This window comes from Myotis yumanensis, unplaced genomic scaffold, assembly GCF_028538775.1.
Source record: "Myotis yumanensis isolate MYYU_CA2020_CCGP unplaced genomic scaffold, mMyoYum1.0.hap1 SCAF_3, whole genome shotgun sequence".
NCBI lineage: Eukaryota > Metazoa > Chordata > Mammalia > Chiroptera > Vespertilionidae > Myotis > Myotis yumanensis.
Genome location: NW_027223754.1, coordinates 16,107,850 through 16,179,938, shown reverse-complemented (window position 1 = coordinate 16,179,938; position 72,089 = coordinate 16,107,850). Strand labels below are relative to the sequence as shown.

The following is a 72,089-nucleotide window of genomic DNA, read 5'->3' as shown; positions in this document are numbered from 1 at the left end:
AACATCAGTGGTTAGATATAGCAGAGGTAACCTCCTGATGGCATTTGGCATTCCCTTCCTCCCTCTCTCCCTCTCTCTCTCCCTCCCTCTTCCCTTCTTTCCTTCCTTTCTTCCTTCCTTCTTTCCTTCCTTCCTTCCTTCCTTCCTTCCTTCCTTCCTTCCTTCCTTCCTTTCTTCCTTCCTTCCTTCCTTCCTTCCTTTCTTCCTTCCTTCCTCCCTTTCTTCCTTCTGGGATTACTGGATCATATGGTAGTTCTATTTTTAATTTTTTAGGATCTTCCATACTATTTTCCATAATGGCTGTACCAATTTACATAGAAAGTGCTTCTTGATTCCCAACTAAATTAGATTAAGATATGAGTACTCCACCCTTCTCTCCATATCCTTCTCATTTCCTGACATATGGAATTTGTTTTTAGACTGTCAAGGTTGATCATATTACATTTTTTCTACAGCCATAGTTAAGTCCTCTGTGTTCCATTAGGCTGGTTCGCAGGTTGGAAACTAATGAACTTTATGTTAATAAACTGAAATTATTAATAAATTAATGAATTCTTTCTATAAATATGGAGGCAGGCACTGAGCTAAAATTATACTCTGGGTCCAATATCACGAAGCATGGGCTGTGCCCTCAGGTTAAATGGATTCCATTCATTACTCTTTGACGATGTTCCAATACCATGGCACCCTTTGGTGGGACGCATTGAAGGGCAGGCTTCACCTTTGTGTGAGCAGAAAGAGGAGTCTGGCTAGGAAGCTGTCAAATGTCAAAAGCTGGGGGTGGCTACCCAGGGGTCTAGAAGCCCTAAATCTCAGAAAGAATGTCAACCTCTGTAAAGAATGGAGCTCATATTTGTGCCCAGGGTTTGGCTGCCAAGACTCTAAACTCAGAGATGGGTGAGGAGAGTGTAGGATTTGAATTTTCTCCTCTGCAACGCCCCCCGCCCCTTTGCCTCTCCCCGCCACTCTGAAATATGGTTTCCTGGATTTGATTTTCTTTTTTTTTTCTTTTCTTTTATTTTTTTTATTTTTCGCTTAAAGTATTACAAAGGGTATTACATAAGTGTCCTTTTTTCCCCCCCCCACCCTTGACAAACCCCTACCCTCCCTTACCCCCAGTGTCTTATGTCCATTAGTTATGCTTATATGCATGCATACAAGTCCTTCGGTTGATCTCTTACTCCCCTCCCTCCTGCCCCCCAACTCTCTCTGGCCTTCCCACTGCAGTTTGACAATCAGTTTGAGGCAGCTCTGCCTCTGTATCTATTATTGTTCAAAAGTTTGTAATGGTCTTTATTATCCATGAATGAGTGAGATCACGTGGTATTTTTCCTTCATTGACTGGCTTGTTTCACTTAGCATAATGCTCTCCAGTTCCATCCATGATGTTGCAAGTGGTAGGAGTTCCTTCTTTTTAACAGCAGCATAGTATTCCATCGTGTAGATGTACCACAGTTTTCTAATCCATTCATCTACTGATGGGCACTTAGGCTGTTTCCAGATCTTAGCTATGGTGAATTGTGCTGCTATGAACATCTGGGTGCATATATCCTTTCTGATTGGTGTTTCTGGTTTCTTGGGATATATTCCTAGAAGTGGGATCACAGGGTCAAATGGGAGTTCCATTTCCAATTTTTTGAGGAACCTCCATACTGCCTTCCATAGTGGCTGCACCAGTCGGCATTCCCACCAGCAGTGCACAAGTGTTCCTTTTTCTCCACATCCTCTCCAGCACTTGTCGTTTGTTGATTTGTTGATGATGGCCATTCTGACAGGTGTGAGATGGTACCTCATTGTTGTTTTGATTTGCATCTCTCGGATGATTAGTGACTTTGAGCATGTTTTCATATGTCTCTTGGCTTTCTGAATGTCCTCTTTTGAAAGGTGTCTATTTAGATCCTTTGCCCATTTTTTGATTGGATTGTTTATCTTCTTTTTGTTAAGTTGTATGAGTTCCCTATAAATTTTGGAGATTAAGCCCTTATCAGATATGACGTTGGCAAATATGTTTTCCCACGAGGTGGGTTTTCTTGTTGTTTTGTTGATGGTTTCTTTTGCTGTGCAGAAGCTTTTTATTTTGATGTAGTCCCATTTGTTCATTTTCTCTTTAGTTTCAACTGCCCTAGGAGCTGTATCAGTGAAGAAATTGTTTTGGCATATGTCTGAGATTTTGTTGCCTTTGTATTCTTCTAGAATTTTTATGGTTTCCTGTCGTACATTTAAGTCCTTTATCCATTTTGAGTTTATTCTTGTGTATGGTGTAAGTTGGTGGTCTAGTTTCATTTTCTTGCATATGTCTGTCCAATTTTCCCAACGCCATTTATTGAAGAGACTATCTTGGCTCCATTGTATGTTCATGCCTCCTTTGTCAAAAATTAATTGAGCATATTGGTTCGGGCTAATTTCTGGACTCTCTATTCTATTCCACTGATCTATATGTCTGTCCTTGTGCCAGTACCAGGCAGTTTTGAGAACAGTGGCTTTGTAATACAGCTTGATATCTGGCATTGAGATCCCACCTACTTTGTTCTTTCTCAGGATCGTTGCAGCTATTCGGGGTCTTTTTTTATTCCAGATGAATTTTTGGAGAGTTCGTTCTAGATCTTTGACGAAGGCCACTGGTATTTTAATGGGAAGTGCGTTGAATGTATAGATTGCTTTGGGTAGTATGGACATTTTAATGATGTTGATTCTACCAATCCAAGAACATGGTATGTTCTTCCATCTGTTTATGTCTTCCTCTATCTCTTTTTTCAACGTCCTGTAGTTTTCTGAGTAGAGGTCTTTAACCTCTTTAGTTAAGTTTATTCCTAGGTATCTTAATTTTTTTGGTGCGATGATAAATGGGATTGTTTTTCTGATCTCCCTTTCTGAGAGTTCACTATTGGTGTATAGAAATGCCTCAGATTTCTTGGGGTTAATTTTGTATCCTGCTACATTGCCAAATTCATGTATTAAGTCTAGTAGCTTTTTGATGGAGTCTCTAGGGTTTTGTATGTATAATATCATGTCATCTGCAAATAAGGACAGTTTTACTTCCTCTTTTCCAATTTGGATGCCTTTTATTTCTTCTTCTTGCCTAATTGCAATGGCTAATACTTCCAGTACTATGTTGAACAGGAGTGGTGAGAGTGGGCATCCCTGTCTTGTTCCTGTTCTTAGGGGAAATGGTGTTAGTTTTTGTCCATTGAGTATGATGTTGGCTGTGGGCCTGTCATATATGGCTTTTATTATGTTGAGGTATGATCCTTCTATTCCCACCTTTCTGAGAGTTTTTATCAAAAATGGGTGTTGGATTTTGTCGAATGCTTTTTCTGCATCAATTGATATGACCATGTGGTTTTTTTCTTTCAATTTGTTTATGTGATGTATCACATTTATTGATTTACGGATGTTGTACCATCCTTGCATCTCTGGGATAAATCCTACTTGGTCATGGTGTATGATCCTTCTGATGTACTGCTGGATCCGATTTGCTAAGATTTTGTTGAGGATTTTGGCATCTATGTTCATGAGGGATATTGGCCTGTAATTCTCTTTCATTGTGATGTCTTTACCTGGTTTTGGTATTAGGGTGATGCTGGCTTCATAGAATGAGCTTGGAAGCGTTCCTTCCTCTTGAATTTTTTGTAGTAGTCTGAGGAGGGTAGGTTTTAGTTCTTCCTTGAATGTTTGGTAGAACTCCCCTGTGAAGCCGTCTGGCCCTGGGCTTTTGTTTGCTGGAAGCTTTCTGATGACTGCTTCAATTTCTTCCATAGTTATTGGCCTATTGAGGTTTTTAGATTCTTCCTGATTGAGTTTTGGAATGTTGTATTTTTCTAGGAATTTGTCCATTTCCTCCAGGTTGTCTAGTTTGTTGGAGTAGAGTTGCCCGTAGTATTGTTTAACAATCATTTGTATTTCTGTGGGGTCTGTTGTTATTTCGCCTCTATCATTTCTGATTTGGTTTATTTGGGACCTCTCTCTTTGCTTCTTGGTGAGCCTGGCTAGGGGTTTGTCAATCTTGTTTATCCTTTCAAAGAACCAGCTCTTGGTTTCATTGATTTTCTGTATTGTTTTTTTGGTCTCTATTTCATTGATTTCTGCTCTAATCTTTATTATCTCCTTCCTTCTGCTCACTCTGGGGTTTTCTTGTTGCTCTCTTTCTAATTCTTTGAGTTGTAGAGTTAGATGATTGACTACCATTTTTTCTTGTTTTTTGAGATAGGCCTGTAGAGCTATAAACTTTCCTCTCAGGACTGCTTTCATTGTGTCCCAGAGGTTTTGGATTGTTGTGTTTTCATTGTCATTAGTGTCCAGGATGTTTTTAATTTCTTCTTTGATGTCATCGGTAACCCAATCAATATTTAATAACATGCTATTCAGCTTCCAAGTGTTTGAGTATTTTGGGTTGTTTTTATTGTAGTTTATTTCTAACATTATGCCATCGTGGTCTGCGAAGAAGCTTTTTATGATTTCAATCTTCTTGAATTTGTGGAGACTTTGCTTGTGACCCAATATGTGGTCTATTTTTGAATATGTCCCATGAGCACCTGAGAGGAATGTATATTCCGCAGCTGTGGGGTGAAGTGTTCTGAAGATGTCAATTAAGTCCATCTGATCTAGTGAGTCATTTAGGATTGCTGTTTCTTTGCTGAGTTTTTGTCTAGCGGATTTATCCAGTGATGTCAGTGGTGTATTAAAGTCCCCTACTATGATTGTATTGTTGTCGATCTCTCCCCTGATATCTTCCAGAAGTTTTCTTATGTATGTGGGTGCTCCTGCATTGGGTGCATATATGTTTACCAGGGTTATATCTTCTTGTTGTATTGATCCCTTTAGTATTATGAAGTGGCCTTCCTTATCTCTGGTTATGGCCTTCACTTTGAGATGTATTTTGTCAGATATAAGTATTGCTACCCCAGCTTTCTTTTCCTTTCCATTTGTGTGAAAGATATTTTTCCATCCCTTCACTTTCAGTCTGTGTGAGTCCCTTCTAATGAGGTGGGTCTCTTGTAGACAGCAGATGTATGGGTCATGTTTTTTTATCCATTCAGCCACTCGATGTCTTTTGGTTGGAGCATTTAGTCCATTTACATTTAAAGTTATTATTGAAAGGTACTTGTTTGTAGCCATTTCTTTTTGTGTGTGTGTGTGTGGCTGTTTTCTTTCTGAGCTTGATATTTCTTCTTTTTACACCAGTCCCTTTAGCATTTCTTGCATGGCTGGCTTGGTGGTGATAAACTCCCTTAGCCCTTTTTTGTCTGTGAAGCTTCTTATTTCCCCTTCAGTTTTGAATGATAGCCTTGCTGGATAGAGTATTCTTGGATTCAGTCCTTTGCTTTGCATCACTTTGTAGATTTCCGTCCATTCTTTTCTGGCCTGATGTGTTTCTGTTGAGAAATCATTTGATAATCTAATGGGAGATCCCTTGTATGTTACTTTCCGTCTCTCTCTTGCAGCCTGTAAGATTCTCTCTTTATCCTGAACATTTGCCATGGTAATTATGATGTGTCTTGGTGTGGGTCTTTTCGGGTTCACCTTGTTTGGGACTCTCTGGGCTTGTGTGACTTTTTTCTTCCCCACCTCAGGGAAGTTTTCTGATATTATTTCTTCGAATAGGTTTTCTAATCCATGTTCATCTTTCTGTTGTTCTGGCACCCCTATTATTCGTATGTTGTTTCGTTTCATGTTGTCCCAAAGCTCCCTTAGGCTCTCCTCCTGTCTTTTAATTTTTTTCTCCATTTGCCGTACAGTTTGAGTGTGTTTTGCTTCCTTGTCTTCTAATTCACTAATTCGGTCCTCTGCTTCTCCCAGTCTACTGTTGATACTTTCAATGGAGTTTTTTATTGAAGCTATGTCACTCTTCATTTCTTCTTGGGACTTACTTAAGTTGTTGATTTTTTCATCTGTTTCTTCTAGCTTCTTGCATAAGTAGTTGAGTTTTTCATCTGTTTCTTCTTGCTTCTTGAACATGTGGTGCATGTACTCTAGGAACCTTATTCTGAATTCTTTTTCCGTCATGTTGCATATCTCTGTCTCACTTAGCTGCTTTTCTGGCGAGTCCTCCTTTTCTTTCCTTTGGGGGTTTCTTTGCCTACCCATGTTTGATCTCGCTGACATATGTAGATGTTGAGATGTTCAGTGGCTGCTCCCTGGGTGGCAGGGGCTCCTTGGGTTGTGGTTGCTGCTCAGACGGTTGCGGTAGCAGCTGCTTTCCAGTTGGCAGCAGCTCCTCTGGTGGGTGTTGTTCATAGCTGTGTTGGCTCTTCTGGCTGGTGGGGGGAGGCTTCACGTACAGCTGCTGTTCCACAGACAGAGGGTGTGGTGATCAGGAGGCTGCGGTGATCAGGGGGCTGCTGTTGCTTGGATCTGCAGCACTGCATGGTCTGGGAAACGCTCCTCTCTTATGGGCACTGCATGGTCTGATCAGTTCCTCAGGATGCCCCCTTTAGTCTCAGTTCTCCGCAATCACAAAATCCAAATCTCAAATCTCCTGGCGCCAGCAAACCCGCGGAACTCCTTACCCTGGTCAGGGTCTGTGTCTGTCCCAAGAGACGCGGCTGTCTGCCATGCGGTCTCCCTCCGACCCTCTGGGCTCAGGTCTGGCAAACTTTCCTGCCCAGATCCCTGGTTTTTAACCTTTCCAGGGGAGGTCTGCCCTTCCCGGCTGCAAACCGTCTCACCAGCTGAGTAAATTTGCCAATTCGGGGTGGGTGTTATTAGTTTCAGCTGCTTACTCCGTTTGCTCCGGGACAAGACCTGGGACGCGTCTGCCTATATCGCCGCCATCTTGCTTCCCAGTCAGGATTTGATTTTCTTTACATCTTCTGAAAGCGTGTTGGAATCTCACCTTCACTGTCTCCTTCAATTATCTTGACTGTTATGAGTTTATTCCCTTTTTAATTTTACTGAGGTTTTTGGAAGGAGGAAACCATGGTCATATGAGTATTTTATGTCTTTCCTGGTTATAAAATTGCTCAGGTTTATTATGAAGAAAAGTTCAAACAGTCAAGAAAAATATAAAAAGGACAGGAAAACTCCATAAACTCCTGCAACGTGGAGACAACCACTGTTAACATCTTGACGGAAATCCTTCCTGAATCCACCTGCCTTTCCACTCTGTGGAATTTCCAGAGGGACTCTGCCTGTACTTTTCTCTCTGAGTCTTCACTCCTTGGAGGAGCCATGAAGCCGAAGGGGAATACTCATCACGTATCTCAATTTTTTAAACCCCGAAGTGTTCCTCCTTCTCTACCTTTCCTGCTTCTGACTTTTCAACTTATGATAAAGACATTGCAGTCCCTAAGCACCTGAGTCCCTTTGCAGAGAGGAACTTTCTGTTACAGACTCTTCTGGATTCTTCCTTCTCTGGTTAGAGTGTGGCAAATGAAAAAATCAGATGTATTGGTTTATGAAACTCACATTACACTCATGAATATTCTTATGATTAAAAAAACCCCACATTGCCCATTTAGTCTCCCTTTCCTGGTGAATAGGCCTTCTCTCTGATTGTACAGGTTCTGGGGTAGAATGGAGAAGGCATGGGCAGATTGTCAAGATTAATGAGCCGAGAGAGGAGTACCCAGGGTTAGCTATCCTCCACACCCTCTTCTGTTCAGGAACAAACTCTTTTTTCCTATTTTGCTAGAGCTGTGTTTGTTTGCTTGCTTGCTTTGGACGCGAATTAGAAAGGGGACAAGTTTGATTCTTCTCCAATTGATGGCTGCACCAGCCAGCGTCAGCAGGAACTGACTTCGCCTTCTGCTGTGTGGGTGACCCACAGGGTCAGAGGCAAGAGGAGTCTCCAGGGCGTGGGCCTGGCAGACCCAGTTACTCTGTTCTGCACACGAGGAGGCCACGCCGGCGCCCATGTGAAGGCATCAGATGGCTCCACACTTCTCTGGGCCATCAGTCAACTCCCTGAGTCTGGGCTTCGCTTCTTGGCCCAAGTTCCTGGCAGAGAAAAGGCCACAGAGTGGAGACAGCCTCGGTCTCTCAGTCACAGACAGGCTTAAAGGAACAAAACCATCGCTGCCCCTCTCTGAGGAGGCCTTTGGAACGTTCCTCAAATTTTTATTCTTTTCTTCTTCATCCCCATGTGAGACATTTTAGACAAATTCTGCTGCCAAGATGCTGAGGCTCTGTGCCCAGCAGTCAGGGGACAGAGAGGGCAGGATTCTGCCTGGGGGTGGCAGCTTGGAAAATGGCACTCTGGGAACCCGGCCTCATTCTCTCACAAGCATTTCATGACTATCCCAGGGACCAGGAGCCAGAAATCTCTCACCTCCTTGGATACACAGATAATTGGAGTGTTCTTTGAAATTTTGATCAGATCACATTTTATCTTTTGAGTCACGGTCCTTGTGGAGATGGACCATTTTATGGTTAAGAGATAAGCTTGTTCTGAGTTTGTTCTCATAGCCAAAAAATTCTGTAGCTATAGCCAGGCAATGAACTCTTTCCAATGTGTGTGTGTGTGTGTGTTTGGCAATGCCTCAGGTGATTGAACTGAGAGATCAAATATGGAAATAGGAGCATAAAAATAAATCATCTTGTCAAGCCCTCCACACCCGGGGAACAAACAAATAAAACAAGGATCCCTGGAGAACAGCCACTTGTCCTTCTAGACTCAATCCCCTCCCCTTATTCAGTGTAGGCTTCTTGGACCCTGCAAGGCAGAATTGAACTTGCTGGTCTTTGGGCTAATGATGTATATCTTATTGTACTATTTTGCAATTATTTGTTTATATAATTCTTCCTTATTAAAATTCGAGCCCCTTGAGGGTAGGGATTCTTATCTATTTTTGTATATCTCTATCAGTGAGTACAGTGCCTTATACATATACGCTATAAAGAAGTATATTAATGAACACATAACTGAATGAATGAATGGCATGTGGATCATAGACTTCCTTTCCCAGTTCACATGTCTGAAGAAGGTGTTGCCCCCTTGAAGCATGTTTTTCAGGCCATGAATAGTAACAAAAATAACAGCTACAGTTTATTGAGCACTTACTAAGTGCCAGGAAACATACTAAGCACTTTATGCACGCCATCTCATTTAATCTGGATCTGCACCCTAAGTTTGTGTATATTGTTATATGACCTCACAGTGTCTTGTACTTCCCCACTGCACTACCTACCAGGCTTATAAATAACTAGAGGCCTGGTGCACGGATTCGTGCACTGGTAGGGTCCCTTGGCCTAACGTGCAGGGATCGGGCTGAAACCGGATCTCTGACATCTCCTGAGGGGTCTTGGATTGCGAGAGGATGGTTCTCAGGTGATGCACCCCCGAATCGGGCTCCCTCCTCTCTGGTTCCAGATGTGTCACCTAAGAACCGCAGCTTCCAAGTCACCGCAGCTCGACAGCTCCTGCATTGAGCATCTGCTCCCTGGTTGTCATTGCACATCATAGCTATCGGTCAGACGGTCGCATGGTTGGACGGTTGCTTAGACTTTTATATATATAGACTAGAGGCCCAGTGCACAAATTTGTGCCATGATGAGGTCCAGTTGGTCCAAGATTTCATTTTTCTTACTTTAATGAAACCTTGCAAATCCCAGTTAGTTATATTGCAAGTATTTTCCAGTATAATTATTGCAGTCCTCAGTGTCTTGTGCTTTCCTGTTCCTCAGACAGAACATAAAGGAAACTTACAAATTCTCCTTGTGGAAGCTGAAAACACTGGTGACCTCATTGTCACCATTAGGTTGCTCTGTATTCAAACCTTGGAAAAGACTCCTCCCCCCCTCCTTGATTGCTCATCCTTTTGGTTGCTGTCTTCACACCTGTGCTCTGTCTGCACCAACATGATGTCGCTTCCAGCATTGCCACTGTTGCTTTGGGATCTCAGGTACCAAAGGAAATAGAATGAAGTAGGCACATCAAGCGATAAGACATGGCGGGGCAGGGTTCGGTGCCGAAAGTGCAAGAGTCTGAGATAGTGAGCCCACCAGCCCCAGATGTGTGCCCAGTTTTGAAAGCTTAAGGCACCCACTTCCCCAGAAAGAGTAGAGTGGGTACTCAGATGTACCAATCAGAGGAGGTTTCCCTTTGCCCCAGCTAGATTCCATCCCCAGCCCATTTTCCCACTGATTGCCACACCCAACATTTCCATCCTAATGGGATTCTCTGCATCCTATCTAAAGGTTTGCTCTGCTCCTTGCTATCATCAGACATCCCAATTTTTCCTTACATTTTCAAGTGCAGCTACCTCCTTCTCATCTATTCCATGGCCAAGAAAGAGTTGCATAATTTCTGCAAAGTGGGCTAAGAATATCCCCACTATACCAGGGAGCTGATCCAAGTTTCTGAAAATGGTATGTCCATTGGAGACTGTTCTCCCTTTCACCTTCAAGAATTCCAGAAATGCAGATTACCTCCACAGATCCTGGAAGCCAGCCTGCCAACTTCTGGACCAGGGATCTAAACCTTTCAGAAATAAGTCTGCTGAGAGTTGCAGGGGTGTGCTTTCTACAGGGACTGGCAGTGTTTGGTGTCCTATCATTGTTGCTGGGGCCACGCAGAGGAACAGTGAAAGCTCACCGTTTCCATTATAATAATAAACTGCAGATGCCTATTTAAAGCACCCAGACATTTATTTCAAAGCTAGAAAGGCAGCTGGGACAGTGAAACCAAACTCGACCAGGAGCTGGGAGTCTTGGTCATTCACTGTATCCTTGGGCTCAGTTTTCTTATCGGTAACAAGAGGGGGTTGATGGGATGTTAGCCAAGGCAATGGTGGTAATCTTTTTATAATATGTAAATGTATCAAATCAACATGAGTGCACCTTAAACTTAACACAGATTATATCAAGTATACCTCAATGAAACTGGGGAGGGAGGAAAATGAGGGCGTTGACTAGTTGTCTGGAGATCTTTTATCTCTCTAGAGAAAATCACTTCAATCTTAAGTCAAGATACCCACCAGTGGCCTGTCTCTCTCCCATCCGGTCTCTCAGAAGACAGGTCTTCTTTTCTGAGCCACAGCCCTGGAAAGGGCCGTCTCCACCAGTTCTCTGTGTTGCTGAAACTACTCTTGTCTATTCTGAGTCAATATACAGCTTTATGTCAATGTAGGATGACAGCTCTAAATGGAAAATAAAGCAGGTGTTTAAAGAGATCATCTTTGCTATTTATACAAGATTTTCTGTGCCTCTTTTTTCCTTAATTACAAAAGAAACTCATTCTCTTGTATAAAACTTGGAAAACTATGATAAGTTTACAGAAAAACAAAATCATTCTTAATCCTATAATTTTACCACCACCCCCCCCAAAATTGGGAAACTCTATTAGCATTTTAGTACATTCTCCACTTTCTATGATTTTTTTTACATTTTGAGGTCATGCTATTTATATTGTTTTCTCCATCATTTTCCCCCCACTTAAGATTGTATAATAAGAATTTAGTCATGTCATTGAATTCATTTATGAATATTTAATGGCTTCATAATATTCTATGTTGTGGGTATTGCTCTGAGGTTAACCAGTTAGGTTGTTTTAGTTTTATTCTTTTTTAAAGGACATGAATGAGTAATGATGAGATGCACATTAATGTCTACATATCTTTGTGAATTTCAGAATTTTCCCTTTAAATGTATTTGTAGAAATAAGTTACTAAATTAAAGAGTATGAATATAGTTTTAAGACTCTTGATAGTTTTTTGGTCTTAAGTTTTCAAGAGCATTTTACGACTTAATACCACATTTTTTTCTCTTAAAGAATATTATATCCATTTTAATAATGAGAAAACTGTTTTCTAGCACTTTCCGTGAAGCAACATATGCCCAAACCTCCTCCCAGGAAACATCAAAATCCAGATCTTCGTTGGGAGCTGTCAATCGGCTTCAACATACCTGTCTGACCCTGCCTCTCCAAGCCCCCAGGATACTTATTTTCAATGTCACTCTGAAATGTGGGATTATAAAGGAAGCCAGAAAATGGCTCTTGACTGTAGAGAAATAGAAATGAGTGAGTGCAAAAACTCAGATCTCCAATACACCGAAACACATTGAAATTTAACAGGACCAGCTATTACTAGGACCAGCTCTGTGATCGAGGTCCACAGCCTGGCTGCTTACCTCTTTTCTTGTGTAAAGAGAGGAGAGTGAACCAAGTGTATTCTAAAGTCTTATCAGTCGGCGTCAGGTGATTCTGTGTTCCTTCCCAGCAGTGTGTGCATTAGGAGGCAAAATGTCCTAAAAGTACTTTGGACAATTTTGAGTTGGAGGTTTTCTTTAAAATGGTGATGGTTAAAAATGACCATCTTGGAGGTGTGAGATGTTGCAGAATTGGGTATAGGTTAAGAGTTTAGGATCAGACAGACTTGGGATTAAGCTTCCCTAATTATTAGCCATGTGTGTCCTCATGCCAATGATTTAAATACTTTAAGCCTTGGTTTCTTCAACTGTAAAAGGGCTGATCACAGAGCCCACCTCATTAGGTGGTTGGAAGATTAGGTAGATGATGCGTGTGAATGGCACATAGGAACCACTCAGGGACCATCATTGTAAGAACCGCTAAGTTTATTATGCCAAAATAAGCATTACTCCTAGTGCAGCAGGGGAAACTGAGGTTCAGGTAAGTTGCCCCTTGCCAAAAACTACACAGCACATTAGAAAGGAAATCACAAATCACCTGTGGTTTACATGCCTCCGTGTACTCCTTCATCACCACACAATTCAGGAAACAGCTGATTGAGGACAATGATTTCTAATGGAACTTTGGGTCCAGTAGTCATGTTTTTCTAACCATAGTCCAAAGCCAATTGCCCATGTTATGTGTGTGCAATCATATCTGATCCAAGCAAGATGGGAAAGTCATGATTGGATACCTCTGTAATCAGGAGGGGATCTAAAAACTTCTGCCTAAGGTTCAAGATTTCTCTTAGTTTGGCCTCAGTTTACCTTCCCATGTTTCCCTCCTGTCACAGCCCGTCATGTGCCCCAGGTTTCAACTAAAATCCATGGCACATCATTTCCCTAACACGGGGATTTAGCCATGGCTCTGTTGGAGCCACACCTCCTTCTAGAGATCCTTACCCCTGTGCCACCTGGCAGCTTCTCCTTGTCCTTCAAGGCCCATTCAAATGTCAATCCCTCCTGGGCAAAGCCTTCTCCTCTTTCCAGACACACTCATTGCTCGTGGCCCTGGGTGAGTTACCGAGACACCACTGTTAATCACCACTTTACACAGTGTGGCCATGTGATTTAGCCCCAGGACCTGTGGGTACAGGACATCCTCCTCTTCTGGCAACACCAACATAAACTAGAGTGGGTCAAATCTTCCCAAAGCCAGGCAAGGTTTTCTTCTCAAGGCCTTGAACACCCAGAGAGTCTGAGTTTGAAGATACGTGGTTGTTCTTCAAAATGGAGAGTGAGAAGGAAAATGTTATCCTTAATATTTTTTTGTTTCATTCAGCAGCAAGTAAGACATGAATATTTTAAGTGGATTGTCAAGTCACAAACATTATTTATGCTTTTCTCCCACTGTTAAAAATGGGAATCCATTTTTCCCCTCAGTTTTAGAACCTGAATGCCTACAGCAGGGCATGTTAGTATATGCACAGTAGCTGCTCTGTGGTTCATTGAGTCAGTCACCTACTGCATGACCATTACTGTGCCAGTCATATGCTGCGTGCCTAGGAGACACACCTGCCTTTCATTTGAACTCAGATCCAGCCACAACACTTAGGCTTTTCAACCCCAAAGATTGTCCCTGTATGGGGTTGCAATAGAATATTATGGCCCCACAGAGGTCTCTGCAGTTCCTTGCACCTGCATTCCACACTCTTCCCCTCTGTTTTCATTTCAATTTAAGGTCCCACCCCCTCCTTTCTGCCTGCCTAAGCTCCACCATGCCTAGATAGACCTCTCTATCTTCCTGTAGCCTTCTGGCCGCAGGTAGGCTCTCTAAAACACAGTCTCTTCTGTTTTACTCTAGTGGGTTTGTGTTTGCATGTCTTATCTCCTCCATAAGACTCTAAGCTCCTGTACAAGGCAGTTCTCATCTTCTTTTAAACTCCTCAGAGTACTTAGCCGATTGCTAGGTACACAACAGGCACTTAATAAATAATTCATTCTTTGGCACAGACATTCTTCACATTCCAACAGATGAAATGGGATCTTCTAATCTTGCTACTCAATCTGCAACCTGGATGAGCAGTGTTGACCTTTTTTTTTTTAAATAAAGAATTGCTTAATACAAATACTAATACACACACACAAACTACGAAGTGTTAAGAAATTTAAATATCTAAGTCATAGCAAACTGGTGGCAATTCAACAACCAGAGTGCACAGGATGCTTGAAGGAGCTGGCAACTGACTAGACTCCCACGGTGAAGAGGGCTGAAGAGGGCACGTCTTTAGAGGTGAAGGGTGGGGGGACAGGTGTAATAGCATTTCAAGTTCCCTCTCCTCACTGAGAAGCATGAGAGACACTCCACTCAAGGGGAGGAGCCTGCTGTTCTTCAGATGGCCAACACTCCCAAAATCTAGAGGATTGAAGGGAAAGAATTTTTCTACTTCTGGATAGGTGTCATCTGAGGCAGGAACAGAGCTTTATGCTTTAACGGTCTTCTTGGTCATCCTTTTGACAGAGAAGTTTGTTTTTGTTTGAGGGGTCCATTCGCCTTTGCTTAGGGACTTTCCTGTGACTCTGGTGAAACTTCCCATAGCCTTTCTGGCAGCTCAGGTAAGGCTGTTGGGGCAGCAAACATTGCCAACATGTGTTGAAACCTGTGATCTCCCATCTAAAGCTTTGTCTGATGGCCCGGACCCCAGCGTCTGCCCATCCTTAGGAGCCACACAGGTGGTTGATTCTCCATTTTCCTTATCACAAAGATCAGAGTAGCCAATCTGGATTAGGTTAGAATCAACAGCCAAACTCATCCAAGAGGGGCCTGGGCCTCTTCTGGGAGCTTGGTAGAAATGCAGAACTGACTCAAAATCTGCATTTTAACAAGCTCCCCAGGGGATTTATATGCATGAAAAGCCCTGCACTAAATGACACTAATTGCCAAATTCTGGGTCTTTGCTGCTTCTCCTATACCTGGCTCTTCCCACATCCCCCACACCCTGTGCTTCCCCTCCCTAGTGCATCATTTCAACCCTCTTTCCAATACCCTTAATGCTCTCACTCCTCTAGTCTCTATTTCTGTCTACAGAATACCAACAATTCACTTTCTCCATTTTTTTGTTGTTTTTTTGAGGCCCTGGCACCTACCATGCTGGGCCTCATGTTTTGTTGAGCCTATACGTGCCTTCCTCATAAAAACAGCTAAGTGAGAAGTCTTTGGAAAGAAATCTGAACTCAATCTTTTCTTGAATGAGTTATAGCTCTTTTTGCCTTTTCTGTTTATCAACTCTCTCCTAACTGAATGTGGGGTGACAGTGAATCTGTGCTCTTCATTTATAGATTCAGCTGCTAAAAAGAATGTGAAAACTGAGCAGTCTTCAGTGGTTAAGCCTAAACCTTTAACTCAAAGAAAGGTATGCCTCACTTTAAAACAATCAAACACAGAAAATTATACTTAGAAGGAATGCCAAGGTTTGCTTTACATAATAATTCTTCCACTTAAAAAAAATACTTCAAAAGGATTTTAAACTACTAATCTTTAAAGTGATTTAAAATTACATTTATTCACATCTTGATAAGAGTGCAGGCATCTTGAAATCCAGGGGAGACATCTTCAGTTTGAGTTACTGTATTCTATGTTGAATGGGGAGGGCGGGGGGGGGGGGGGGGGGTGAGAAGGGCAGGTTTGGAGCCTGAATTACAAAGCAAATTATCTCACTTCCCCATCCCCATATTTTGTAGCAGGAAGTGCTGCCTGTAGAAGTGGGTTTCTTGTGGGGTCCTAAGGAAAGCATTCCAGGAGACCCACAGGGAGGATGGTGATAAAATGTATTTGTGGCACCAGGTGCAAAATCAAAGGAGTTCCCTTGGGTTTCCAATATCCCACCTCTGTCTGTCCTGCCATAGAAACGTCCAATCTTGCCTTCAACAGGCCCAGAAATAGGGCCAGTGTCCAGACATTGTGGCATTCCAAGGCTAGTCCAGTCCAGCCTTTCTTGCTGTCCTGCTAGCTGAGGTTGTTTTCCCAGCTGGGCCTCGGCTGGGGCCCTGCATTTGGAGTCCCTGTAGCTGCCAGGACTTCAGGTGCTGCTAGCCCCACATAGCTGCTATGAAGAGAACATGGGAAGAACCGGGAAAGCATATGTTATGGGGAGGGGGAGAGATAAAGGGCTCTGTTAGCTGGGATTATATTATCTGGGGCTTAGTAAGGACTAGGCACTTTCTTATACTAACCAACCAACTTCCCAAGTTCCTTGCCCTACCAGTGGTCGGCAAACTGCGGCTCGAGAGCCACATGCGGCTCTTTGGCCCCTTGAGTGTGGCTCTTTCTAAGCCTTAGGAGTACCCTAATTAAGTTAATAACAATGTACCTACCTATATAGTTTAAGTTTAAAAAATTTGGCTCTCAAAAGAAATTTCAATTGTTGTACTGTTGATATTTGGCTCTGTTGACTAATGAGTTTGCTGACCACTGCCCTAACTGGTTTGGCTCAGTGGATAGAGAGCCGACCTGCAGACTGAGGGGTCCTGGTTTCGATTCTGGTCAGGGGCATGTACCTTGGTTGTGCAGGAGGCAGCTGATCGATGTTTCTCTCTCATAGATGTTTCTAACTCTTTATCCCTCTCCTTTCCTCTCTGTAAAAAATCAGTAAAATATATTTTTAAAAAAAAGCCCACTCCTTAACCAATCCATTCTTTCCCCAGGCTAGACTGACAGGCCTCTGTGGTCCCCATGGTGGCTCTTACTGCGCATGTGCTTACCTCCCTCTTTATCATTCTATCCCTACCCTCATCGATCTGCAGGGGAACTGATGGGCAGTTCCCTGGGGAGTGTGTGAAGCTGTAACTTCCTGGGGAAGTAAGCAGGCTTATGTTCCCTAGTTGATCATGTGGAATAATGTCTGGTCCCCTTTGCATCCTTCCTTTATTAATGTCTAGCTACCTACACTAACAGAACTAAACAGTTAAGTACTGCTGGGGAAGATCACATTACTTCTTGACTCACATTCCCTTCCTGAGGCTTCCTTTACAATGATGATTTTATTTAGACTTAAAAACAACAACACGATTGTTCATAAAGCAAAGAGATAGATTGGACAGAGTCTTCCTTAATGCCAAGGGCTAACAATAATTGAGTGGTTCAATTTCTATTCATTTTTCTTAAATCTCTGATTGCTTACACAATAATTTTCTTCCCCAATCAATTAGTCTAACAATTCACATCAATATTTTATTTTTAATGGTTGACTACTCATTTCATTAAAAATGTAAGTGCATTAGCTCAGTGTAAAATGATTCCAAAGGGATAGCCTTATTTAAATATTCATAACATGAAAATTAATAAATCTGTGCATAGTGTTTGCATTTTTAAAAGGCAGACTGCTGTCAGATGTATTTGGTCCTAGATGAAATTCACTAAGTTAAAAACCTTGAGCATCATCTTTTTATTGATTCTTCTTTTCAATAAAACAATGCAACAGAAATGATATGAGAACAGTATTACTATCCAAGGACTCATTGCTTTACCCACTTATAACTATTTTCTCTTTCTCTCTTTCTTGCTACCCTCCTCTCCTATCACCTGAATTCTGACCACTAAATCAGCCTGCCTGAAATCAAAGAAGTTGAATGCTGGATGTGCATAATATTTATTTCCATTTTACTCAAGCTCTCTCTTCTCCCCATCCCGCCCCCCTCCCCCAATAAAGCCAATGAGTTATAATAGTGCACAGCAAGCTTTAGGGAAAACTGTTTCCATTGGGTTTCCTCCCAATTGAAGGATGAGGCACACACTTCATGAGGGTAAAGGTGTTTTTTGTATGTTGGTTTATGAGTATATATAACTTTAAAATCAGCAAACTTGACAAATCTATTTATTAGAAGGTCAAAGAATCCAGCTAGAATAAGGCATCTCTCATAAGCTATCAAAGCCTAGAGAATACCATTTTCATCATTCACAAGCATTAACTTGAAATGGATTAAAGACTTAAATGTAAGACATGGAAAAATACACCTAATAAAACTCCTAAAGAAAACATAAAGAAAAAGCTCTTTGACATTGGTCATGGCAATGACTTTTTTAATATGATACCAAAAGTATAGGCAACAAAAGCAGAAATAAACAAGTGGGACTATATCAAACTAAAAAGCTTCTGCACAGCAAAGAAAGCAAGTAACAAAATGAAAATATATTGTCAACCATATATTTGATAAGGGACTATTATCTAAACTATATAAGGAACTCATATAACTCAATAGCAAAATCTCTCTATATAAAAGCCTAATATGCAAATTGTCCCTGCAGGAGTTCAACCTGGAGACCGATTGCTTGCTATGACATGAGCTGACCACCAGGGGTCAGCGTGGAATGAAGGAAGGCCCCTGCTGGCAGCCGGCAGTTGTGAAAGGGAGGCCCCCCGGCCAGTAACCGGAAGGCCCTGATCAGCCCTGATTGCCAGCCAGGCGTAGGGACCCTACCCATGCATGAATTTTGTGCACTGGACCTCTAGTAATAATAATAATAATCTGATTTTAAAATGGGCAAAGGACCTGAATAGACATTTTTCTAAAGAAGATATACAAATGTCCATCTGAAGATATACAGATACATAAAAAGGTAGGTGCTCAACAGCACTAATTATCAAAGAAATGCAAATCAAAACCACAATCAGATATCACCTCATACCTGTCAGGATGGCTACTATAAAAAAAAAGAAGAGATGATAAATATTGGTGAAGATATGAAGGAATGGAATCCTCATACACTCTTGGTATGAATGTAAACTGATACAGCCACTATGGAAAGCAGTATGGAGGTTTCTCAAAAAATTAAAAATAGAACTATTATATGACCCATATGTATTATATGACCCAACTTCTAGGTATATATCCAAAGGAAATGAAATTACTATCTTGAAGAGATATCTGCACTCCCATATACATTGAAGCACTATTCATATCAGCAAACTTGACAAATCTATACATCGATTAGAAAGTGAAAGAATCCAGGTAAAGTAGGACATCTCTGATAAGCTACCAAAACCTTGAGAATGCCATTTACATCATTCAGCAAAATGGATACCTAAGTATCCATCTATAGATGAGTGGATAAAGAACATGTGATATATATATATATATATATATATATATATATATATATATAATGAAATTTTAAAGAAAATTCCACCAGTTGCAATAGCATGAATGATGCTGGAAGGCATTATGCTAAGCGAAATTAGCGGGACAGCGAAATAAAACACTGCATGGTATTACCTTACATGTGGAATCCAAAAAAGAAAAAGGAACAAGTTCTCTTCCAGTTCTACATTATGTATAAAAAAGAGTAGGTCTTTGAAAGAGAAAAGCCCAGGCTAGACTGGCAAATATGTGGTACAAAAGTGGCGCCATCCTCCCCTATAGGGACCCAGATCACCCTCCTTTACTTGGAGCCCCTACAGAGCCTCAGAATCCTTCTCTACCCACTCCTTCTGTCAGCCTCTGCCAAATGCCCACCATCGGCTCATGAGTTGAAATTTACTTGCTATCCCTGAAGGGGAAAGATCAACAGAAGAAAAAAATTCATTTCCACGTAGGCAGGGCAGGGCAGGGCAGAGCTCAGCAATAATGACGGCCGGGTTTCAGAGACCTCCACAGACATCAGAATTTGGAGGTCAAACTCAGGTTTGAGGCCGAAAGAACAGAGAAGCCTTCAGAACAGCAAGGACAAGAGCCCTGAGTTTGTTTGAAATGGAACCTGAAATCAAACACACGGACACGTCTGTGTTTAGTTCTCAAGATGTGGAGCTGCGTTTGTGATTCAGGTCATCCTTTATAAATTACGTTCTTCTTCTGGGCCAAGGAAGGAAAGAAAATACTCAAATCCATACGCTGTATTTATTTGATTTTACTGAAAACGTATATGTTCAGTTGTTCTATTGTAAATGAGGCACATGTGGAACCCATATATATAGGGGAGAAACAGATGGTGCAGTCTCTCCCCGCATGTGTCCACAGAGGCTATGAAGTCTAAGATATACAAAGAATCGAAGGTTTGGAGATCGTGTGTATATTATTCACAGCTGAAAAATCCTGGAGTCATCGACTTCAGAGTTTCTCCAAGTGTGGTCCACAAACCACCTGCCTCGGAACCTCCTGGGGTGTCTATTAATATGCAGACCTCCTGAATCCTCTCCTCGCAGCTCCACCAAGCCTGATTCTCGGCCAGTGACGTGTTCCTAGTCGGGAGGGAGCCTCTTGAAGAAACAAATGTTACTCTGTGACTCTGGGGACCGAGGTCTGTGCTTCTGGGCATGACTGTATTTCATAGACAAACGCAAATACATTTTAGACTTATCAGGGGTTTTAATATTCTCTTTATCCCTCCCTTCCCTTATCAGCGAATCGTGGCTCTACTAAGTTGGTGCTGTTTTAGGTCATTAATCTTTCTTCTGGGCTTGTAGCACATTTTGTCTAACTAAAGGGGAAGCTTCTAAAATCATCCCTTGTTACATCTGAACTTGTTTTCGCCCGCTAATCAGTGATGGTGAACCTTTTGAGCTTGGCATGTCAGCATTTTGAAAAACCCTAACTTAACTCTGGTGCCGTGTCACATACAGAAAATTTTTGATATTTGCAACCATAGTAAAACAAAGATTTATATTTTTGATAATTATTTTATATATTTAAATGCCATTTAACAAAGGAAAATCAACCAAAAAAATGAGTTCGCATGTCACCTCTGACACTCGTGTCATAGGTTCGCCATCACTGCCCTAAGTCATGATAGCCTCTTTGCAGTTTTCCCGCTGTGCCCGTGACACCATTGAACAGTCTTGATTTTCTGGAATCTAAATGGGCAAGAATGAGCTACAGTCCAAACGAACAAGAGCAACGCTGCACAGTCATACCTTCTCCTTTCACCTGGAGGCTGCCCCGAATCCCAGGGAATATGATTAAGTGGGAATATAGTGGTTCTCATCATCACAGAACGGCAGCCCCCTCGGAGGAGTAAATTATGGCACCTGTTGAGTTGCATTAAAATCACTACCTAAAAAGGATAGAGAATAATCGAGTAATAGACCGTAGGTGGCAGGAACCGAAGGGAGAATTTCAGAAATTAAATGTACGAAAGGTCTCAACTTGGCGGGGGCTCCGAGCGCAGAGCCTTACTTTATAGATTCCAGCGATGGCTGCACAGGATAAAGCCTGAGAGGTCGGAGAGCATTCGAGCATCATTTCACAAAGGGTGGGAGGTCGCCGTCCTCTGAGGAATCGCCTGGACCATCCCATACAAACAAGGGGGCTGACAGCCTGCACATGAAACAGTCGGTGGCCCCAGGACTGAGCACGCTAAGCCAAGCTCCTGGAAACGCTGATGACCCGATGGGCTGTGCGGTGTAGAGTGATTTTCTGCTGGAGAGGTACTTCCGCTTAGCGTAGGCGTCCTCTGAGCTGTACTTTGGGAAAAGAGCTGTTGTCAAAAGATCTGCTAACTGGAGAGTCTTGCAGATTTTTTTTGTGTTGCAAATTGTTAAATGCCACCCTAGAGTAAGAGTTTATCACAGGTCTTGGCAGGATTAAGGAATTAGATCAGGATGACCCGTGTGGTGGGGCTGAGAGAAAGGGATGTAACTGGAGATGCTGAGGCCTCTGGCTGCCTTGGTAGATAGGACAGTCCTCCCTCGGTATCTGGGGGGTGGGTTCCAGAACCTCGAGTGGGTACCGAAATCCACTGATGCTCAAGTCCCTTATACAAATTGCTGTAGTACTTGCATATAACCCATGTACATCTTCCCCTATATTTTAAATTATTTCTAGATTACTTATAGTATTTAATAGAATGTATATGCTATGTAAGGAGCTGTTATACTGTATTGTTTAGGAAATAATGACCAAAAAAGTCTGTACAAGTTCAGTACAAATGCAGCCATCCTGGGCCTAACTATAAAGTACATGTCAGCAACAATGTAACATTTCCCCCCAAATATTTTCCATCTTCAGTTGGTTGATTTGATCAGGCCACCAACCCTGCTGTGATTTTGTAGTTGGTAGATGTGGACCTAGCCTGATACCTGGGAGAGAAACAGAGGGCTGTAAGCCATGGCCTTGTGGAAGATGACAGTGATTGAGTACTCTCCGTGCACCAGTTACTGTGATAACAATATTTTAAAATTACTACTGTTAACATACTGCTAATATTAATAATAACATATAAGTACCTAATACCATCTGGCTTAATCCCCACAAAGAGCTCATGAGGTTCACATGATTATCTCTATTATACAGAAAAGCAAACCAGTTTAGAGAATGAAACTGGTCAAGGTCAAGTGGTCTGATTCCAAAGAACTTGCTTATAACTCTTATTCTACGTGCTTTGCATTTTCAGTGGATGATGGCACTGAAGATACACAATAGTTCTGTATGGTGGGTGGTCTTATACCCCCTAACTTATAGATGAGGAAGTGGAGGCCTAGAAAGCTTAGGGGAGGTGTTGCCTGCAGGGACAGCTCATAAGTGACAGCTCCAGAACTCATGCCCAGGTCCACCTTATGCTAAAGCCTGCCTCTCGATAGACAACAGTGGCACGGTCGGGAGGGTAACTTTCCATGGGTGGGAAAGGCGACCTTCAGTGCAACAACAAACAATGGCTGAGACCTTGTCTTGCCAGGTGCCACCCCAGCCTGGATCTAGCGTCACCCAAACCCTGGCTGCAGGTATGCAGACAGACTCTCAGAGTTTAAGACAGAGTGTACATTCAGGTGGGACAGAACTGAGTGACAAAATGCATGGCTCAGCCAGTAATGGGTGGTCAGGAAGGCAGGAGAACAACCCACCTTAGCCGTGCTCACACAGGCTTCTGTGATTCAAATGAGATCTATACCAGCCCCTCAGAGTGGGCAACCTGGGTTGGGGCACATTCTCCCTGGACAATGCTGAGTTAGGCACAGGAGACATTCCCCCCATGGTGCTCCTAGCTCTGTGGCTGACTATCCCTTCCCCAAAGGCAGTATCTTTAGGTGAAGAAACAACATTTCCAAGCCCCTGGTATTACTGAGTCCTGCAGGGCTGGAGGCAGTCTCTCTTAGATGAGTTTGCAGAGCTTGTGAATAAGTTGTACAGTTTAACTCACAGAGTAGCAACCTTGATTCCAAATTCTTTGGGTAGCTTTGAGGGATCCAGCTTATACCAACTCCCAAATATGAAGATGCGACAGAGGCTGGCCAGCATCTGTGTCTGCTCCACTGTTCCCAACCCCTGAACACACCATGTCCTCTCCCCGTTCTACACATTTACTGATGGGATAACCTCCATCTGACCCCTGCATTCTCCGAGGTACATCTCAAGTCCCAGCTCCTGCAGGAAGCCTTTCCTGACCATCCTCCCCATTACTGATGTCTCGTCCTCTGAGAGTCTACCGCACTGAAAGATAATGGGACATCATTTAGCCCCTAATTGGATATTGGCTGGTATTGATCACGCTCTCTTCCTGTATGTTCTACTTCACCAACTACTAGACTCTAAGCCATTTAAGACTAGAGAATGTATTTCATATTTCTCCAGCCTCCACCATTAAATCCAGTACATTGGGAACATTTGGAGGCACTGAATAAAAAGGTGCATATTAAATACTTCTTTGATTCTCTGAAGATCACCATATTTTCTATTCATCTCAAATCTTCTTCCTCCAAAAACCTTCCTCAACCACTGGCTCATACTGATTTTCCTGAGAAAGGCTCTAGTCTTCACAAATGAGATGGCCAAACCTCTGAAGCTGGTGACCAAACCCAGACTGTGGCAAAAGAGCCCCATAAAGCCACTCTGTGGGGACATGCAGTCAGCCATGTGCCTCAGTGGTTGGGCACTGCACAGCTCCGGGGTGTCATCACCCACACCCTGCACAAGTGCACCTGGCCACCCTGTGTGACCCCTTAACTGAGTTTCCATGTAAACATCAATAAGTATATTTGGAAGACCTTCAGCAATTCTCGGTGTTGGAGAACTTGGAGAGGTAAGCTAGGGCCCCTTTCTGGGCCCCCTTGGGCTCTGGCAGCTGAATGAGAGCAGTCATGGGTCAGGAACCACGTGTTCACAGGAGTGAATTCTCCTCCACCACCATCATGTGGACATACTCAGCATTCCCTCCTATCTCCAGCAGAGCCCCGGCTCCTGGCACCTGTCAGGAAATCATCAGTGCGCCCAGCCTTGCACACTAGAGATGAGATTGTGGGACCAGCCACTGCACATACTTGAAAATTCCAGGCTGTGCTTATCTGACCTGACATTGACCTGGCTTTGGAGACAGTCTTGTTTCCTCAGGGGAAGTTTCGTGCTAGAAAATGGTTCTGTGTTATAAATGACCAGCCAATCCTACTGGGCAGAGCCAGGCTCCTGGACGGTGGCCTCAGGAATCTTGAATGGAAGTGAGGACAGACCTGACAAAGAGCAGGTGGCTTCTGAGAGCCCTGGGGTCTTCCATGGAGGATGGGTTCCATGACGTCTATCTGTCCACATGGTAGAAGAGACACCCCCACATTATCTGAACCAGGACAGGATCCCTGGCACCTCATCAATGATACGTCTCCCCTCGGTGGAAGGCAGCCAGGAGCCCTTTCAGGCCAGATAATCCAGCTTGATGTGTTAAAAGGCGCCTGGGACCTCGAGAGGAAGAGAGCAGAGGTTGGACGCTTTAAAACACGAGGCGGGAGTGTGTGTGTGTGTGTGTGTGTGTGTGTGTGTGTGTGTCCTTGTGTTGGATTGTGAGTGGTTAGAATAAAGGAGGGTAAAGGATTTCCTCTAAATCAGCAGTTCTCAACCTGTGGGTCGCGACCCCTTTGGGGGTCGAACGACCCTTTCACAGGGGTCGCCTAAATACATCCTGCATATCAGATATTTACATTACAATTCATAACAGTAGCAAAATTACAGTTATGAAGTAGCAACGAAAATAATTTTATGGTTGGGGGTCACCACAACATGAGAAACTGTATTAAAGGGTCGCGGCATTAGGAAGGTTGAGAACCACTGCTCTAAATGCTAAAGCTTGGAAATTGCGGGGCTCATATATAACACCCAGTTTCTCCACCTGAATTCAGAATTTGTAGAGAGAAAGGTGCAGATAGTCACCAGTTGGAGATCTCTCTAACAAATAAGCTGCCTAGTGAGCGTGGTTGCAGATCTGCAGCCTCAGGGCTGCGCTGACCCTTCACCTCTGAAATACCCACATGGACAGAGCTGGGCAGGCCCTCCCCACAGGGCCGGGCCCTCGGCAGGCACAGGTGCCAGGCTGGACCGGCTTTGTGATTATTAAATCCCACAGTTGGAAGGTCACCTTGTCCAATCTCCTACCCCCTGAAAAGTTCCCTCAAAAAGGCAGTGGGTGAGGAGGAGGAAAATTGAGTGAAGGGGTCAAAGGTGCAAACTTCTAGTTATAAGATAAGTCCTGGGATGTGGTCATGGTTAACAATACTGTATGTACTGTTTACCTGAAAGTTGCCAAGAGAGTAGCTCTTAAAAGTTCTCATCACAAGAGAAAAAACTATAACTGTATGAGGTGAAGGATGTTAACTAAACTTACGGTGGTGATCATTTTATTGTAATACATACATAAATCAGTTTAGTACGCCTAAAATGAATACAATGTTCTATGTCAATTATATCTCAATTTTTTAAAAAATTCCCTCAACAACCCCTTTTGGGTAGTTGTTTGCATCGCTTCTGTTTCCCATCACCTCCTTTAGCAGCTGCACTGAGTCCCGTATTAGTATTTGGACTGTGATCTCAATGAGCTGGGTACTTTGTGGCAGGATTGTGTTTAATTTCATTTTAAGCTTCACTGATGCCTTGTTCCTTCCTTTAAGATGCCTGTGTTATTACAGATCATTCTGAAAGATGCTGAAGGAATTAGGTTCTCCTTGCTGAGCCACTGAGAGGAGATTCATCTGAGACAGGACTAGGCTGATGGGACGGGGTTGAATATGCACTTGTTGGTGGGGTTACAGCAGGACCCAGGGTGTGAAGGTGGAATTGCAGTCCAGGTTGCTGAGCCCTGGGCAAGGAAAGAAGACGTCAGAGTTGGGGAAGGTTTCCCATGAAGGCCCAGAGTCATGGCTCAAGCACCAGTTGAATCTTCTTTCCTTACCTGGGTTGCAGGGTGACCATTAGTCTTCAGCCTTCTACTTCCTTGTAAGATCCTGGCATCTTGCTATATTTGCACAGGAACCTGGACACAACTAAGGTGCTTGCAGGCCCGAATAGGATCCTTCTGAACCTAACAGTCCATACGTGGACAGACTTTACATATATTTAAGACATTAAATACTTCTGTGAAGTACTGCCATGTACATAACAATAATAGTTAAATATTAAATGCAGTAGAGCACCAACAATATAGACAGAATGGAAACAAGGTTCATTGGGCCCCAAGTTACAGAAAGTTTAATAGTATTTAGACTTATTTTCCATCCATCTTCTCAGACACTGCGGTGATGTTCATGAAGATTGGGGAGCTCCTCCTGCAACTCTTTACCCCAAACTTAGAAAACATGCTCTGTCCCTGATAGAAGTACACGAGGTGGGTCTTGCTCCTTTGTGTGGCTTTGGAGGGTGTACAGGATATGGAATAGAACGTGGCTTTAGGAAGTGATACTGTTCACGAGTCTAGTTTGGTTTTGGACTCCTGAGGCTTAAGCACTAACCAGCGTAAAATAAACAGGCACGTGGAAACTGTATCTCTGAATTGCATTCTAACCACCATTTCCATCTATTTCTCTCTGCCCTTTAATATACTTGGAATGACCCAGTTTGGGCTAGAAAATAAGTCTGAGTTTGTTGATGAAATCCAATTGTATGGATGCGGTGGTGTTCACAAATCCTCTGAATTCAGTCTTCTGGAATTTTCTCAGATTGAAATCAAATGCTCACACTCCTGCCTGGCTCTCAAATTTCAAGTCAGCAGTATCTGCCGTCACACACAGCCTGCATGTGACATTTCTGTAGGAGGTTATCACAGCGTAAGGACCATGTGAGTACTCGGGGTTTCTCTAATCAGGTTTTCTTGACACTTGTTTTGTTGCATTCAAATCTCACGGGCTGATCAAGTGACTATGCTGTTCAGTGACCGGAACAAAGATAGCTTCTTACAAATGCCTGCCCTTGTTTCAAACCCATTCTCCTGCTACATAGGAGCATTGTTCACAATTGTCCAAAGGCAGAAACAACAACCAATAGATGAATAAATACATAAACAAAATGTGGTATACACATACAATGGAATATTATTCAGCCTTAAACAGAAGGAAATTCTGACACACATTACAACATATCCTTAAAAATATTATGCTAAGTGAAATAAGCCAAACATAAAACAATACATGTTATATGATTCCACTTGATGAAATATCTAGAATAGGCAAATTTATAGAGACAGAAAGTAGAATAGAGGTTACCAGCGGTGGAGAGCAGGGGCTGATGAAGAGTTATTATTTAATAGAGGCCTGGTGCACGAATTTGTGCATGGGTGGGTCTCGCTGGGTGGCCTGCAGGGATGGGGCCGAAACACAGTCCAACGCCACCTGCAGCTCCTACCTTCCACTCCTGCTCATCCTGGCCCCACTGTGCCTGCCGTGGGCTCGTGCCCAATCAGTTCTAATAGGGAGAGGCTCACCCTGCCATAGCAGTGCTCACCAGTCATGAGCCCTGTGTCTGGTGCCCTCCCAAGGGGAGTGGCCTGCAGGATCAGGCTGAAATTGGCTCTCCGACATCCCCCGAGAGGTCCTGGATTGCAAGAGAGTACAGGCCAGGCCAAGGGACCCCACCAGTGCACGATTAGGCTGGAAAGGACCACGGGAGGGCTCCAGGGCATGCCGGCCCATCTCAGTCCTGATCAGCAAGACCCCAGCGGCAAGCTAACCTACTGGTTGGAGTATCTGCCCCCTGGTGGTCAGTGCAATTCATAGTGACTGGTCAACCAGTTGACTGCCCCCTGGTGGTCAGTGCACATCAAAACGATCAGTTGAGCAGCCTTAGCATATCATTAGCATATTACACTTTGATTGGATGTTCTGCCATTTGGCCTATTTGCATATTACCCTTTTATTATATAGGATGGGTACAGAGTCTCAGTTTGAGATGATGGAAAGCTCTGGAAATGGATAGTGGTGATGATTGTACAACACTGTGAATACATTTAATGCCCCTGAATTATACACTTAAAAATGGTAATGTTATGTGAGTATATTTTAGTGCAATAAAAATAGTAAAACAAAACAAAAAGGGTACGTGAAGGACCAGGGGTAGAAGGATATCAGGTAAATTTTGCCGCAAACACTGCTAACTAGGGAAGCCAGCATTCCAGGTGCCTGCAGCCTATAGACACTCTCATAAATCACCATCTCAATCTCACTACATCTCTGTGGGGGATAATGTCCCATTTCACCAATGAATAAACTGAGGCACAGGAACATGGACTCACCCAACATCGGATCATTGGCCAGTAGCAGACCTGTGACTTCCACACCTTTCTTCACACTCAAAGTGGTGCTTTTCCAGCTGCTGCGGCGACCTCCCTACAACCATCACCGGGAGCCTCACAGAAAAGCAGCCCACGCATAGGACCAGTGAGGAGGGCTGACGGGGCAGTCAGGGGCGCCGGCCAGAGGACAACAGCCTGGCCCACAAACCCCAACTGGCCTCGCTCTCCCCGTCCCCAGGAGGAGGAGGTCACCAAGCTTTCAGCCGGGTTGACAGCCTGGACGTGCATTTACTCTGAAGACATATCCTGACTATACAATAACTGAAACCCCAACCTCCCCGCCTCCTTAAAGCTCATGTATTCAGGGATCTTTTCAAGACACAGACACCGAATTCTAATCTTCTTCATGTCAGAATCCAGCGCTTCTCCAACATTCAGTTCCCTGGGCCGTTTTTCAATAGCACTTTTCCAGTTTGACTTTTGAATCCAGCATCGTGGGCACCAGATCGCTACTTGCAAGTGGCACGAAAAGTTTCCCCCACCTGGTGAAATGCATGCATATCATTTTCACTTTATATGTGAGGTCAATCTCTTCCGGTCCCCGTTCAGCAGAGCGAGCCATACATCTCCAGGTTTTATGGTTGCAGAAGTCACTACATCAAACCATCCACTGGCTTTTTCTGAGCAGAGTGATCCATCTGTGTAATTAATCTTGACTGCTCTCCTGCCAAGAACCGGCAAGTTCAGCTCTGCCTGTTGCTATTCATAGCAGCTTGAAAGATGGCACTGAAGGCACCTCGATTCTGATTTTCACCCCCAAGTCATTCACCCGTGGACTTCCTCTTTTCCTGGCACTCCTGCAAGTGAGCTGTTAGCTAAACTCCCCAAATTGTTCTTTCCAGACAATGGCTGCCTCGGGGTGGGTGCCAAGGCCAGGCCACCTGTACTCTGCCTACTGTCCATCTGTCCTTGATTTCCAGGACTCTGTCTCTGGAATGTGAGCCCTGGGTTCCCAGTTCTGGCAGCCTGTTTGCCAAACGCCCGCTCACTGCAGCTGGAAAAGGCAGTGGTCCCAGTGGTTAGGAATATGGGCTCTGACGAGCTGCTGCCATTTTAACTCTGGCTTTATGGTGAGCAAGTGCATCATTTCTCTCACCCTCGCAGTGCCTCAGTTTCCTCCTCCATAAAATGGGCATAGTAATAGTATACCCACCCTGCAAGTGGTTGGGAATAAATAGATTCTAACATGTAAAGCACTTAAGATAAGTTGGAAGCAGAGTAAGACCTCAATGTAGGCTAATCCCTGTCTTCTGAGTATTCTTGATTAGAAACCGGATTTACAGTGGGCTTCACTAGAATGCTAACCTTCACAAATTTCCTGGCAGCCCCTTGTAAATATCCACAACAAAGGGCAAACATGTTGAGTGACACTCCTTGGCCTTCCCCACATTATATGTCAATCTTCAGAGGCTGTTGCACCTCGGGAGTCAAAGATTATGACTCCCCAGTTGCCAGACTTGTTGAATCACTCACTCTTACACCTGCTGTTTTCTTTTTCTCATTTACAACTTGCTTTGCCACTTTTAATAAGAATTGGAAAGTTCAGTGTAAAACACTCAATTAAAAAAATTTATGGTGACACTTATAAGTGAATGAGGATTATCTGTTACTTTAAATTTACAAGACTTAGAAGTACATGTTCATTTGTCTTACCCTCCTACACCTATTGTTTGATGGGCACTTTATAATTTACAGAAGACTTGGTCTCATGTTCGTTACCTGAATCTGTCCACAAAGCTCTCATTTCCTGCCTTATTGATGGAGCTCTTGTGCTTCTGAACTTGACTGTGCTTTTCTCTTGGTGTGGCCTGGCTCCTTGAGGACATCTCCATTCTCCATGACTCCTGGTATGGCTCGTCCTTCTAGAACTTCTGGCATTGGCTTAGGTTCCACCTCCTCCAGGAACCTCCCCTGTGGGTCCCGTCCACTCTGCGGGAAGGGCTCTTTTCTGTGTGTCACGGCACCTTGTACTCATCATCCACAACTGTTGAATGCATTACTTTCCCCTGCTGGACCCTAAGCTCTTTGAGGGCGGAGACTGTTGCTTCTTGTGGTCTCACTGGTCCCTACCACACACCGTATGCTATTTCAAGGGTGCTCATAAAATAAATGAACCACCTACAGAGGGATATTGAACTTGCCAAGGAGAGTCCTTAGGGAGGACAGACAGTCAACGTGACAGAGAAATTTGGAGAAGGCTTCCCAGCGGAAGTGCCATGTGAAATTGAGTCTTTGAAGATGAGGATGATTTTGACAAGCAGAGGAGGGGAAGCAAGTGTCTTCAGACCAAGGAATCAGCAGGAGTGAGACTCATGGGTCTGAAGACCTGCTGAGGTGGAGACCTGGGTGGGGTGGAGACCTGGGTGGGGTGAGCAGGAGGAGGGAGTGGGGGGGGGGGGGAGCACTGCCAAGCAGGATGCTCATTTGTGAAGTTAGGGTGTCCTACACCTGGAAGAGGCTGGGCCTTGTTCTGCAGACACTGGAATCTATTAAAGTATTTTTTGCAGGATGGTGTTTTAGAAGGAGTATGCCTGAAATAGCAAGGTGCGGTAAGTGCCTCGTATGCTGCATCTGTGGAGTACAGATTTAGCTACTTTTGCTGGTCTCCACATGCAATATCTCTGGAAAGATATACTCTAGAAACTGGTATCAGTGGTTGGTCCTTAAGAAGGGAACTTTTGTGGGGGGACAAGGATGGAAGACAATTTTTGTTGTATTCCTTTTGCACTGTTTTCAGTTTTTCCAATCCAGGTCCCAGGAACATCTCTCTGTCTCGTTGGTCTTGAGTAAACCCCTTTACCCACCTGGGATTTGGGTTCCCTTTAGGTCTGCAAGATTCATGCCAGCTCTTTCCTGAACTCCAGCAGCATGCGTACTTGCATTCGGAAATGTTTCTTGATTGATTCATCGATTCCCTATTACCTGTTATACTGAAGGTGTTCAGCATCATTTCTCAAGATGCTGGCAGCTCATCTGACTGGGGGTGGAGTGGGGGAGGATGGGAGCAACCGAGGCACTTCGTGCCCAATCCCCAGCTCTTAGACCATTAAATATTGGGGAGGTGGAGGCAGCTTTATTTTGCTCTAAGAACATGTCTGGTGCGGGCCATCATTGTGTGGCTAAGCTGGGAGAGGCCCTTGATGAGGACCCTGTAGAGGACAGCAAGACCCCTCTCTTGCCCACGAATTTGTTGACATGAAAATCATGCTCCTGCTGCAGATCAGCTCTGTGTCTGTCCATTTTCCAACAGGCCCCATGACGCGAGCTCGCTCTTGCCTCTAACAAGGCTCTGAAAGTGGTTTGAAATAACTTGAATACATTTGTCAAGATGTTCCACCTTGTAGGAGTACATAGCAAATAGTAAATATCATTAAAATTAATTGGGCCAAACAGACTCTTACCATGTAAATGGAATTGTCAGCTGTGTATAATAAAATGTTAAAATTACGTGTCGCACAAGGGATAAATTTAACCTGGTTATTTGACTCAGAATTAAAGACCGAATGCACTTACTTTTTAATAGGCTTTACATTGTTATATGACTTCCCTCAGAGTCATTTACATCTAAGCCATAAGTCTTTACAGCAGGTAATGTAAATTTGCCACCTCTAGTTCCTTTCCATCACCAAAGCACGCAGTATTTCTTCCACATAACTTTGTTTTCTGGGGACAATCATTGATACATCTTAGTATTTGTCATGTTTCCTCTCTCTCATATTCACATAGAGAACAATCTATTTCCACAGGGCTTTGTTCTCTTTAATGTTGAGTGTCTCTACCGGCCACAACACGGCTCAAGATACTCTTCCTCATTCCTTGGTCCAGCAGCCCTTCTAGAGGAGGGTGACCAGACACAACAAAGAACTAGGTGTCTTGTATTTTTATTCATTAACCTGCCAACCCTACACCAGAGCCCCTCTCAGTTTTCAGACCTCCTTCCTACACAGACTCCACCTCCACCCCAGGAGCCCCGCCCCCTGAGCGCTTGCTCACCTGCTTGCCTCCGTGGCCCCCACTGTAGGGATGGATTCCACCTGGAACAGCTAAGCTTCCCTCTCACTTCCTGGGTTCAGTCTCTGCCAAATAAGTCCCATGTCTGCTGTCTCCATGTGCTCAGCTATTTGCTGAGGAATTCACCTTGGGCCTGATGATGAATGACCAAGCATGCGGGTGAAACTAGGAGGAGACAGGATTAAAAGGCCCTCACTCCAGGGGGTGGTTTCCTCCTGTATAGAAACCTCTAAGTGCAAGAATCGTGCTCCCCACACGGCAACCAGATCATCCCATGTGTCTACAGGCCAGCTCGACAGCGGACATTGGATGCACTTTCTTATTAGCGAGTCACTGTTTCATTACACGATCTGGACTCAGATGAGGGAGGCAGAAAGCTATTACATCATTTTTTTCTGCATTAAGTCAAATGCTTCTTGCGTAAGAAATCTGTCAGCTCTCATGGAATTAACAAATAGCCTCATTTTTCAGGCAATAAAAATGTCCAGTTCAATCCAGAGTTCAGATTTGTCATGCAATTTAAACTCCTTTCTTCCCGCCAGATGGGGCCTGATACATGGTGAGGAGCCAGGCATGAGGCCGGCAGTCGTAGCTGCTCATCACTGTTTTCACTCCTTCCCCCCAGTTCAGACTCCCCCAGAGCGGGAGGGAGGTAGAAGGCAGGGAAGGAGCCAGGGGGTCACCCCTGCAATGTGGGTCAGGCGGATTCTTTCTCCTGTGCCGCACTTTTGTGGGTCTTCCCTTGGCACCTCGCTTAACATCACGGGCCCTCCAACCCCCAGTTCTTTGAAATAAGTCAAAGTCATTCCAGCTGGCCTCACCCTCCCACCCATAGCCCCTGGTACACCCATGTCACGGTCCCATCACCTCCCAAGCCCTGTGTCTTCACTCTGCTCTCTGGCAGGGGCCACTCCAGCCACAGTCTTTTCTCTCCGATGGGAGGTGGATGCCAGTCTGCACCCACCCAATTCTGGCCACACAGGTGAAGCTCTCTGAGTGGATCCGCAGTCTCTCCACTCCCCTCCTCCCAGACCAGGGGGCTGGAGTGAGGGCGGGAGTGGTGGGAAAGCCCAGCCACTGCCAACTCTCTTCAAACACATCCTTGCCACCGGCTGCTTCAACCTCCTACGAAATTCCTACTCTCCTCTTTCCAACTGTTGGGGTGGGTGACAGAAGCAGCTTTGGGCCACCCGCTTTGGGGTAGCTCTCAGCTTCGGGGCCTTACCCAAATTTCAATACAGGAGGCGTGTCACGCTAATATCCCCTTGCAGTCACTACTTAGGAAATGGTCATAAAGGTAGGAGAGAACTGAAAAGTCACTTTTAATAGGAGAGCTTCTAGAAATCTCCTTGTGCTAGATTTTGACTTGATTTTACTCCTGAGTTTATTTCTTAGGAGGGGGAGGAAGCAACACAAGGACCACAGCTCTGACCCTATTGTAAGTGTTGTGAAGGGAACGCTGGATATAATTAGACATGTCCCTTGTATTTTTAGAAAGGAGACTTCAAATGGGTGTGTGTGCGCATTTCAAACGTACCCACGTGAGACACTGAAAGGGAAGACGGATGTGAGGTGCTCTGCACAGCAGAATGATGTAAATGCTCTGGTGGAAAAGACAGGGAGGCCTGTAAGGGAAGCTGTGTGATGGCAGGGTGGACGCGGTTGCATGACGGTAGGATGACATGATCACACTCTGGAAGGAGGGGACCTTGTCCAGAAGCCCGTGCAGAGCAGGAGCCTGGACCTGAAGGAAAGGCAAAGGCCAGGACGAGCTGAAGTGTGTCGAACAGCAAGGACAGCACCAGGCTATGTGTTTGGTGCGAATAGACTCCTCTCCATGGGGGCTCTGTTCTGTGTACTTATATTTGAACTTGTTTGATCTCAGCACAACGACTCGATACTATTATCATCCCATTCTGCAGGTGGGGAAATGGAGGTGCAGAGTTAAGAAAACTTGTCCAAAGTCAGACAGCTAATAAGTGGCGAAGTGGGAATTCACACCAGGCATCCAGGCTTCTGAGCCTGTGCCCTTCACACCCCCCCTCCCTCCGACCTTTAGTTCATCCAGGTTGAGCTCTGCCAGGAGCTGTGCTCCTTTGAGGCCGTGGATTAGGTTTCACTCACCTGTGTAATCCCAGCATTTAGCTCAGTGTCTGGCACATAGCACACACTCCAAGCTTGTTGAATGGAACAAGTGTGACAAGTAGAACGAGACTCCTTCCCTGTTCTATTTTTGCCAAAGCCTCCAACCCGAGGATAATGGATGATAAGAACTGTTCACATTTTGAATGAAGGGGCTGGCCACATCCCCCTTGAACTTAGAGGAAGCCAAGCGTGCCCAGCAACCCCTGTGCATATGCAGAGGCTGGTGGCTCCTAGAATAGAGCAAAGATTCCCCTGAAGAGAATGTGTAGGACTCGAGAGCATCGTGGCTTCCCTGCCCCTCCCCACCTCTCCACAGCCACGCAGGATAAGTGGAGAAAGGCCCTGGAGAACCTCAAGGGGGAGGTTAAAGTTATTTTTAGACAGGGAAGCTGACACCTCACTTGCTGGCCAGGTCCTGGCTCATCTACCAAACTCTCTCGCCTTCCTGCCTTCCTCTCCTCTTGCTGTGGCTGGACGGGCACAGGAAGGAGAACTTGAAATGTGGCTTTGGGTTTCCTGGTCATGAGATGGGGGCTTGACTCCCCCCTGAGGTAGCCTGAAGGCAGGGGGCTGGCCGAAGCTCCCCCTGATGGCTGGGAGAAGGGAGATGGCAGGAGTAGGAATGCCCTGCAAACCCCAGCTTGGAAAGGACCACAGCTTAGAGGTGAAAGGAGCCCTTAGCAAACCTCGGAGAGGAAGGGTCCAAGAGGTCACCTAAGAGTGCATGGCCCTTGTTTGGGAATAGTGTAGAGTCTATATGCGTCAGGGAGAGTGTGTTGGGGGGTTACTGGGCGAGCGATGGTGGTGGGAAGTGTACATAATAAGTCTACAAAGGATCCCATAAGAATTTTCCAATGTGTGTATGTCGGCAATGGGTGTGAGCATTACAAAACTCAGAGAAAAGCAGAGAGCTCAGGCCCCATTCCCTGACCTTGGCCCTGGGGAAACCAGAAAAAACAGAGAGAGTGGGGGGCGGGGGCAGGTAGAAGAAAGAGCAGGTCTGACCTGACCTGGGGTGGGAGGTGGAAGAGAAGGGAGACCCTTCTGTCGGATGAGAGAGTGAAGTTTTTATTTGGATTATGCTGGACTTTCTAATACTTGAAAATGACCAGAGTGCTGTCAGATCTGCCCAAGATGACACCCAGCATGTGTGGGTGGCTGTGGTGGGAGAAACACAAAGCTATTTCTTGATTTTATCCCACCCGACCCAGCCTGTTCATTAACCAGTTACACAAGGAAGTGGCGGGTGGGCAGCGAAATGTACACATATAACACTGCCTTTCCCCAAAGCTAAAGAAACCCAGAGCATTTTAATGTTTCTAAAATCCAATACCTTGTAAATCCAAGTGCATATTTATTGTATTTTTCCCCTGAAAAAATTTTTTTGAATTTATGCTGCCTTAAAATAGATTGCATTTTAGGATTGATAATATTTTACAATGATGGAACTGTTTCCAGGTTTTTAAGAGCGTTCAATCATGTGATTGCCAGTTGAATGTCACTCTGTGACCTTCCTGCTCTAGGAAGTTTCGTTGTCCAGCCTGGGTGGGGTGACAGGACAGGAGTGAACAGGGATTGGCTTCAGACTGTGGGCAGAAAGCACAGGGAACTCCCACAACATTCCTGGCAAAAGATGTCAGGGGGAGCAGAGGACAACCTCAGGTTTCAAGTCCAGAGGATAAGGCGGGGCAAGAGTCTGATATGAAGTCAAGTGTTGGCTGTACAGCACTGTGAGTGTAAGTGAGTCTGGAGGGATTTTTAAAGGAAGGGACTTTATATTTTTTTTAAAAAAGAGTAGCCATTCATCTGTGGATGGACACTTAGTTGTCTATGTCTTGGCTATTGTGAGCAAAGCTGCAGTAAACATGAGGGTGCCCATATACTTCCAGAGAATGCTTTTGTTTGTTTAAATATATACCCAGAAATGGGATTGCTGGATCATGTGGTGATTCTATTCCTTTTTTTTTCCAGGATCCCCCATACTGGTTTCCATAGTAGCAGCACCAATATACATTGCCACCATCAGTGCACAAGGGCTCCCTTTTTTCAACATCGCCACTCTTGTTGTCTATGTGCGGTGACATTAACTAAACCTATTGTAGCAATCATATCACAATCTATACATATGTCAAATCATTATGTTACATACTTTGGATTAATACAATGTTATGTGTCAATTATATCTCAAAAAGAAAAACAAGCTATGCCAATACTCTTTTAAAAAAGAGTAATAAGTGCCTTTGTTTAAATCCATAGACAGGAAGAGGACTGTTAAGGGGACTAACATGGTATAAATAGTCACAATTATGTAAATTTAGTCTAAGCAAAAATTTTACACCTGAGGACATTGAACTTTATAAAATAGGGTTAAACAACTTGTCCAAAGTGACACAACTAATAACCAATAGAAGTGATCATATCTAATTTCCCTTCAATTTTATCACAATGCAAAGAGTCTTCAAAATGCAAGGGATAAAGTAGAGAAGGCATATGTAGCTCAGGATGGTAAAGAAAGAGTAAGAAAACACCTAGCTCTAGTTCAGAAATTCTGAGTTCCCACACAGCTGCTCTTCTCGTTGGCCAAGGACAGACATCGCCACTGCATGGTGGCAAACTTCTTGCTGAGCCTGGATAAGGTTCAAGAATTCTACCTCTAGCAACTACCACCAACTAAACCTGCCTGCCCCCACGAAGCTGCCTCTTCTACACTGGTTTTCCCCTCTGCATTCCAGATGTGACATCACAAAGCCCGGGAAGAACTTAGAGGCGGGTCCCAGAACCTGGTCATACTCTTAGAGATTATGGCGGAACAAGATCTCCCAAATATCAAAAAAGTGCATTCCAAAAGTGGAAACTGGAGGATTGTTGCTTCCTGGTAAAATTATAATATTGAATATTAAATATTGAGGTTTTTTAGAAAATAAGGATCTGAGGGTTCACAAAAGCAAGTTGTACAATACTAATAACTCCATTATTTTTTCATAGTGTTAGTAACCTAGTGTGTAAGGGAAATTGATGAAGTTCCTTAAAAGATGTAGAAATATATTACCGTATTTTTCTGTGTATAAGACGCTATTTTTTCCTGAAATCTTTAGACTGAAAATCGAGGGGCATCTTATACATGGAACTCAGCTGAGAAGGGAGCCTTACTGACTACTGACGTCAGCTGATGCCGTAATTGGAGGTGGAGGTGGAGGTGGAGAGTGCACAGATGCAACAGGGACCTAAGCATTCTGAACCCATAAAGATGTCAAAAAATAAAAAGATAAATACTGGTAAGCGATTGTCTTACTCTGCAAAATTCAAACTGAATGTAATCAGCTATGCAAAAAGAGCATGGAAATAGAGCTGCAGAGAGACAAGTTAGACCTCCCCCGACTGACTGTATGATCAGACAGTGGAGAAAACAGGAAAAACAACTCCTTAAGATGCCAAAAATGAAGAAGGCCTTAACAGGAAAACCAGCAAAATGGGCAAAGTTGGAGCAGAGGCTTAAGACTTGGATTATGGAGCAGCTCCAGAGTGGCTTATGTGTGTCAACCAAGCTTATTCAATGTCAGGCAAGAATGTTTGCAAGCCAAAAGAACATTGTTGATTTTACAGGAAAGGCAAAATGGTGCTTCAGTTTCATGAGGAGAGAAGGGTTGGCTATGAGAACACGAACAAAGTTAGCTCAGAAAATGCCACCAGTTTATGAGGATGATCTCACATATATAGACAGTGAGTCAGAAGACAACAGGGATACAATAAAAGTTGAAGAAATTGTCTGGAACTAATAGTGATGAAGAGAGCAGTGATACAACAGAGGCTGAATAAAGTGATATGCTGCATAATATCGTAGTACTGGTATGTAAACATTACCTGCATTAATTACTAAATAAAAATGTGTTCTTTTTTATGTTTAAAATATTGATTTCTTAATTTGGGGTTGGAAAAACGGGCGTCTTATACATGGGGGTGTCATACACAGAAAAATATGGTAATTGCATGAAATATGGTTTGGTAAATTCATACATGAATAAGACCCTGTACCCAAAGAGAATAAGTTGCTCTGTGAGTGGATATTTGTAAAGCATTGTCGAGCGAGAAGAAATTATTTATTTATTGCTTTTATTGTAGTCAAAATTTTTGTTAATGTTTTGGAGCAATAGCAAAAAAAAAAAATGTATGGATCTATGGGTGGAATTAACTAACATTTGACCAGACCATGATTATTTGGGAAAATAGCATATGTATGGTCTTCATTTTTGGGTAAGGATACACTTAAACCCCTTGTTTATCAAGAGCAATGGTATGCAGAGCATTCTAATTTACACCCTAAATCCTTTCTGGTGATGGGGGCAGGGACTTCCATGCCTGGGATACCACCTTTGACTATTTCATGTCCTTTGGTACTACAGTATGACACTGCTTCATAGGCATAAAATTTTGATGATGTCAAAGCATCATCTAATCAATCTCAGTGTCACTTTTGATTGATTCTTTTAGCTAAACATTCTGAGTTCTTTAAAGTCATAATATACCATGGCATTTAAACTTCTAGCCCCTCATGTCCTCTATCCTCTGAGCACGGTCTAGTATATTAATGTCCCTCTTAAAATGTGACACCTAATTATCAACTCCAATACTCCAGGTGAGGTTTAATCACCTAAGAGCGGAGTGTAATGATGCCCAGCCTCGATCTGGAAGCTACTCTATTAAAACAGTCTAATTTCGCATTGACTCTTTAGTATGTGCTTCCTTTGGCTCTTACTGAGTTGTAAACTAAAGCTCCCAAGTCTTTCTCATTTGAACTGCGGTTAAAACAAGTATCTTCCCTCTTGTCCGTGCTCATTATTTGGAAACTGAGTAAATGGCTCTACATTTATTCCTGTTCCATTTTAACTTATTAATTTTAGTTTAATACAGCAGAAAAAGTCTTTTTTTAAATTTAAATGTATCATCAGTATATTGGTTTGGCAATCAACAAAAACTCAATAAATTCTTGTTGAATGAATGAATTAAAAGCATTTAGAACAGTGGCAACACATAGTAAGCCTTTGATACGTTTTGAAATTTATTATTCAAATGTCAAAACTCCAACATCAAGGGGTGCTCCTTTCCCCCAAACTCCCAAAGGACAAAAGAAGTTCCTTGCTTGGCACTGGGCGCAGGGAAAGGAGAATGAGTAGGGGTGGGAGGCTCATCCCTGAGAGTCCCTAGTGCAGGAAGCAACAGGATAGGGACTTGGAATTCAGGAATGCTATGTGGGTTACAGCCCATTCTATGTGTCCACAGAGGCTTTCGTGATTATCATCTATTCTGACTGTGGATCTCTGAATGTTTTGGGATTAGCAGTATCATCTGCTATTCCCAGATGGAACCTTTCCCTTACTATCAGATTAAAGAGCACAGGGAAGAGAGGTAACTCTCACACTGTGAAACTTTCTTGCTCTTGGTCTTAGTGAATGAAATGCTGCTTTTCAAGAGGTTAACTTTAAACCCCTGAAATTGTATATATAACTGCGATACTTGAATTTGTAAAAAACTGTTGAGATTTATCAGCTGTTGTTTTTTTAATGTGAATTAGTTCACTGAGCTTCTTCCCTCCAAACTCCTAGTGATACCACTCTGAACTCCAGAATGGGAGTTTTTACCAGGGATAGAAGAAAGATTGAGAGAGAATAATTTTATAATCAAATCACCAAGGAAAAGACCAGTGGAGGTATTTTTGCAAATAGGGCCTCAGAATGATAGAGTCAAGCAGATAGGAGGGTAGAAGTTTTGGGGGTGAGGGTGGGATCAAATGTAAATTTCTTCCAAATGAAAACCAGGCAACATCCTTATTGACTGTGCTCATTGTGTGAGGCAGGAAAACCAACTCTCACGACCCTATTCCAGGGCAACGGTTTGATGCTAATTCAGTTAGGCAGCTGCACCCAAGGGAAACCTGTATGTGAACGTTCCTCTAAACTTATGTTTTCTTTCCACTCCTTTGAAGGGTCTCAGTTTCCAAGACTATGTCAATACTCACGCAATCCAACCGAAGCATCTAAGTGTACAGGGCTCTGTGGCCTGGGGTTGGCATGGATTCAGTAAATGCACAGGCCTGGCAGCCATTTGTCCTCCCCCTTCTTACTTGCATGGAAATTTTATGAATTTTGTAGGTTTGGCATGTTCGCTCTGCAAATGCTATCCTCCTTAGAGATCCTGGGAGAGGCCATTCCTCAGGGGATGCATGAATAAAATTACACACTGAAAACTCACTGAGGGAAATGTGAAAGTTGATCGATTCTGGGCTTGCTTCTAATGTTTACTTATAGGTTTTCAATTACTTGGTTGGTAGTCTGTAAGACCAGAAAAACATGAAGCAAAGATGGGAAATTGACAGGACTGCTTAGAGACCTATGCTATACATATGGAGCCTCAGAAAACTTAAAGTCACCCATGCAGACCATTATGGTCCTTCAATGTCCCCTGTTATGTTCTAGCCAGGTGATCCTCAGCCCCATGAGTCCTCACACCACAGAAGTGACCAGTCCATCGTGGGTGGTGCTGGTTCATTCGTGGATCATTCTATTCCCAATGCAGCCCTATGAGGAGGATGGCATTACCTCCACTTCGCAGGTGAGAAAACTGAGAGATTAGATGACATTGGCAGTCAGGAGCCGAGTTGGAAGTTGATCATGGCAGCTTTGATTTCCAAGTTCAGGTTCTACTGGGATGTCCCCACTGCGCTTTATAGACCTTTGGGGGATGGGCTAGATGACAGTGGTCAAAGGGGAGCTCTCAGCCAATCACAGAAGGGCCTGAACAAGTTCAGCTCAAGGTCATTTCTCCTTCAATTGTGAATGCCTAAAAGGGATTGCAGGAAAGTACTAATACTAAATGGCATTTCTGGATTCCCTTAAAACCTATGATGATGCATACTTTTATCTTTCATATTACAATATGGTATACAACAATAGAACCACAGAATTTCAGAGTTGTTTGAGACTTTGCATCTAGTCCAGTCTTCTTCCTGTTGAGAATAATCTTACAAAGAGGGAACTGAAGGTTTTATGGAAAAGAAAAAAAAGTGAGTAAATGAGATTGGCAGGGCTGGAATCATTGCTTTTGCTATGCAACCCCTTTGGGGAAGATAAGAGAACCTGAGGCCCTGTCCTTGTCTCTGACAGGTTTGGAGCATAGGGAGATGAGAAGGTTAAGGCAGAGAGTTCTACTGAGTCCTGACAGCCTCTCCCCTCAGAGTTCCCAAACTCCTGCTAAGAAACTTTATATGTTCAGGCAGAGGATAGAGAAACATCCCTGGGCATGTAGAAAGTTTCCTGCTAGCTACATCAGACTAGATGTAGACAGCTAACCATTTCCCACACTTTTTCTAGAAGCTATGGAGGCCAAGAAGGGTGGAGTCAATACAAGTCCCTATGGTACAAGGCTGACCAGTATGTTTTCAAGAACCCAGACTGTTGGGATATTCTATCCATTGAGCTTCTGTCTGTCTTCAAATTAGTTATCCCTCAGCCTGTTTTCTTATCTTCAAAAAGGGAATAACAAATGTATTTACCTCCTAATTATCCTATGAGGGTTAAATGAGATAATCTTAGTAAAATTCTTGGAAGAGACCTGGCACATAGTGCTTGACTAATAAAGCCTATTATCATTGTTCTCACTATACCCACTGGAGAAAGTTCGAGACAAATTAGGGACACACTTCTAGAAAAAGAAGAGGAAATTTTATATTGTGCTTCATTTTGTCTTTTAAATTTTCTGTAACCATGAGGTGTGGCAGTTTTCTTATATTCCAGGCTATGGGGTATTTAGAGCTGAAGCTGTAATTGAATTTCATTTGTAGATGTGTCCCCAGGCCAATATGGGGAGAAGGAAAAGGACAGGGGGAGAATATAATAAAGGAATTTAGGGATTTTTTGCCTGTTTCCTAGGTACCTTAGTTGAGAGGACAATACCAGCAATGCTTTTCCTAGAATGAAACTCTTAGAAAGTTCTGGTTCATTTTATTATTGATCTGTCATTGCCTGAGGATTTAATGTTCTTATTTCCTCCATCCATTCTCATTTAATCCTCAGAACCACTAGTTGACATAGGTTAATTATCCCATTCTCCAGGTAGCTTGCAGAGCCAGGATTCAAACCCATTGTTGTCTTACCCCAAGGCCCTAGCTCTGAATCATCATGCTGTTCTGAAAGTTCACCAAAACGTCAGAGGGTCTGGGTCCTGTTTTAAGGCTCAGCCCAATGAAGCTGAGAAAGAAAGCAGTGTGTCATTGTGCTGTTACCCAGAACACCAGCCCTGGCAAAGCCAGGGATCTTTGCGTAAATCTCTATAAGAGAAGTTCTTTGGGAAAGCAGTGTTGCAGCAAGATGACTCTAAGGAGCTCACTGGGCAGCGTATGGGAGCAGCTTCCAAGGGGGAGGGGGGCTCACCGAGAGAGACTTCGGGCTGGTCAGACCCGAGGTGATACATGCCTAGGATCAAGAAGGCAAACCCAAACAGCCACCAAGTTACCTCCTGGGAAGAATGTGCCTGTCATCATTAGCTATAAAAATGTTTATTTGATCCCCTATTACAATATACTTGCCATCAACTATCTCTAGAGTCCTTCAGTCCAGGACTCAGAGCCATCATCCCAGGACTCAGGGCCAAGGGTGGCCAAGGGAGGGCCTTGGGCCCACAGCCCCAATCTCCATCAGTACTTTGATCTGCCCCAAATGAAAATGATGAAAGACATTTGAGAGGATCGGGTAATAGTTTTTAACTAAATATATATATAAAATCGAGAGATCGAAGATGGCGGCATAGGTAAACACCGGAGATTGCCGCCGTAAACAACCACTTCAAAAATACAACTAAAAGTCGGAACGGACATCAACCAGAACCACAGGAAGGCTGGCTGAGGAGAGACTCTTCAACTAGAAGCAAAAACAACAGCATTCCGACGCTCAGAGGAGGCATAGTGTGGAAAATTTAAAGGTACGGTGGTGCGGCGGTGCGCGCGCAAAGCGGGCTGGCGGCTGAGGGCGCGGTTGTCGTTTTCAATCAGGAGTGAGTCTCAGACTCTGGGCTACAGATCCGGGCGAGTCTCTAGGGACCCAGACTCAAACGGGAGAAGCGGGACTGTCTGGCTACGGCCCCTCCGAGGTTTGCAGCGGTTGCTGGGACAGAGAGGCAGAACCCCTGGGGACGGACTGAGAGGGGCCATAGCGGCTCCCTCCCCCTGCCCTGTTGATCCCGCCCGCCCAAGCTCTGCGCACAGCCATTTGCCGATCGCCTCAGGCAAAGGCTGGATTAGCGCCTCCCCAGAAGACAGACGTTTTCCGCACAGCTGATTCCAACAGCCAGTCGGCCTGGTGGTCAAATCCCTCTAGTGTTAACTACAACAATTAAGGCTTGGCTAGAACAAGACTGCGCACAGAGACCACAAGGGGGTGCACCAAGAAAGCATAAAAGATGCGGAGACAAAAAAACATGACAGAAATGGAGGATATGGAGCTAAGAATCGCAATTTTGAGGGCTTGCCATAAATTTGTGCAGAGCCTCACGAAAACTAATGAGACCCTCGATGCTACGATAAAGAAATTAGAAAGTAAGCATACACGGACTGAAATAAAGAATATTATACCCAATAGCAGACCAGAGGAGCACAAGAATCAAACCAAAGATTCGACAAAAAACACCCAATTGGAAAAGCAAAATGAAAAAAGAATCCGAAAGTGTGAAGATAGTGTAAGGAGCCTCTGGGACAGCTTTAAGCAGTCTAATATCAGAATTATTGGAGTGCCAGAAGATGAGAGACAGCAAGATATTGAAAACCTATTTCAAGAAATAATGGCAGAAAACTTCCCCCACCTGGAGAAAGAAATGGACTTACAGGTTCAAGAAGCGCAGAGAACCCCAAACAAAAGGAATCCAAAGAGGACCACACCAAGACACATCATCATTAAAATGCCAAGAGCAAAAGACAAAGAGAAAATCTTAAAAGCAGCAAGAGAAAGAGGCTCAATTACCTACAAGGGAATACCCATACGACTGTCAGCTGATTTCTCAACAGAAACTTTGCAGGCCAGAAGGGAATGGCAAGAAATATTCAAAGTGCTGAATACCAAGAACCTACAACCAAGATTACTTTATCCAGCAAAGCTATCATTCAGAATTGAAGGTCAGATAAAGAGCTTCACAGATAAGGAAAAGCTAAAGGAGTTCACCACCGCCAAACCAGTATTATATGAAATGCTGAAAGGTATCCTTTAAGAAGAGGAAGAAGAAGAAAAAGGTAAAGATACAAATTATGAACAACAAATATGCATCTACCAACAAATGAATCTAAGAATCAAGTGAATAAATAACCTGATGTACAGAATGAACTGGTGATTATAATAGAATCAGGGACATAGAAAGGGAATGGACTAACTATTCTTGGGGGAAAAAGGGGTGTGGGAGATGCGGGAAGTGACTGGGCAAAAATCATGCACCTATGGATGAACACAGTGGGTGGGGAGTGAGGGTGGAGGGTGGGGTGGGAGCTGGAAGGAGGGGAGTTATGGGGGGAAAAAAGAGGAACAAATGTAATAATCTGAACAATAAAGATTTTAAAAAAATAAATAAATAAATAAATAAATATATAAAATCATTTTTGAAATTCGTTATTTAAAGTGATATGAAATCTAAGATCTTAAGAAATTGCTTATTTTCAAGTGTAGCTTCAAGACAAGACCTCAGGGCTGACCTCCTTCCTCCCCACAACCAGATTTCTCCCTCAAGCTTCTGATAAAATTCTAGAGCTCAGGCAAGATGACGCCTCATTGAGAACAAAGGTTTGGCCGGCTGAGGAGACAAGTCTGCAGGAGAGAGAACGCTGGTGTCATGTGGGGTGTGGATGGAAGAGAGACCAGAATAGGTGCAGAGGAACAAAGCAGCAATCATGGCAAAGTCCTTGGTTTATGTACTTCTCTGATGAATGACTTTGAACCAGAAGTTGATGCTTCCACAGTGACCACTATCTAATTCTTATTACAAGGTTTAACTTCTCAACACGATACCTTGAAAACTTATCTGTTTTTAAATGCTTCTATGCCGCCCTGACATTTGATTATCCTGTGTGTAGCCACATTTGGTTAATTGTCTACCAGGGTATAGAATTCTACTTTGGAAATCATCTTCCTTAAGGCTCTTGAAACCTGTTCCATGGTTGCTCCTCAGAAGTCTGAAGCCACTCTTGTTTTCAATCCTTACTATGTGCCTGGCTTTTCCTTCCAGAAATTTGCAGGATTCTCTCTTTATTTCCACATTCTGAAATCTGACAATGACCTGTCTTGAGATGAATCTATTTCCGTCCATTGGCTGGGCACCAGGCAGGCCCTTTCAGTCTAGGAATGTGTGTCTTCAGCGCTGGGAAACATCGTTCAGCTGCCACTGAGTATTTCCTCCTTTCTGCTGCCTTTGTCTGGATCTCTGATTACTTGGATGTTCATTCTCGTGGATGCGCAGTCCTCAATCACTCTTCTAGACCAGTGACTTTCAACCTTTCTCATCTCATGGCACACATAAACAAACTCCTAAAATTCTGCGGCACACCAAAAAATATATTTATTTTTCAATCTGACAAAAACATAGATGTAATATTGATTTAGTCACACTGGATGGCTATTGTTGTGTTGGCTATTGTCATTTTTTTACTTGACAATCTAAGGGAAAAGAAGTCAGTGCCCTTAACTAAATAGTCAGGTATTGCATGTTTTAAAAATTCTTGAGATAAACCAGTGTGTCTCTTGTGGCACACCACTTGAAAATCTCTGTCCTAGACTAATTCTCAGATCTCTCTATCTCTCTCTCTTTCTTTTTTTTGGGCTCCTATTTTCTATGTTTTTGTCTTTTTGCTTTACTTTTTAGTTTTCATTAAATTCTTCGTTTCTACTACGCTATTTTTTAATTTTCGGAAGTTCACTTTTGTTGTTTTCTAAAGAACCCCTTCTTTTTAAAAAAAAGTAGCAACATCTTCTTGTTTCATGGAAGAAATATTTTTCTTACCTCTCCCAGAGTATTAAAATTAGCTATTTTCCAAGTTTATTTTTTTCCTGCATAGTCTCTTTTTCCTCCAAGATAGTTTTCTTTCACTTTGTTTTCTTTCTTCTGATATCTACTCATCCTTGATGTCTACTCATATTTACAAGGAAGGGAAAGTTTGTGTCCATGGTGAGTTTTGCTGAACATCAAAGGTCCTCAATTCTAGCGTGTACTGGAGGGAGGGGCACGCAGGTCTCAAGGCCCCGCTCCCAGTGGTTCAGATGCCATAGGTCTGGAGCAGGTGCAAGAATGTGCATTTTTAGCAAGTTCCTACGTGATGTGGATACTGAAGGTTGGAGACCAGATGTTGAGAACCACTACCCTGACTGGCTGTTTTCTTGGGGACTCCCTGAGGTCATTTATCCTTAGGTGCTTGTCAGATTCCTCAAAGAAGGATCTTCCAATCTCATGCTCTGGGTCTAGGCCTGGCTGCCAGAATTTTGTTAGCCTCGGAAGACTTGGAGGAAGGGTGGGCCTCATCATTAGCTATGAAGATGTTTATTTGACATCCTTATTGTATTATGATATACTTGCCATCAACTACTTCTAGACTCTTTCAGTCCAGAGACCCTCTGCTTCACCCTCTCCAGAGGTAAAAACCTTCACACTTATTGTCAGTGGGGATGAGGGACAGTCCTTCCACTGGCCAGTGTCAGTGTCCTGGGCAGATGCTTGGCTGATCCTTTTAGAGTCCCACCTTTACCCCCAATTACTGGACCCACCAATTCCTGAGTGGGGAGTGCGGAGGTACAATAAGTTTACTCTGACTTCTCACTCTGTCGGCTTGGGGTTCTTCTTTCGTGGGTATGCAGGGACAGTTGCCTTGTCCTTCCAGCTTCCAGGATTGTGTCACTCGTCTCCTCCTTCATTTTCATTATCCTTGTGGGCTTATACTCCTTTTAAGTTCCCATTCCTATCATTTTACTAGGCTTTCAAGAGAAAAGGGAGATACATGAAAATGTGCAATCTGTTATCTTTACCCAAAAGTCCCTACCAGCACTATAAAAATATCTGGCTTAGTATTAATTGTACACAATTCTGAGCTATTTGCATGTGTAAGGATGCATGTGGCCCTACTGTGACTATTTCAAGTTTATGAGCTATTTTTCTTTGTATTCTAAAGAAAGCTTCCTATTTCAAAATGATGTTTTGGTTTCTTTTTTTCAAACACATCTTCATAATGAGCCCCCAAAAGAAAATATAGAGTTTCTCCCTTTTTCTGGCTTCTTGGACTTGTATTAATTAGAAAATGCCCTCAAGAAACAGTAAAGCTCTAAGTCAGCTTCGTTTTGATATTCGGTGCAACATATTTAAGTTGTCAGAATTTTTACATGCTTCTAATGAAGTGCTCAGCATAATGAATTGTCTAATTATCACAAAACGGGGTTCTAATGAGCAATTATCATGCCAAGCAAGAACATTCCAGGCTTTTTATTCTCCTTCTCCCGGACTGGGGGCTAACAAGTAGTTATGAAAAAACTGATGGGAGTAGGTAGTAGCACAGCACTCAGCTGAAATGACTCTTACAAGCCCAGTTTTCCTCTAAGTTTTTAGGTGGCAATACAGCTTAAGAAAATGAGCCCAGCTGGCATGCTCAGTGGTTGAGCATTGACCTATGAACCAGGAGGTCACGGTTCGATTCCCGGTCAGGGCACATCCCTGGGTGTTGGGCTTGATCCCCAGTAGGAGGTGTGCAGGAGGCAGCCAATCAATGATTCTTTCTCATCATTGATGTTTCTATCTCTCCCTCTCCCTTCCTCTCTAAAATCAATAAAAATACATTTTTAAAAAGAAAATGGGTTATCAGAGCCCTTATGCACTATTGGTGGGAATGTAAATTGGTGCAGCCACTATGGAAAACAGTATGGAAATTCCTTTTAAAAAATTAAAAATAAAACTACCATATGATCCAGCAATCCCACTACTGGGTGTATATCCAAAGGAATGAAAATGGGATCTCAAAGAGATAATTGTACTCCCATATTCATTCACAAGAGCCAAGATATGGAAACAACCTAAGTGTTAGTGAACAGGAGTGCATAAAGAAGATGTGGTATATATATATATAATTCAGCCATAAGAAAGAGGGGAATTGCCCTAACCAGTTTGGCTCAGTGGATAGAGCATCGGCCTGCAGACTGAAAGGTCCCAGGTTCGATTCCAGTCAAGGGCATGTACCTTAGTTGCGGGCACATTCCCTGTAGGAGGTGTGCAGGAGGCAGCTGATCGATGTTTCTCTCTCATCGATGTTTCTAACTTTCTATCCCTCTCTCTTCCTCTCTGTAAAAAATCAATAAAATATGTTAAAAAAAAGAAAAAGGGGAATCCTGCCATTTGTGACAACTAATTGATGCACCTAAAGAACGTTATGCTAAGTAAAATAAGTCAGACAGAGAAAGACAAATACTGTGTATGTGGGATCAAAAAAAGACAAACTCACAGAAACAGAGATTATAATTGTGGTTACCAGAAGCTGCGGGGTCTGGGGTAGGTGGGAAGATGTTGGTCAAAGGACACAAACTTTCAGTTATAAGATGAATAAGTTTAATGTACAGTATAGTAGTTATAATTAATAATTATGTCTTAAATACTTGAAAGTTGCTAAGAGAATAGATCTTAAATGTTCTCACTATATAAAAGAAACAGTAATTATGTGATAGAGATGCTAGCTAATGCTATGGTTGCAATCATTTTGCAATATATGTGTATCAGATCAACAGTGTATACATCTTGAATTCATACAATGTTGTATGTGAGTTATAGCTCAATAAAGCCAGAGAGGGATATAGAAATGGGGTCTCAGCCCTGACCGGTTTGGCTCAGTGGATAGAGTGTCAGCCTGCAGACTCAAGGGTTCCAGGTTCGATTCCAGTCAAGGGCATGTACCTTGGTTGTGGGCACATCTCCAGTGGGGAGTGGGCAGGAGGCAGCTGATCGATGTTTCTCTCTCATCGATGTTTCTAGCTCTCTATCCCTCTCCCTTCCTCTCTGTAAAAAATCAATAAAATATATATTTAAAAAAAAGAAATGGGGTCTCAGATATGATCCCAGATCTTTTCTGCTCCATGTGAGCTTCCCATATTGGAGATGGATGGATGTGGGTGTCAGGTACTTAACTGATCATGGCTGTGAAGTGAGTCTCGTCCATAGAACACTATCCTTCCCTTTTGTCCTATATATTTGCAGTATCAAGTGATAATAGGAGAGTTAATGGCCCAGAGGTTCTTTGCCACCATCAAATAGATGAGAGAAAGTCTGTGAATCATTGCTCTAATTAAAATAAAACCTGCATTTACTAAATGCCCATCTCGTGTAGGTCATTATGCTAGATGACTTACAATGCATTATTTTATATTCTCACAACAACTTATGAGGTACCTTTTATAGAGGAGAAAAGCAGAGGCTTTGAGATGCTGAGAAAAGTGGCCAAAGTCTATGGGCAAAAAAAAAAAAAAAATAGAGCCTGGTGTGCTGGGCTTCACTCACCAGCTAGCCTTAGAGGAGGAAGCCATTGTCTTGGACGGACTCTTTCTGGCTTTCTTTCTGATCCCCTGTTTAATCCAGATTTAGCCATTTGCTCACTGCCTGCTTTCTGAAACCTTGACTAATACAAAAAAAAGTAGACAGACCACGTATTATTTATTTTTTATTCCCCTGGTGCTCAGTGCTTTGTATGTTTTTTCCAAAGTGAGATGAAGAGTGAATACAATAGCTGCCATAAAAATGATATGTGTTAACCTAAGAAAGGACTGAAATCCCCTTAAGGGAAAGAGATCTCTGTTTTCTCTGAACATGAGATTAATGATTTAACAAATATGGGTTTCTGATATTTGCTGGCAGACTTTGGCAATGAGAGTGAGGGGAAAGTGGGGTGGGAGGGATCCATGAAAGGAGCAAGGTGTTCCCCCCACAGTTGGCTTTCCTCCTTTTTCAGGATAGGGCTTCCTTGTCACCCCGCAGCGAAGCCTTCACAGTGCTCCCTTCTACAGGAATCCCCACATCTCCTCTAATGCTATTCTCTACAAATAGAGCCGTTATCTTCTTAGAACGCACCTCAGAGTGTAATTATTTGCTTGTTTTGTTTGAATTCCAGATTAGGCTGGAAGCCCCATGAGGGAAGGAACCACATCTGTTTTGTTCACTGTTATTTCCAGGTCCCTAGAGCACATCTGGCTCACAGTAGACTTGCACTCATAGTGAAAAGTAAGGAAAGGAAGGAGACAGAGGAAGCACTGAGTTAAAAAAAATCACCATTTTGGGGTGGAGGGGAGCAAACAGTTCACCCTTCAAAAGCCCCAAAGTCACAGTTGTACACAGTAAAATAATCAGTGCTACTTCCTAGAAAGGGTAAAATTATGTTCAATAGAATACATGTAAGAAAAAAAGAACATGATTGATGTACCAAAATTATGTTTATATAGCATGATTAAAACAGGAGGACCTCATATGTATGAGAGGAAGCCTTGGTTAATTGAAAAAATCATCCAACCCAACATAATTCCCTAAAGAATCCAAATAAATGAGATATTCCTGATCATTCTTTTACCAATTCCTCAGTTCATTTTTCATCAGAGATTTGCTGTGTGCCCGTTCTGTACAGAATACTTTCCTAGACATTGCTGAGAATTCCAAGCAGCAGCTAACATTCCCCTCCTCCTCTTCAATAACTTGTAATACAATTGAAAACATAAAGAAAGTAACCCCATCTCCTATTTATACTTGAAACCAGGTGCCAAATACCCTCTCTATTCCCATTGAGTCCACTGCTGCATCTGACATAGAACTGTAAGGTAAAGTGACTGTTATACTAAGTACACCCCCTAATCTCCAATTTTCACCCCTATCCACATCCCCTTTATAATCCTTTTCATAAAAAGATGCAATGCATTCCACATACTAAATACTCTATGTACTTGTAGTAAATGTCTGCTTTGTAGTTAAACAAACACACCCACAGAGTTCACTTTTCTGTGGGCTTCCCTCATGAAGAGAACTTATCCCTGCCATCTCATCCCCTACCAAGAAGAACGCAGTGTCTCCTTCTTATCACTCTGTTTCTTATCCCTATTCTGAAATAGCAATTCTGTCCAGAACCTAGGAGAGATGGGCTCCTAGCAATGGAGGCCCTTCTCCTTTGCACTTAAAAAATCCTATCCCAAGTGTAAAGCCAGATGAATGTTTCTGTTGATTTTTTTAACTCCACTAATTCTAATGGCTTCCTTAAAAAGGAGATCAGTGAAGTAGAAAAAGCACTGAATCGGGGTCCAGAAAACTTGCTTTCATATTCTAGGCCTGTCCCTCTCTGTATCACCTAGGTCACACTGGTTCTTAACCTCCCAGGGTTGGGCCAGAGGTCATCACCTTTCAACTCTAAAAAAAACCCATGAATGTGTTTTCCATCCTAACAGTATATGTTCTATTGACCAATATATCATGTTATATTTTCTTGGGGAGAAAACAGTTTGCTGACCTGGCAGGAGTCTAAGAGCTCTGTCTGCTGAATTGTTAACAAACATGACAGAGTCCAGTAGTTGTCTAACCGAGCTCCATGGAAACATTGAATACAGTGAGGTGTCTCTTTGATGTTTCTCAGTCTCCATATTGGCTTGTCTCTTGGAGCTTTGTTTCCATGAAGGCTTTCTAGCAAATGGAATGTCTTTTATCAATAAGTCCTACGGTATTGTCTAAGTTAATAGCAATCTTGAACAGAAGCGGGTATGAACAACCAGAACTTATTTGTATGTGCGATGACAATTAGCTGCATAATCTGCTTCTTTGTTCTGGTTAGTGCTGAAATCCCATGTCCCTGGATAGTGACTAGTCACCCTAATTATCCAAATGACTGTTCAGCATTTATCTCCACTTCACTCTGGAGATGGGCATCTGAAGGGTACTTTCCCCTGTGCTTCTTGAATGTGAAGTAACAGCACTTACAAATCCCTCGTTAAATAACCACTTAGCTACCAAGGTCATGAAACAGCATGAAGTGAAGCGCTCAATCAATCATTTAAAAATAGGCTTTTTAAGCAATGTTCATTGTCACTGTCATAGCTACTTCTGCTAAGGGTGGAGGGGAGGGGATCTCCACCTAATTTATTTTTGTCAAACAGAAAGTTGCTTAAGCAGATTCTGGATCTAAACTGGGGAGTTTTATTAAGTTAAAGGGGCTGATTTGGGGTACAAACTCCCAGAAAGAAGACTGACAGGTGACTGGGGACTGTCTCTACTCTGAACTCATGGGTGGCTACCCTGTCTCTGTTTTCTCAGGTGGGTTGGTCTGAGGACGCAGTCATTAGCTGAGCCTGCTCTGTACATTCTTTTTTTAAAATTTAATTTTTAATTACACTTTACATTCAATATTATTTTATATTAGTTCCAGATGTGCAGCACAGTGCTTAGACAATGATATACTTTACAGTGTTCCCCCCTGATATTTCCAGTACCCACCTGGCTCCATCCATAGTTATTACGGTATGATTGACTATGTTCCCTGTGCTGTACATTCTTTTGTTCCTTGATCCACAGTCCAGAAGCTGTTTGTGATGCTGGTCCAGCCCAGGGAGAAATCACTCCCTCTCCATCAACACCCACCAGGCAAAATAATCAGATATCAATTACTTGGCTGAGTGAGGACAAAATAATTGAACTGGACCATGTTGCTGGGGTGATTTCATAGCTTTGGGTTGGCATTTATCTAGCCCTGCAGCAGCAAGCTCTCTTCCCATGAACAGTCATTAATTAGATGGGTTTGTTTTCCTTAATCGGTTGATAATTCTTCTTATTACATTTAAAAATAATTTTCAAAAGTTTTAAGATAGAAATGGCAGGAGCTGAAGGGGATAGCAGTAAAGGTCATCAGGCATTAGATGTTTCTAACCCAGGATTTTTCTAATAGCATTTTTCTAGCGTTATTACTCTATAAAGCCTCCACATATTTCAAGGGATCTCACCATCTGCCTATGTCGCAGGGATGGTGAATTTCTTAGCAAGGCTTTTAGGAGGCAGATTTGGACATTGCGCTGCTGTTTTTACATGATCCGCATGCTGTGTAAATGACTGAGGTGTCACCTCCCTCTTCCTCTAATGTAGGAGAGAGATGACCCAGTGGGTCCCCAGCTTTGCAGAGATTACTTTTACCAGAATGACTGCCAAGATGATGGATGAAAACCACCTATGTTCACTTTCATCTTACAAGGAATTGAGGGGCTACAAAGCTACAATGTGTTACCCCATGTTTCTCTCTCTCCTTTTTCCTATAGGAAATGGTATTTAATGGCCTTAATACATGACAGGAACTAGTTCAAGGGCTTAACATGTATTAAATACTTTTATTCTCACAACTCTGGTGGGTAGAGCCTATCATTGTCCCCATTTTAAAGATGAGGTAGTTGAGACACAGCGGATTGAAGTAACATGTCCAAATGTATAGCTAGTAGATGGCAGGGTCAGAATTTAAATCCAGGCTCTCTCACTCCAGTGTCTATGCTCCTTACCATTTCACAAATTAGAAGTAGTGAGTGGGACTAAACTCCAGCTGTGTGATGATAGTAGGAATATCAGTGTTTTAAAGATCCTTGGGGGAAACCACATATATAGTCTTGAACTTCCAGACCACTCTCCCCTTAGCCTGTTTTGCTTTGGCTCATTTATACTTAGGAGCTTTATCCTAGCTGTTCTCTCTACCTGGGTGCTCTTTCCATTCATCTTCTCCTAGAGACCAAAGAATGTCACTCAGATCCCCACTGAAATGCAATCTCCTCAGAGGAGCCTCTCCTCATCATTCCCTAGCCCTCCCTAAGACTTTGAACAGCATTAATACTCACTGGTAGGTGATGACTCTCACCCTCAATCAAATGGCTAAATCCCAAAAGAGCAGGCCCTCACTTGTCTTGACCACCTCTGCATCCCCAGTGGAGAAAGGTGCCTGTCACATACAGGGGGCTCCAAGTGGCACCTCCTTAAGGAAATATCAAAGGCACACCTAATTGTCTTTGTTTTTTGTTTACTTGCTCATTTCAGAATCTGATCCTTGGAAAAAATGAGTCCACAATGAAAAAGAACAGGATTCATGCACTGCTGGGGGGCATGGCCTGCGGGGCTCAGCCCAGCAGCTGTGGACCAGCTGAGCAGCTGCTCCCACTGTGGGAGTGCACTGACCACCAGGGGGCAGCTCCTGCTTTGAGTGTCTGCCCCCTGGTGGTTAGTGTCTGTTATAGTGACTGGTTGAGCAGTTGTTCTGGTTGTTCCATTGTTCCGTCACTGCACTTTATTATATAGGATAGGTGAGGAAATTGAGACCTACAGACTAAGCAATTTGCCCAAGATTTCATAGCTATGTGTGGTGAGTTGGGTTTTAAACCATACCTGTCTGGGCTCTTTCTCTCATGCCACAGACACTTCTTAGAGGTTGGGAACCCAAAACAGGGTAGAGCCAGCCTAGGAAGCACTGCAGTGAGGAGCCTGGAGGGCAAGATTGCTGGAATGAGGGCAGCTGGTCTTTGTGGTGGAGATGAGCTGAGAGCCACCATGACGATGAGCCCAGGCTCTGGCTACCACTTAGCTGAGGGGCCTTGCAGGAAACTTCAGTTCTCTGGGTTTCCACTTCCTCCAGTGGAAAACAGGATGGTTCTAAGAATTTCATGAGCTACAAAACTTACTGTGTTTAGCAAGGTGCCTGCCTGGCACACAGTAAGCCCTTAAATAGTAGTGTCATTGTCTGGACAGACTTGGCACATTCATAGTTTCCTTCATAATCACATCAGGGGTGGGTCAAAGGGTCTCCCAGAATGACCAGTGATGTCTCCTATCAATCAGGGCTTCAGTCGGGCAGGACTAAGAGCTTATGCTTCTTTAGGTAGACAAGGCTGGGAGGGTCTGAGAAACATAACCCCATAGCTCGAGAGAAATGTGAACTGGACTTTCTTTTTAAGAATTACCACCCAAGCCTTGGTATACACATAGCGCATAACTGGCTTGGTTTTCACCATCTCCCCCGATCCTGCTACCTTTCAACTAATTGTGTTCATTATTAGCTCAGCCAGGCCCAAGTTATGCCAGAAAAGGATCGGTTGTGTGTGCTTAGATACAATGTGGGTCAGATTACAGATTTATCAGGGGAAAGTTAGAATCTGTGTCCCTATTCTATGACGTGTAAACACAGTCACAGGGGCAGGGCTTTCCCTTTATAGGCTGGGGTGCTTCCCTATAAAGGTGTCTTCCATGTTTCACACTCCTTTTATGTGAGTTCTCTCTACTCCTTCTGTCACTATTCTCCTAGATCTTAAAACCTCTAAAGCATCCCATAAAGATTTTCATGTACAGTGAAAAGATTTTGAGGGAACACAGCTGAGTTTTTGGTTTTAGCAAAACATATGCCAGCCTACTTTCATGATCTTTAAGGAAGCAAATTTTCCACTTAGAGAACACACAGGGTCTATTCTCAGCTCTAGACAGGTGTCGTTCAGTAGGGCAGGTGAAACACCCCAGAGTCTCCATTTGAAAGTTACACACAGGAAAAAGTTTGGCCCTAAAATGTCCATTTGGATCTTCTTCCAATGACCAATGACAAAGGAATCTTTGGTGTGGTCCCTGAGGGCCAACATCTGTCAGCAGAAGATGGTCTTTTGCAGCAGAATGGGGGAGAGATCATTGGATGATACTTAGATAAGGGTGTCAAGATCTGAGCATTTAAAGGTCATTGGGCTAGTTAAGAGGCACAGGCCAGCAATGTGACTGTGAACAAGTCACTTAACTTTTGTGAGCCACCGCTTTCAAATCTATAAAAGGAAGACATTAGATAATGTCTTAAGTCCTTTGCAACTTTTAGGATTCTCTAGGATTTTGAGTTTTAGAAGAAAAGTTCTTGATAGAAATATTATTTTAACAATAATTGGGAAGTGCCCCAGCTTGAGCACATGTGTTAATTTGTTCATAGTCTGGGTTAGATTTACATTTGTGCCTTTGACAAAATAAGTATTGGCTTTTTAGATGTTTTGATTTACCATGAGACTAGTGTATTGACATGGTTCTCAGAGCAATTTCAGAGCCCAGGGAACTGCTAATGATTCTAGCAATCTTGCAGTAGGTTATTCATTCTTTGGTATTTGGTTTGACATTTATTTTTATTTTTTCAGTCCTATTGATTTAAATATCATTAGCCCAAAAATGCACCAAAGGGTAATTGCATTGACTATTTTTGCTCTACTTAGCTATTTCTTTGCAATTCATCTCTTATGGCAAAACTTCCCTTGTGAACAGGCCAGACAAGCTGAGTTTGAGCTTTAGTCACACCTTCCAAGCAAGTGGGCAGTCTATTTTAAAGGTAACAGAAGCAAATCACAGAATAGGAGAAAACACTTGCTAAATGGCTGATTTGGAACTGTCAATTCGAGAAACTGTGGGTTAGGAGAGGAATGAATGAAACTATTGAATTGTATTGTATTTAAAAAGAAAACAGAAGGAAGCAAGATGGCGGCGATATAGGCAGACGCGTCCCAGGTCTTGTCCCGGAGCAAACGGAGTAAGCAGCTGAAACTAATAACACCCACCCCGAATTGGCAAATTTACTCAGCTGGTGAGACGGCTTGCAGCCTGGAAGGGCAGACCTCCCCTGGAAAGGTTAAAAACCAGGGATCTGGGCAGGAAAGTTTGCCAGACCTGAGCCCAGAGGGTCGGAGGGAGACCGCATGGCAGACAGCCGCGTCTCTTGGGACAGACACAGACCCTGACCAGGGTAAGGAGTTCCGCGGGTTTGCTGGCGCCAGGAGATTTGAGATTTGGATTTTGTGATTGCGGAGAACTGAGACTAAAGGGGGCATCCTGAGGAACTGATCAGACCGTGCAGTGCCCATAAGAGAGGAGCGTTTCCCAGACCATGCAGTGCTGGTAAGAGGAGCGTTTCCCAGACCGGTAAGAGAGGAGCGTTTCCGCGGCCGGCCGGCGTTTGTCTGTTTCTTTGTTTTCACTGAACCCTGCTCATAGGACAGTTCGGATACAGACACTCACCTGTGCTGAAGAGAGGGTGAAGGTGCAGACGAGGGGAATCTGGGGAGAGGCTGAGGAAAGAGGGGGAGCCGGAGGAGGTGGCAGCGAATTGAGTGCTGAGACACCCCTGGGCCCAGGACTGGGGCAGCCATTCCTCCAGAGGGTGGAACTCCTCCCCCCAGCCCCCCAGGCAAGGAGCACAGCCACACCCAGATTCCACCCTGTATGAGATAAAGGACTAAAACAAGCTGATTAGTCCCTGGGAGTTACCAGGGTCTGGCCTATAGAGGGATTTTCAGTCCCACCAACAACACAGAGCAGGGTAAGGATTAAAAAAGGATAGAGAAGCTGTATAGCCTCAGAGGCCAACCCAAAAACACTGCCACCCAGAGGTTGAGCCACAAACTGACTCTTAGGGGAATACAAATTAAGGCAGACTGGATCACAAATACGGCCTGCTTTAAAATCAGGACTGTGATTTACAACACGGAGGAACAGTGTAATGCAGGCAAACTCAACACTCTCCTAAATACCTGGCAGGACTAAGGCGAACCAGGCTGAAGAGTAGAAGAACCGAAAGACCATCACTACTGCAAATTTTTTCTTTTTCTTTTTCTTTTTAATTTTTTCACCTTTTTACTAAGAAACCAATTTTTTTTTTCTCTTTTTCTTCTTTTTCCATCACCTGATTTTACCCTTTCAATTACCACATTTTTATTTTTAACCAGTATTATTACTCCTACCATTTTACCATTTTTTAAAGTGCCATTTTATTTTCTCTTTATTTTCTTTTGGGATTAGTGTTCTCCATTCTATTTTCATCGTTCCTTTAGCATTAATTTTCCCTATCTCAATTCCACCTCTTTGCTAAAACCCTCTTCCTTACTTTTCCCCTTTTGGTGTCCTGTTTCTCTTACCCTATTCCTGCTCCAGACTTTCCCAATTCCCTCTTTTTACCCCCTGTCTAATTCCACCCTACTTATATATCCTATTTCCAATCTACTGCTCTAAATCCTTATACACCTATTCTTTATCCTTCTTCACTTTCCAACCATTTTTTTTCTCTCTTATCTTTCTATTGTTTTCTTGATTGTTGAATATATTGGGCTTTTTTTTTTTTTTTTTAATTTGTTTGTTTGTTTTGTTTTGTGTTTTTTCTTCTTTTTTAGGACTGGTTGTGAGGTTGTTTTTCTTTTTCTTTTTCTTTTTCTTTTTTTTTTCTGCTGGTTTTTCCCTTCCCTCCCCCACCCCACCCCAGTTATTTTTGTGCTTCTGTTTTCCCTTACCCCTCTGGATATTATTGGTGGTTTGTAGTTTGCATTCATCTCCAGGGATCTGTTGCTGGAATTTGTTGAGATTAGTGGCAGTTCTATTGGAGTTTGCTCCTCATACGGGGAGTCTCTTCCCCACTTCTACTTCATTCTCTTTTTTCGCTCTCTTTTTTTCCCCCCTCTTTTTTCCCAATTCTATTTTTGCACTCCTTTTTTGTTTGTTTTTTTCTTATTTTTCTTTTCTGTTCTCTCTTTTATCTTCTTCTCTTCTTTCTCCCTTATCCCCTAATTCTCTTAATTCGGGTGGTCACCTTTATTTGGAGTTATTAATATTGTGAATATACTTGTGTTCAGTGCCTGGTACGTTGTGCCTTGCTCTGTTGTATTTTGTGCCTTTAAATCAACGCAGCAGATCCAAGCAACAGCAGCCCCCTGATCACCGCAGCCTCCTGATCACCACAGCCTCCTGATCACCACACCCTCTGTCTGTGGAACAGCAACTGTACGTGAAGCCTCCCCCCACCAGCCAGAAGAGCCAACACAGCTGTGAACAACACCCACCAGAGGAGCTGCTGCCAACTGGAAAGCAGCTGCTACCGCAACCGTCTGAGCAGCAACCACAACCCAAGGAGCCCCTGCCACCCAGGGAGCAGCCACTGAACACCTCAACATCTACATATGTCAGCGAGATCAAACATGGGTAGGCAAAGAAACCCCCAAAGGAAAGAAAAGGAGGACTCGCCAGAAAAGCAGCTAAGTGAGACAGAGATATGCAACATGACGGAAAAAGAATTCAGAATAAGGTTCCTAGAGTACATGCACCACATGTTCAAGAAGCAAGAAGAAACAGATGAAAAACTCAACTACTTATGCAAGAAGCTAGAAGAAACAGATGAAAAAATCAACAACTTAAGTAAGTCCCAAGAAGAAATGAAGAGTGACATAGCTTCAATAAAAAACTCCATTGAAAGTATCAACAGTAGACTGGGAGAAGCGGAGGACCGAATTAGTGAATTAGAAGACAAGGAAGCAAAACACACTCAAACTGTACGGCAAATGGAGAAAAAAATTAAAAGACAGGAGGAGAGCCTAAGGGAGCTTTGGGACAACATGAAACGAAACAACATACGAATAATAGGGGTGCCAGAACAACAGAAAGATGAACATGGATTAGAAAACCTATTCGAAGAAATAATATCAGAAAACTTCCCTGAGGTGGGGAAGAAAAAAGTCACACAAGCCCAGAGAGTCCCAAACAAGGTGAACCCGAAAAGACCCACACCAAGACACATCATAATTACCATGGCAAATGTTCAGGATAAAGAGAGAATCTTACAGGCTGCAAGAGAGAGACGGAAAGTAACATACAAGGGATCTCCCATTAGATTATCAAATGATTTCTCAACAGAAACACATCAGGCCAGAAAAGAATGGACGGAAATCTACAAAGTGATGCAAAGCAAAGGACTGAATCCAAGAATACTCTATCCAGCAAGGCTATCATTCAAAATTGAAGGGGAAATAAGAAGCTTCACAGACAAAAAAGGGCTAAGGGAGTTTATCACCACCAAGCCAGCCATGCAAGAAATGCTAAAGGGACTGGTGTAAAAAGAAGAAATATCAAGCTCAGAAAGAAAACAGCCACACACACACACACAAAAAGAAATGGCTACAAACAAATACCTTTCAATAATAACTTTAAATGTAAATGGACTAAATGCTCCAACCAAAAGACATCGAGTGGCTGAATGGATAAAAAAACATGACCCATACATCTGCTGTCTACAAGAGACCCACCTCATTAGAAGGGACTCACACAGACTGAAAGTGAAGGGATGGAAAAATATCTTTCACGCAAATGGAAAGGAAAAGAAAGCTGGGGTAGCAATACTTATATCTGACAAAGTACATCTCAAAGTGAAGGCCATAACCAGAGATAAGGAAGGCCACTTCATAATACTAAAGGGATCAATACAACAAGAAGATATAACCCTGGTAAACATATATGCACCCAATGCAGGAGCACCCACATACATAAGAAAACTTCTGGAAGATATCAGGGGAGAGATCGACAACAATACAATCATAGTAGGGGACTTTAATACACCACTGACATCACTGGATAAATCCGCTAGACAAAAACTCAGCAAAGAAACAGCAATCCTAAATGACTCACTAGATCAGATGGACTTAATTGACATCTTCAGAACACTTCACCCCACAGCTGCGGAATATACATTCCTCTCAGGTGCTCATGGGACATATTCAAAAATAGACCACATATTGGGTCACAAGCAAAGTCTCCACAAATTCAAGAAGATTGAAATCATAAAAAGCTTCTTCACAGACCACGATGGCATAATGTTAGAAATAAACTACAATAAAAACAACCCAAAATACTCAAACACTTGGAAGCTGAATAGCATGTTATTAAATATTGATTGGGTTACCGATGACATCAAAGAAGAAATTAAAAACATCCTGGACACTAATGACAATGAAAACACAACAATCCAAAACCTCTGGGACACAATGAAAGCAGTCCTGAGAGGGAAGTTTATAGCTCTACAGGCCTATCTCAAAAAACAAGAAAAAATGGTAGTCAATCATCTAACTCTACAACTCAAAGAATTAGAAAGAGAGCAACAAGAAAACCCCAGAGTGAGCAGAAGGAAGGAGATAATAAAGATTAGAGCAGAAATCAATGAAATAGAGACCAAAAAAACAATACAGAAAATCAATGAAACCAAGAGCTGGTTCTTTGAAAGGATAAACAAGATTGACAAACCCCTAGCCAGGCTCACCAAGAAGCAAAGAGAGAGGTCCCAAATAAACCAAATCAGAAATGATAGAGGCGAAATAACAACAGACCCCACAGAAATACAAATGATTGTTAAACAATACTACGAGCAACTCTACTCCAACAAACTGAACAACCTGGAGGAAATGGACAAATTCCTAGAAAAATACAACATTCCAAAACTCAATCAGGAAGAATCTAAAAACCTCAATAGGCCAATAACTATGGAAGAAATTGAAGCAGTCATCAGAAAGCTTCCAGCAAACAAAAGCCCAGGGCCAGACGGCTTCACAGGGGAGTTCTACCAAACATTCAAGGAAGAACTAAAACCTACCCTCCTCAGACTACTACAAAAAATTCAAGAGGAAGGAACGCTTCCAAGCTCATTCTATGAAGCCAGCATCACCCTAATACCAAAACCAGGTAAAGACATCACAATGAAAGAGAATTACAGGCCAATATCCCTCATGAACATAGATGCCAAAATCCTCAACAAAATCTTAGCAAATCGGATCCAGCAGTACATCAGAAGGATCATACACCATGACCAAGTAGGATTCATCCCAGAGATGCAAGGATGGTACAACATCCGTAAATCAATAAATGTGATACATCACATAAACAAATTGAAAGAAAAAAACCACATGGTCATATCAATTGATGCAGAAAAAGCATTCGACAAAATCCAACACCCATTTTTGATAAAAACTCTCAGAAAGGTGGGAATAGAAGGATCATACCTCAACATAATAAAAGCCATATATGACAGGCCCACAGCCAACATCATACTCAATGGACAAAAACTAACACCATTTCCCCTAAGAACAGGAACAAGACAGGGATGCCCACTCTCACCACTCCTGTTCAACATAGTACTGGAAGTATTAGCCATTGCAATTAGGCAAGAAGAAGGAATAAAAGGCATCCAAATTGGAAAAGAGGAAGTAAAACTGTCCTTATTTGCAGATGACATGATATTATACATACAAAACCCTAGAGACTCCATCAAAAAGCTACTAGACTTAATACATGAATTTGGCAATGTAGCAGGATACAAAATTAACCCCAAGAAATCTGAGGCATTTCTATACACCAACAGTGAACTTTCAGAAAGGGAGATCAGAAAAACAATCCCATTTACCATCGCACCAAAAAAATTAAGATACCTAGGAATAAACTTAACTAAAGAGGTTAAAGACCTCTACTCAGAAAACTACAGGACGTTGAAAAAAGAGATAGAGGAAGACATAAACAGATGGAAGAACATACCATGTTCTTGGATTGGTAGAATCAACATCATTAAAATGTCCATACTACCCAAAGCAATCTATACATTCAACGCACTTCCCATTAAAATACCAATGGCCTTCTTCAAAGATCTAGAACGAACTCTCCAAAAATTCATCTGGAATAAAAAAAGACCCCGAATAGCTGCAACGATCCTGAGAAAGAACAAAGTAGGTGGGATCTCAATGCCAGATATCAAGCTGTATTACAAAGCCACTGTTCTCAAAACTGCCTGGTACTGGCACAAGAACAGACATATAGATCAGTGGAATAGAATAGAGAGTCCAGAAATTAGCCCGAACCAATATGCTCAATTAATTTTTGACAAAGGAGGCATGAACATACAATGGAGCCAAGATAGTCTCTTCAATAAATGGTGTTGGGAAAATTGGACAGACATATGCAAGAAAATGAAACTAGACCACCAACTTACACCATACACAAGAATAAACTCAAAATGGATAAAGGACTTAAATGTACGACAGGAAACCATAAAAATTCTAGAAGAATACAAAGGCAACAAAATCTCAGACATATGCCAAAACAATTTCTTCACTGATACAGCTCCTAGGGCAGTTGAAACTAAAGAGAAACTGAACAAATGGGACTACATCAAAATAAAAAGCTTCTGCACAGCAAAAGAAACCATCAACAAAACAACAAGAAAACCCACCTCGTGGGAAAACATATTTGCCAACGTCATATCTGATAAGGGCTTAATCTCCAAAATTTATAGGGAACTCATACAACTTAACAAAAAGAAGATAAACAATCCAATCAAAAAATGGGCAAAGGATCTAAATAGACACCTTTCAAAAGAGGACATTCAGAAAGCCAAGAGACATATGAAAACATGCTCAAAGTCACTAATCATCCGAGAGATGCAAATCAAAACAACAATGAGGTACCATCTCACACCTGTCAGAATGGCCATCATCAACAAATCAACAAACGACAAGTGCTGGAGAGGATGTGGAGAAAAAGGAACACTTGTGCACTGCTGGTGGGAATGCAGACTGGTGCAACCACTATGGAAGGCAGTATGGAGGTTCCTCAAAAAATTGGAAATGGAACTCCCATTTGACCCTGTGATCCCACTACTAGGAATATATCCCAAGAAACCAGAAACACCTATCAGAAAGGATATATGCACCCAGATGTTCATAGCAGCACAATTCACCATAGCTAAGATCTGGAAACAGCCTAAGTGCCCATCAGTAGATGAATGGATTAGAAAACTGTGGTACATCTACACGATGGAATACTATGCTGCTGTTAAAAAGAAGGAACTCCTACCATTTGCAACATCATGGATGGAACTGGAGAGCATTATGCTAAGTGAAACAAGCCAGTCAATGAAGGAAAAATACCACATGATCTCACTCATTCATGGATAATAAAGACCATTACAAACTTTTGAACAATAATAGATACAGAGGCAGAGCTGCCTCAAACTGATTGTCAAACTGCAGTGGGAAGGCCAGAGAGAGTTGGGGGGCAGGAGGGAGGGGAGTAAGAGATCAACCGAAGGACTTGTATGCATGCATATAAGCATAACTAATGGACATAAGACACTGGGGGGTAAGGGAGGGTAGTGGTTTGTCAAGGGCAGGGGGGGGGGGGGAAAAGGATACTTATGTAATACCCTTTGTAATACTTTAAGAGGAAAATAAAAAAAAAAATAAATAAAAAAATAAATAAATAAATAAATAAATAAAAAGAAAACAGTGCCCGGCTGGTGTAGCTAGGTGGTTGAGCATCGACCTATGAACCAGGAGGTCACGGTTCAATTCCTGGTCAGGGCATATACTCAGATTGCAGGCTCGATCCCCAGTGTGGGGAGTGCAGGAGGCAGCCGATCAACAATTCTCTCTCATCATCGATGTTTCTTTCTCTCTCTCCCTCTCTGAAATCAATAAACATATATTTTAAAAAGAAAAGAAAGTGTAATAAACCAATTATGATAGAGTTGTATCATTTCCATTGAAAAAGCTCCCTGATTGATTGTAGATTGTACAACATGGATTACTTTAAGATTCAAGTAACCTAAAGATTTCTAGATGCCCAGCAAAGAAGAAAGAGAGAATCTTTTGGGCTGTAAGACCCTTACAAACAGTATATCTTTCCTCCCATGGGGTCAGAGCTTAGAAAAAAGAAAAGAATAAGAATGCCTCTGTCATCTAGGAATTTAAACATTTTTTGTAAACTGATTTTTCGAAGTCTACTTTTTCTAATTGAGATTTTAAATCCAGGGGAGATTGGGTTTGTATTGAAGGAATCTCCCACTATCATCTTACCCTTCTAGATTATCTGTCAGAATATCCATGTACATTCAGCTGTGAGTGAAGGGAAGCGCTAACTGGTGGGCCTAACCCTTCACTGAAGCAATTTTACCCACAACCCTTCTGCTGAGCTTGTGTTGTGGATCTTATTTTCATAATTGATCCACCAGTTCCCTGTCTTTTGGAAATAAAAAGAGTCACAATGTGGCAAAAGGAGACAACGAGGAACAAAACCTAGGCAGCAAAAGCAAAAATAAACAAGTGGCACTACATCAAACCAGAAAGATTCTATACAACAAAGAACACCATCAACAAAATGAAAAGGCAACCTATGCAATGGAAGAAAATGTTGCAAGTATATATCTAATAAGGGGTTAATATCCTAAATATATAAGGGACTCATACAACTCAATAGAAAAGAACCAAACACCTCATTTAAAATTGGGCAGAGAAATCAAAGAGATGCTTTTTCCAAAGAAGACACAAATGGCCAACACGTACATGAAAAGGTGCTCAACAGCACTAATTGTCAGGGAAATGCAAATCAAAACCATAGTGAGATATCACTGTCAGGATGGCTATTACAAAAAATATAAGAAATAACAATGTTGGTGAGGATGTGGAGAAAGGGGACCCTTGTGCACTGTTGGTAGATATGTAAATTGGTATAGCCACTGCGGAAAACAATATGGAGGTGCCTCAAAAAATAAAAAAATATATATAACTACATATAATCTAGCACCCTCACTTCTAGAGATTTGTCTGAAGGGAAAAAAAAAACACTCTCTTGAAAAGGTATCTACAACCCATGTTCACTGCAACATTACTTACAATAGTCAAGACATAGAAATAGTTCAAGAGTCCGTCGACAGATGAATAGGTAAACGTGATGTGATATGTATATATATAATGGATTATTCAGCCATAAAAAGAAGAAAATCTGCCTTTTGTGACAACATGGATGGAACTTGATGGCATCATGCTGAGTGAAATAGGTCCGGCAGAGAAAGACATACCATATGATATCACTTGTAAGTGGAATCTTTTTTGAAAATGCACAGATAGAACAGATTGGTGGTTGCCAGAGGTGTGGGTTGGAGGACCAGAGAAATGGGTGAAGGGGGTCAAAAGGCACAAACTTCCAATTATAAGATAAATAGGTTCTGGCAATGCAATGTGCAGCATGGTGACTGCAGTTAACAACACTGTATTGTGTATTTGAAAGTTGCTAGGAGAGTAGATCTTAAAAATTCTCATAGCATAAAAAATTTTAACTCTGTGTGGTGAGGGATATTAATTAGACTTATGTTGGTGATCATTTTGCAATATATACATATATCAAATCATTATGTTGTACAGATAAAACTAATGCAATATTATATATCAACTAGAGGCCCGGTGCATGAAATTCATGTATGGGAGGGGTGTCCCTCAGCCTGGCCTGCACCCTCTCTAATCGGGTACCCCTCGGGGGATGTCCCTGCAGGATTGGACCTAAACCAGCAGTCAGACATCCCCCTCACAATCTGGGACCACTGACTCCTAACTGCTCACCTGCTTGCCTGCCTGATTGCCCCTAACCGCTCCCCTGCCAGCCTGATTGATGCCTAACTGCTCCCCTGCCAGCCCAATCTCCCACAACTGCCCTCCCCTGCCAGCTGATTGCCCCCAACTGCCCTCCCCTGCCACAATCCACCTCCTCCACCAGGACCAGCCTCCTCCACCAGGACCAGCCTCCTCTGAACTGCACAGAGCCGTGGGACCCCCAGGCCTCACTGCATGAAGTGGCTGCCAGGCCCCGCCTCTGCTGTGCACATGGCCATCTTGTGACAGCCATCTTGTGACGGCCATCTTGTGATGGCCATCTTGTGACGACATGAGGGGATGATGCCACCTAGCTATTATTAGTATAGATTATAGCTCAATAAAGTTGTATTTTAATAAAAACTCATATTTCTGTAGAGATCCCATTTTGTGAGGAGTTTGTGTACTTCTACTGTCCACCCTCACTGCCCCCCCCCCCCCACACACAGTTCTCAATATTTCTTCTCCCACATTCTAGAATTTCTTCCCTTTGCAAGGTCACTCTTTTCTCATCCAAGTCTCCAAACCTGAAATACTCAAGTCTAGATTTGCAATACCAAGCATCTCAAGAAATGTTGGCATATTCTCCCAGGAATCCTAATTCATTCAAATTAAACTTTAAAAAGTGTATTTTCTGTCTTAAAAATTGAGGGCAGACTCTGGTTTCCAGTTCTGAGTATAAGGCATTTGGAAACTGCCACACCAGCCTAATAGCAACTAAAAAGCTGAACACACCCTGGAGCCCTCCCATGGTCCCTCCCAGGCCCGATTGTGCACCAGTGGGTTCCCTCAGCCTGGCCTATGCCCTCTCGAAATCCGGGACCCCTGGAGGGATGTCGGAGATCCAGTTTCAGCCCAATCCCGCAGGCTACTCCCCTTGGGAGGGCACCAGAAGCAAGGCTCCTGGCTGGTGAGCACTGCTGTGGCACCTCGAGCCTCTCCCAATCAGGACTGATTGGGTGCAAGCCCGCAGCAGGCACAGTGGGGCCAGGATGAGCAGGAGTGGCAGGTAGGAGCTGCAGGAGGTGTTGGACTGTGGGTTTTGGCCCAATCCCTGCAGGCCACCCAGAGGAATCCCACCAATGCACAAATTTGTGCACCGGGCCTCTAGTATATAGATAATAAGGCTGGCATTAACGGACACTCCTGTTGTACCCCTGGGAACAGGACTTTTCAAGCTGTAAGAACTTGAGCCATAATAAAGTATTAAACAAAGCAGTACCCAGCCCTTGGGTTAGTCTGAGGGTCTTAAACTTGGTCATATTGGCAGGTGATACAACTCCTTAGATTGCCAGCCCCAGGCAGCCCAGTTCGCCACAGCAGAAACAACCTGGCCCTCACAGATGGAAGAACAATCCCACTTGGGGCAAGTTATCAATGAAGCTGTAAGCAAGCAGTGGTATTACTAGCTCCTGCCAGAAATTAGAGTTAGGATGCCTCTTTAGAAAGAAGATGAACTGCCGGTGGGAATCTTGCCAGTCGTGAGGTTGGGTTTTACAGCTAATCTGGAGTTGCCCCAGAGAGGCTTGATCTGATTGGCTAGACAGGTTACTTAGCCTAGCCAATCAGAATATTCAGGAGACCAGTTGTAAATGTGTCGAACTTGGCCAATGCAGTGGCTTCTGGCAATGAAGGCTAAAATGAAGCTCCAATGTACTATTGTAACCTCTTTTCCGCCTCCAACGGGCAAAGCTACTTTCTTGCTTACTTTCCTTAAAGACCCAAAGTAACCTCACAGCTATTGTGGGGAAAAGAAAGCATTAAAAATTTTGTCGTTTCAGGAAAACTGCTTAAGATTACCTCTCACTCCTCTCAGCCCCTCCCCGCTCAAGGCCCCTCAGATACTTCACAGCCTTGAAGCAGGGCTTTGCCACCATCTTTTTGTTGTTGTTTGCTTTTCCTTCTCTTCTGGAAGGACAGAGCTGAATTTTAGAAGTCACTTCTGGTAAAACTTTTTTCCTTTTTTTTTTTTACGTACTTTGTGTATGTGACCCTGCCAGGCTGGGATTGACTTACCAAATAAAAGAACATTAAAAATCCACAGAGCTGGATCAATCTTTAATGAAAAACCAACAAACATTAAAAAGCTGCCACTGAGCAGCAAGGGGTTGAAGGCAACTCCAGCTAATTGGCACCCACCGTGCTTCCACTTGCTGCCAAGTTCCAGAGAACTGGCTCTCAACCCAGCCCCACCGAATTGGGCCAGTTCTCCACAGGGCTCATGTTGCTCTGTTGCTAATTAGAGTGACACAGAATACCCCTGTCCAAAATGCACTTTCTTCTAGACATAGACGCTTCCTGAAACTCGAGGACTTTTACATGCTCCCGAAAACTCTAGCTGCCATTTTGTAACTTGCATTGATCCAAGGTGAGGAAATTACTAAATCGTCTCTGTTCTCGCTGAATGGTGCAATAACAACTCCCTGATGATTTGGACCCTGGAAGAATGGAGAGATATTTGGAGTAAGAAATGGATTTTATATCGGGGGAGCAATTTAAAACAATGTATGAACTCTGAGCCTTTAAAAGATAGAAATAGAATGCTGCTTTTTGTAAGCATTCAATGCTCAGGGTTTTTCTAGTCACCTGATTTTTAGAGCACTCTTTCTCATCTGAGCCACACAGGCGAATCCCCTGGGTTGGGGTGGTGGTGCCCAACGCAGACCAATCATTCAGAAACTCTTGAGGCGGACTGGTCATCAGTAATTTCCCTCCACTCTCTCTAATTCAGTGGTTCTCAACCTTCCTAATGCCGCAACCCTTTAATACAGTTCCTCATGTTGTGGTGACCCCCAACCATAAAATTATTTTCGTTGCTACTTCATAACTGTAATTTTGCTACTTTTATGAATCATAATGTAAATATCTGCTATGTAGGATGTATTTTCATTGTTACAAATTGAAAATAATTAAAGCATAGTGATTAATCACAAAAACAATATGTAATTATATATGTGTTTTCCAATGGTCTTAGGCGACCCCTGTGAAGGGGTTGTTCGACCCCCAAAGGGGTCGCGACCCACAGGTTGAGAACCGCTGCTCTAGTTGATTGTAATATGAGGCTGGGATTGGGAACTGCTGTTCCACTGGAATCAAGTTTGTTGTTTAAAATAGCAGTTGTTGTTGTTTTTAATGTAGAATTGATAGAAAAAAAAGTGTTAGGATTTTGGAAAACCAGAGTTACAATTCCTATTTAGCTTCATGGCTTTGGAAATACCTTTCATGGGTACTTTGTACTATTACCATTTCTTTCAGATGTGTTGAAAAATAAGTGGGGCACTATATTAGTTTGCTTGGGCTGTCGTAACAAAGTACTACAGACTGAGTGGCTTATAACAGAAATGTGTTTTCTCACAGTTCTGGAGGCTAGAAGTCCAAGATCAGGTTGTCGGAAGGGTTATTTATACTGAGGCCTCTCGTTGGGTTGTAGATGGCTGTATTCTTCCCATGTTTTTTCGTTGTTTATTTCTTTGTTTTTTAATCTCACCCGAGGATATTTTTCCATTGATTTTTAGAGTGGTCGAGAGAGGGAAAGACAGAGAGAAATATCAATATATGAGAAACACATCGATTGGTTGCCTCCTGCATGAGCCCTGACCAGGGCCCAGGCAATCAAGGTACATGCCCTTGCAGAATTAAACCCAGGACCCTTTGGTCCACAGGCCAACTCTCTATCCACTGAGCCAAACCAGCTAGGGCTTCTGTGTTTTCATGTGATCTTCCCTCTGGACATCTCTGTGTCCTAATCTCCTCTTCTCATGAAGACACCAGTCATATTGGACTAGGGCTCACCCACATGATATCAATTTACCTTTATTGCTCCTTTGAAGACCCTACCTCCAAATAGAGTCACCTTCTGAGGTACTGGGGTTTAGGACTTCAACATAGAAATTTTGGTGGGGGACACAATTCAGCTCAAACAGGCACTTTGACATAATAGCGAAAATATTTTTTTATATTTTTGGTCATTGGGGGAAGGCAAAATTTTCCTTTTAAAAACAAGTTTGCTAGAAAAAAACAAAAGTTGCTTGGGCATGTGTCATATAAATATCTTGAATCACGGCCCATCATGATGGGAAGATTGTGCCAGAGGAAGGAAGTCTCAGGACCACTGAAATCCCAATGGTGGGGTATTCCAGGAGATGCCTTGTAAAGATGTAAAACATCACCTACTCATTTGAATTCTTCAATCACCTCCATTGTTCAGACTGCCCCAGACAGCCTAGGGTGCTGTGAGAGCATGGTGTAATCCACTCCCCTTCCTAAGAGGTCTGCCCTTTCTTGGCTCTTCCAATGCTTATAAATTTTATGTTAGTATTAAAGGTAAAGCAGTGTATACAATGCATGAAGCCTATCCTGAATTCTAGATATCTGTTTAATTAAAATACTAAAAAGTAAATCTTGACCTTAATAACTTACTCCCTAAGCTTGTACTTCCTGGGACATACCACTCAATCAATGGATTTGACCGTAGGCCAGGGGTGGGCAAACTTTTTGACTCGAGGGCCACAATGGGTTCTTAAACTGGACTGGAGGGCCGGAACAAAAACATGGATGGAGTGTTTGTGTGAACTAATATAAATTCAAAGTAAACATCATTACATAAAAGGGTACGGTCTTTTTTTTTTTTTTTTGAGTTTTATTAATTTCAAATGGGCCGGATCCGGCCCGCGGGCCGTAGTTTGCCCACGGCTGCCTTAGGCACTGAGTTTACCTTTTATGAAGTTTAATATTTTCAGGAAGATGAAGAAGAATATACAATCAAAGCAGAGAGGTATGTAGTGTGTGTGTGTGTGTGTGTGTGTGTGTGTGTGTGTGTGTGTGTGTGTTGTACAGATAAGGGGACATAGAACCAGGAAAATAAAAATGTAGGCCATGGTACTGTCATAAAGGACACCATCTACTGGGTTGTGGATTTAGAAGACTTGCTCTAGACACGTAAGAGTCTGATTCTGCGTTGCTATTTGAATAAACCTCCCAGTCCCTTGACTTTACCCAACAAGAGCAAAGATAGGCACTATTTTGTGCAAACTCTATGCTTTAAATCAATCACTGTGCCATCCCTTCAGCAAATT

General features: G+C 42.9%; 1 pseudogene; it reads right to left on the bottom strand.

Annotated features, from left to right (window-relative positions):
• Nucleotides 1–14,231: 14,231 nt before the first annotated feature.
• Nucleotides 14,232–30,423, bottom strand: LOC139005853 (securin-like; annotated as a pseudogene).
• Between the last annotated feature and the right edge of the window lie 41,666 nt (nucleotides 30,424–72,089).